The sequence below is a fragment of the Callorhinus ursinus genome, unplaced genomic scaffold (assembly GCF_003265705.2).
Source record: "Callorhinus ursinus isolate GAN/ISIS: 27379988/994484 unplaced genomic scaffold, GSC_fseal_2.0 scaffold5, whole genome shotgun sequence".
Classification (NCBI taxonomy): Eukaryota; Metazoa; Chordata; class Mammalia; order Carnivora; family Otariidae; genus Callorhinus; species Callorhinus ursinus.
This window is the reverse complement of record NW_027397067.1, coordinates 985,456-1,057,544: the sequence shown is the minus strand read 5'-3', so window position 1 is coordinate 1,057,544 and position 72,089 is coordinate 985,456. Positions and strand designations below refer to the sequence as shown.

At 37.1% G+C, this 72,089-nt stretch overlaps 1 protein-coding gene across 2 annotated transcripts; it reads right to left on the bottom strand.

Annotated features, from left to right (window-relative positions):
* Positions 1 to 24,192: 24,192 nt before the first annotated feature.
* Positions 24,193 to 65,041, bottom strand: UBE2V2 (ubiquitin conjugating enzyme E2 V2). Of its 2 annotated transcripts, none has more exons than XM_025870585.2 (4): positions 64,943 to 65,041; positions 38,773 to 38,921; positions 33,644 to 33,769; positions 24,193 to 27,545 (listed from the first exon to the last, which is right to left on the bottom strand). In XM_025870585.2, exons 1-4 carry the CDS (start codon positions 64,956 to 64,958, stop codon positions 27,399 to 27,401), a joined length of 438 nt encoding a protein of 145 aa, XP_025726370.1. In that variant the 5' UTR covers positions 64,959 to 65,041; the 3' UTR covers positions 24,193 to 27,398. The 2 variants fall into 2 exon arrangements, with proteins under 2 accessions (XP_025726370.1, XP_073748860.1); XM_073892759.1 differs by lacking the exon at positions 64,943 to 65,041 and adding an exon at positions 64,561 to 64,673.
* Between the last annotated feature and the right edge of the window lie 7,048 nt (positions 65,042 to 72,089).

The following is a 72,089-nucleotide window of genomic DNA, read 5'->3' as shown; positions in this document are numbered from 1 at the left end:
GAAATGGCACTAAGGGATCAGGCACGAGCATGACCACAAGGAACTTGTGAGCCTCACATGCGAGTGATCTTGAACATCATGTCATCCCCATTGTTGCATCAATACCTCTTCTTCAGCTCACACCTGTAGCCACACTGGGGCCAAAGGGATATCTGAGACCAGCTTACTGAGGAGAAACAAGGACAAGCCTGGTTTGCATGTTGGTCAGTTTCGTGTATCAGTACAAAGCCAGAAAGGGACTGCTGCCACATCACATCCCTACTTATGGCAGCCCTGAAAGGCAGCAGTGAGTGACATCCTCATGACATCCTTGAGCACCACACCTCACCATCTACTTTGTGAAGCAGGAAGAAGCCTAAAGTCAGAGCATACATGAACTCATCGGAGAGGACAAAACACTCAGCTGGTTGAGGAAGAGTATGGCAGAAAAACAACTGGGAGGTCAGAGGAAGAGGCATGTGGATGCATCTATGTAGTGGGTACGAAGTGTGAAGATCACTGGATCAGAGGTTAATGTCCACCAGGGAACATCTACTACAAAAGAGATAGCAAACATCCAAGGGGACAGAATGACTCAGCCAGCTGGCATCAGCTGGTCTCTCTTCACCACCTCAGGGCTCACACAATGGGTACATGAAGATACAAGGACAGCAGGGGTGGAAGTAACCAAGACCAGTCTGTCAACTGCTGCTGCTGAGTGTCCAACATGCCAATAACAGCCCAATACAACACATCCTGAGACAATCATCCAGACACTTCGGAGCAAGTTGAGTCTGCTGTACCCTTTCAATCCTAGAGAAGGATGATTTAATCTTGCCTCTAATAGACATATTCGGGGGATGGATTCACCTTTCCTGCCACAGAGTCTCATGGTCTGATCCTGGGGGCAGCCTGGACTATGACTGTCAGTCCAAGGATATAAAAGCCCACTCCTCTTGCCCCAAATTAGGACAACTCTGAATGGCCATGCCAGCTCCACAGCACCCCCATTGGAGTGGCTGAGGCCTTTGTGTGACTGCATCACAGCTCACATTCTCCCTCTGCCAAGACTGCTTTACTCCCATACGTATTGATTGCAAGAGCACTTCTCAATAAACTTCCTGCACAAAAGTCTCCATCTCAGAGTGTACATCCTGGGGAACCTGCTTGCAGTAGAGGACAAGGCTAGAGACAAACAGACCAGCCCAAGCCAAAGTGTATTGAGTGCTCTCTTCTATACATTGTCCATTGCTGATCCAATCCAGGACTAATGGGCACATTCTAGCATTAGGTTCTCAATGACAAACTGTTAATTCTGATTTCTGAGTTTCCAAAAAGGGATCCAGTGTTTGCAGCCTTGAAGGTTCACCTAGTGCTTGGGCTTCTGAATTAGAAAATCAGGATTTCAAAAGAGAATAAGCAGAATGTTGTTAAACTGGCAAATACACTAAAAACAAAAAGGGTCACATTCTCATAGCCATAGGCTGCGATATAATTTGCATTAAATAAAATCATACAATAAAATATGCCCTGTGTAAGATTTCTAAACAAACAGAATAGCTTGAACATGATAGCAAGTATGAGAATACTGGCCTTCTGATTCAGAAAAATGAATTGTCTAGAGAAGAGCTTAATAAACCAGATTAAAGCTATAATATAATAATATCTGCAGTTGGTTATATGTTGTCTAGCAATGCCTTCAATGAATCCTGAGAAAATTTAAATATTGCTCTGTAATAGAAAACTGCCAATTCTGATTGGTCAAGAAGAAATAGAAATTTAGCTACTATGTCCTCTTTTTCTCCCTTCTCTTTTTCTTCTCTCAGAGATATTTTTTCCTGCCACAAAAGCCAAGAATTACCAAAATAAAAACAAGCCCTTGAAATCATATTAAGTACCTGAAACAAGAGGATGACTCTAACATATCTTGTCCTTGAATTTTTACAAATGCCATATTTATAAACTTTATATTAACCTGTATCTCTATTCACATTATCAAATGAGGTATCCAGCAATTAGATTTACTGTAATTATCATTTTCTCACACTTGATTAAATTTTTTTATATGTTAAAAAAATCCTGTACATATAAATACCATAGACAAGTCCATATTGAAACATAATTAAATAATGTGCCAGAAGTGATAAAATGATAATTTGGGGCCCTAGAAAAAATAATGGTTCAAATTCAATACTGGAAATAATAGAAGTTCAATTAGAGAGTAGATAAGAGCCCTAGTGGCATTTAGTTTTCTCAATCAATATCCTAACAATAACCAACAGATTGTACTTCCCTCCAGAAATCTTTGTTACATTATTTGCTCATCAAGAGATCAGTGTCTGTTTATAGTGGGTCTTATTTTTAAAACTTCCTGGATCAATTGAGAAAACACCATCTATAGTTTTTTCAGGACACAGTTGCCACATGCATTAGCAGTATTTCAGTAAAAGGAGTATTTCAGTAAAAGGGGCAAGGCTCCCTCTTAGATTTCTGGGCCCCCCTTCCCCAAATCCCACAGCTGGGCTGGCTCCGTCACCTCAGATCTTCTGCCTGCAAACTCAGAGGAGACAGGAAGTGAGTCCTGGTAGCCTACATTGTTAAGAGCCAGAGAGGAAAGGAAAGGACTTCAGAAGTATCTAGGTTTCACTTATGTGTTTCCAGCATGTTATAAAAAGTAAATCTTTCAGAAGAGTCAAAAAGGAAAAACATCTAAATGATCCGTGGACATGAATTTGGCTTCTAAAATGCAGGACATTCCGTTTTCTTCTGCACATGTTCACTTCACCCAATCTAGAGTTCCTTCCCTGGATGCAGCACTCAACCCTGTGGCTGCCCTCATTTCCATTGTTACATAATGACAGATAATTGCAATAAAACACATCCACACATTTTTATATCTACAAAGTGCCTGATACTAAACAATTCTGGTCTGGTCTTTGCAAAATTTCAGCTTTTATTTAGCTAAGCCAAAAGTAAAACAAATAAACAAATATCCTATTTCTCTTAGGAAACTGCCTACTAGCAAAACTCTTCTGGTCAAATATATAAATTTTTGTTCCCAGGGTGCCAAAATAACACATATGCCTATAAATAGCAGAGAAAGCTCTTCTGGAAAGTAATATGTGAAAATGGGTTATGTCAGTCTCCTTTCTCTCTGAGCCTTGCGTCAGCCCTGGTGCATTTCCCCAAATGGCTGTCCTGTTGAGTCTGCTTATTCTCAAGTCAGTCTAGTCATTTTCAGCCATTACCTTTGCCAACAGGACAGAAGAAACAGAGAGAGGATTTTTGTCAGTAATCTTTTATCCTCAGCACTGCCAAGTCATTCTTACTCAGAATAATACTTCCTTGGAATTGCCCAGGTTGTTAACCATAAATAATGGAATATTATAAAGCACTACCTTATTCATATTTTATTTAGCTTAATTTTTAGCTTGCCACTTCTCAATTCCAGAATCCAATCAGTTCCAGGTTTAGCAATAACCTCATACTCTTTCTCTGTATCCTGCCAACCAAGGTCAGTTCTTATTTGGGGCTTCTGACTTGGATTAGTTGGTGACATGGACTTGAGAAGTGTGTGGAAGACCTCTCATCCCTGACAACTGCCTCAGATTGTGCCAACTTGACTGACTCACTGCCTAGGAATCGCCAAGATGGACAAAAATGCAGATATGCCCCACTCTGTGACTTAGAAAATTCACTCCATTCATATAAAAATTAAAATACACACAAAAAAAGATGTCTCTATCACTGTTTAATTTACCTGCAAAGCTCCAGCCCATACCAGTCATCAACCCCACCTATATTACAAAAATCCAGGAAGATGGTTTCTTAAAATTATTGGGTTTTGTATTTATATCTTACTATAATAAACATTTGATTTTTTCCCCTCCAATCTTTAAAAAAAAAAAAATGTAGGGCATTTTTATGTAGAGAGAATATCCATGTACTCCCTCTCCCCATTGCACACACATTCCCTAATTAGCATCTTGCATTGGTGGGGTACACTTGATGAACCAATATTGACACATTATCATTAACTAAAGTCTTTAGTTTGCCTTAGGGTTCACTCTTTGTATTGCACATTCTGTGGGCTTTGACAAATGTATAATGCATGAATTCATCATTACAGTATCATACTGCCCTAAAAATGTCCTGTGCTCCGCCTATTCATCCCTCCCCTGCCTCCCCACCACTCCCCAAACTCCTGGCAACCACTAATCTTTTTACTGTTTGCCTTTTCCAGATGTCATATAGTTGGGATCATAAGGTATGTAGCCTTTTCAAACTGACTTCCTTGACTTAACATGTATTTAAGATTCCTCCATGTCTTTTTATGGCTTGATAGCTCATTTCTTTTTATTGAGGAATAATGTTCCACTCCTGAGAAAGCATCTTTCTCTTCCTCCTCCTCCTTCTTCATCATCATCATCACTATTGCTATATGCCAGGCATTATTCTAAGTGCTTTATACATGTTAACTTAATACTTTCAACAACCTGATAAGTACTACTAATATCTCCATTTTACAGATAAAAGAGGAAATATTTTGCAGAGGAAACAGGGCAGAGAGCCCAAGCCTGTAAAGCTAATAAATGGTGGAACAAGATTTGAACTCAGGTAGTCTGGCTGTAGGGTCTATGCCCTTAACAACTATAGTATACTGTTTCATGTAAACGTGTCTACAATATTTTTCAGAGCCTTATCTTGTTTAATTAATTCAAAGAGCTATATGAATATATAATTATATATAATTGAATTAGGGGTGCTCTTTATTTCTCAGGAAGAGTAACTCATCTTAGTTCCTATATGTCTCTTTACTTTTATTTGAATGTCTCACTACCCACATTCAGTAATATCTGTATGCATAAGTATAACTGGTGACAGTAACTAGACTCATCATCTAATCTTCAATTTACATTCAATTCTCATATTATGTAGTATTTCCATAACTTCAGATATCTTAGCCAAAATTATACTTTCCATCAATTGTAAAAAGTAGGATATTAATTTTACAAGATTATGAAAATTCCAGACTGAATAACACTGGGCCCACTTATAGTCATGCTGTTGTGAGAGGTCCTTGGTTAGATATATACTTCAAATCTCAACATCATGCCCTCTGGGCAACACAGTAACCTGGTTGGCAACCTTACCAGGAAAATTACTCTTGAAATATTGAGTGTTTCTGCATTATGACTGCAAAACATAATGGAAGAGCAATTGGGCAAGAAAAAGAAATGAAAGGGCGCCTGGGTGCCTCAGTTGGTTAAGCGACTGCCTTCGGGCTCAGGTCATGATCCTGGAGTCCCGGGATGGAGTTCCACATCGGGCTCCCTGCTCAGCGGGGAGTCTGCTTCTCCCTCTGACCCTCTTCCCTCTTGTGCTCTCATTCTCTCTCTCTCAAATAAATAAATAAAATCTTAAAAAAAGAAAAGAAATGAAAGACATTCACTTTGGAAAAGAGTAAAATTATCTCTATTTGCAGATGGCATGATTTTATGTACAGAAAACCCTAAATAATTTGCACCAAAAACTTATCAAAGCTAATAAACAAGTTCAAGATTGAAGACACAATATTCTCAACAAAGAGGATACAAAGGGAATATCTCAACATAATAAAAGCCATATGTGATAAACCCATGGCTAACAAGGTACTAAATGGTGAAAAGCTGAAAGATTTTCCTCTAAGATCAGGAACAAGACAAAGATGTCCACTCCCACCAGTTTTATTCATCATATTACTGGAAGTCCTAGCCACAGCAATCAGACAACAAAAAAATAAATAAGTAAATAAAAGGTATTTGGATGGGTAAGGAAAAATAAAACTGTCACTATTTGCAGATGACATGACACTATGTATAGAAAACTCTAAAAATTCCATCAAAACACTATCAGAACCCATCAGTGATTTAGTAAAATTGCAGGATACAAAATTAATATACAGAAATCTGTTGCTTTTCTGTACAATAATAACAAACTAACGGCAGCAAGGGAAATTAAGAAACAATCCCATTTACAATTGCATCAAAAAAAAAAATACCTAGGAATAAATTTAGCCAAGGAGGTGAAAGCCCTGTACAATGAAAACTATAAGACATTCATGAAAGAAATTGAAGACAACATAAATCAATGGAAAGCTATACCATGCTTATGGATGGAAAGAATTATTATTGTTAAAATGTCCATACTGACCAAAGAAATCTAGAGATTAATGCAATCCCTATCAAAATACCAAAGGTATTTTTCACAGAATTAAAACAAATAATCCTAAAATTTGTATGGAACCACAAAAAAAAACAGAACAACAAAAATAACCAAAAATCTTGAGAAAAAAAGAACAAAGCTGGAGGTTTCACAGTCTGAGATTTCAAACTATACTACAAAACTACCATACTACAAAACTATAATAATCAAATCACTATGGTACTGGCACAGAAACAGAGATCAATGAAACGGAATAGAGAGCCCAGAAATAAACTCATGCTTATATCGTCAATTAATCTACAACAAAGGAGGCAAGCATATGCAATGGAGAAAGGGCAGTCTCTTCAATAAATGGTGCTGGGAAAACTGGAGAGCTACATTCAAAAGAATCAAACTGAAATACTTTCTTACACTACACACAAAAATCAATTCAAAATGGATTAAATATCTAAATGTAAGACCTGAAACCATAAAACGCCTAAAAGAAAACTATATAGGCAGTAAACTCTTGAACGTTGTTTTAGCAACATTTTTGAATCTGTCTCAGGCAAAGACAGTCAAAGCAAAAATAAACAATTAGGACTACAAAGAGTTTTTGCACAGCAAAGGCAACTACCAACAGAACAAAAAGGCAACCTACTGAATAGAAGATATTTGCAAATGATATATCCAATAAGGGTTTAACATCCAAAATATACAAACAACTCATTCAATTCACCCCCCCAAAACAAATAACCCAGTTAAAAATGGGCAGAGGTCCTGAATAGACATTTTTCCAAAGACATAAAGATGGACAACAGACACATGAAAAGGAGCTCAACATCAGGGAAATACAAATAAAAACCACAATGAGACATCACTTCACACCTGTTAAAATGGCTGTCATGAAGAAAAGAAAACACGTGATGAGAATGTGGAGAAAAGACAACCCTTGTGCACTGTTGGTGAGAATGTAAATTGGTGCAGCAACCACTATGGAAAACAGTATGGAGAGTCCTCAAAAATTTAAAAATAGAATGACCTGGGGTACCTGGGTGGCTCAGTCAGTTAAGTGTCTGACTCTTGATTTCAGCTCAGGTCAGGATCTCAGGGTTGTGAGATCAAGCCCTGCACTGAGCTCTGCACTGGGCATGGAGGATGTTTAAGATTCTCTCTCTTCCTCTCCCTCTGTCCTTCCCCCGAAGTTTGCACACTTGTGCTCTCTTAAAAAAAAAAAAAAGAACAACCCTATGATTGAGTAATCACACTACTTGGTATTTACCCAAAGAAAACAAAAACACTAAATGCAAATAGATATATGCATGTGTGTCAACTAAACTCAAATTTAAAAATAAAAGAAAAAGATATATTCACCTCTATGTTTATTGCAACATTATTTACAATTGCCAACATATGTAAGCACCCTTAGTGTCCACTGATAGATGAATGAATAAAGAAGTCATGGCATATATACACAATGGAATATTACTCAGCCATAAAAAAGAATGAAATCTTACCATTCACAAAAGGATGGACTTCGAGGATATTAATGCTAAGTGAAATAAGTCATACAGAGAAAGACAAATACCATACGATTTCATGTATATGTGGACTCTAAAAAACAAAACAAACAACAGAAACAAATTCATAAATACAAAGAACAAACTAGTGGTTGCCAGAAAGGAGAGAGAGGGAGGGATGGGTGAAATAGGTGAAGGGGATTAAGAGGTACAAACATCCAGTTATAAAATAACTAAGTCCAGCATAGGGAATATTGTCAATAATATTGTAATAACTTTGCATGGTGACAAACAGTAACTAAACTTATTGTGGTGAACATTTCGTTACTACATCATACACCTGAAACTAATATAATATTGTATGTCAACTATACTTCAATTAAAATTAATTAGGCAAGCCTGGGTGGTTCAGTCTGTTAAGTGTCTGCCTTCAGCTCAGGGCATCCCAGGGTCCTGCGAGCCTGCTTCTCCCTCTCCCTCTACCACTCCCCCTACTTGTGCTTTCTCTCTCTGTCAAATAAATAAAATCTTTTAAAAATTAAATTAAATTAAAATATAAATTTGTTTTAATGGATAAAAATTTGAACATATTATCTGACACCACAAAATCCCTAGAAGAAAACATAGGTGGTAATCTCCTCAACATTAGTGTTGGCAATCAGTTTTTGCATTTGGCTCCAAAAGCTAAGACAACAAAAGCAAAAATAAACAGGTGAGACTAAATCATACTAAAAAGCTTCTGCATAGCAAAGGACCCATTAACAAAATGAAAAGGCAACCTATGGAATAGGAGAAAATATTTGCAAATCATATATCTGGTAAGGGGTGAACATCCTAAATATATAAACAACTCATACAACTCAACACTAAAAATAATAATAAAAACATCCAGTTAAAAATGGGCAGAGGATCTTTGGGATACAGCAAAGGCAGTCCTGAGAGGAAAGTATATAGCAATACAAGCCTTTCTCAAGAAACAAGAAAGGTCTCAAATACACAACCTAACCCTACACCTAAAGGAGCTGGAGAAAGAACAGCAAATAAAGCCTAAACCCAGCAGGAGAAGAAAAATAATAAAGAGCAGAGCAGAAATCAATGAAATAGAAACCAAAAGAACAGTAGAACAGATCAACAAAACTAGGAACTGTTTCATTGAAAGAATTAACAAGATTGATAAACCCCTGGCCAGACTTATCAAAAAGAAAAGAGAAATGACCCAAATCAACAAAATCATGAATGAAAGAGGAGGGATCACAACCATCACCAAAGAAATACAAACCATTATAAGAACATATTATGAGCAACTCTATGCCAGCAAATTAGAGAACCTGGAAGAAATGGGTGCATTCCTAGAGATGTATCAACTACCAAAATTAAACCAGGAAGAAAGAGAAAACCTGAACAGACCTATAACCACTAAGGAAATTGAAGCAGTCATCAAAAATCTCCCAACAAACAAAAGCCCAGAGCCAGATGGCTTCCCAGGGGAATTCTATCAGACATTTAAAGAAGAATTAATACCTATTCTCCTGAAACCGTTCCAAAAAATAGAAATGGAAGGAAAACTTCCAAACTCATTTTATGAGGCCAGCATTACCTTGATCCCAAAACCAGACAAAAACCCCATCAAAAAGGAGAATTACAGACCAATATCCTTGATGAACATGGATGCAAAAATTCTCACCAAAATACTAACCAATAGGATCCAACAGTACATTAAAAGGATTATTCACCATGACCAAGTGGGATTTATCCCTGGGCTGCAAGGCTGGTTCAACATCTGCAAATCAATCAACGTGATACAATTCATTAACAAAAGAAAGAACAAGAATCATATGATCCTCTCAATAGATGCAGAAAAAGCATTTGACAAAGTATAGTATCCTTTCTTGATCAAAACTCTTCAGAGTATAGGGATAGAGGGTACATACCTCAATATCATAAAAGCCATCTATGAAAAACCTACAGCGAATATCATTCTCAATGAGGAAAAGCTGAGAGCTTTTCCCCTAGGGTCAGGAACACAGCAGGGATGTCCACTCTCACCACTGTTATTCAACATAGTATTAGAAGTCCTAGCCACAGCAAGCAGACAACAAAAAGAAATCAAAGGCATCCAAATCAGCAAAGAGGAAGTCAAACTCTCACTCTTTGCAGATGATATGATACTGTATGTGGAAAACCCAAAAGACTCCACCCCAAAACTGCTAGAACTCATACAGGAATTCAGTAAAGTAGCAGGATATAAAATCAATGCACAGAAATCAGTGGCATTCCTATACACCAACAAGAAGACAGAAGAGAGACAAATCAAGGAGTCGATCCCATTTACAATTGCACCCAAAACCATAAGATACCTAGGAATAAATTTAACCAAAGAGGCAAAGGATCTGTACTCAGAAGACTATAAAATACTCATGAAAGAAATTGAAGAAGACACAAAGAAATGGAAAAACGTTCCATGATCATGGATTGGAAGAACAAACATTGTGAAGATGTCAGTGCTACCTAGAGCAATCTACACATTCAACACAATCCCCATCAAAATACCATCCACCTTTTTCAAAGAAATGGAACAAAAAATCCTAAAATTTGTATGGAACCAGAAGAGACCCAGAATAGCCAGAGGAATATTGAAAAAGAAAAGCAAAGCTGGCGGCATCACAATTCCGGACTTCCAGCTCCATTACAAAGCTGTCATCATCAAGACAGTATGGTACTGGCACAAAAACAGACACATAGATCAATGGAACAGAATAGAGAGCCCCGAAATGGATCCTCAACTCTATGGTCAACTCATCTTTGACAAAGCAGGAAAGAATGTCCAATGGAAAAAAGACAGTCTCTTCAACAAATGGTGTTGGGAAAATTGGACAGCCACATGCAGAAGAATGAAACTGGACCATTTCCTTACACCACACACAAAAATAGACTCCAAATGGTTGAAAGACCTAAATGTGAGACAGGAGTCCATCAAAATCCTAAAGGAGAACACAGGCAGCAACCTCTTCGACCTCAGCTGCAGCAACATCTTCCCTAGAAACACTGCCAAAGGCAAGGGAAGCCAGGGCAAAAATGAACTATTGGAATTTCATCAAGATAAAAAGCTTTTGCACAGCAAAAGAAACAGTCCACAAAACCAAAAGACAACTGACAGAATGGGAGAAAATATTTGCAAATGACATATCAGATACAGGGCTAGTATCCAAAATCTATAAAGAACTTATCAAACTCAACACCCAAAGAACAAATAATCCAATCAAGAAATGGGCAGAAGACATGAACAGACATTTTTCCAAAGAAGACATCCAAATGGCCAACAGACACATGAAAAAGTGCTCAACATCACTCGGCATCAGGGAAATCCAAATCAAAACCTCAATGAGATACCACCTCACACCCGTCAGAATGGCTAAAATTAACAACTCAGGGAACGACCGATGTTGGCGGGGATGTGGAGAAAGGGGAACCCTCCTACACTGTTGGTGGGAATGCAAGCTGGTGCAACCACTCTGGAAAACAGTATGGAGGTTCCTCAAACAGTTGAAAATAGAGCTACCATACGATCCAGCCATTGCACTACTGGGTATTTACCACAAAGATACAAATGTAGGGATCCGAAGGGGTACGTGCACCCCAATGTTTATAGCAGCAATGTCCACAATAGCCAAACTGTGGAAAGAGCCAAGATGTCCATCGACAGATGAATGGATAAAGAAGAGGTGGTATATATATACAATGGAATATTATGCAGCCATCAAAAGGAATGAGATCTTGCCATTTGCAACAACGTGGATGGAACTGGAGGGTGTTATGCTGAGTGAAATAAGTCAATCAGAGAAAGACATGTATCATATGACCTCACTGATATGAGGAATTCTTAATCTCAGGAAACAAACTGAGGGTTGCTGGAGTGGTGGGGGGTGGGAGGGATTGGGTGGCTGGGTGATAGACATTGGGGAGGGTATGTGCTATGGTGAGCACTGTGAATTGTACAAGACTGATGAATCATGTATCTGTACTTCTGAAACAAATAATGCAATATATGTTAAGAAAAAAAAAGAAGAAGATGATAGGGGAAGAATGAAGGGGAGTAAGTTGGAGGGGGAGACGAACCATTAGAGACGATGGACTCTGAAAAACAAACTGAGGGTTCTAGAGGGGAGGGGAGTGGGGGAATGGGTTAGCCTGGTGATGGGTATTAAGGAGGGCACATATTGAATGGAGCACTGGGGTTATACACAAACAATGAATCATGGAACACTACATCAAAAACTAATGATGTAATGTATGATGATTAACATAACAATAAAAAATTATTTTAAAAAATGGGCAGAGGATTTGAATAGAAATTTTTCCAAAGACATACAGATGGCCAACAGACACATGAAAAGATGCTCAATATCACTTTATCATCAGGAAAATGCAAATCAAAACCACAGTGAGATAACTACTTCTACCTTTTAAAATGGCTATCATTAAGAAGACAAGAGAATACAAGTGCTGGCGAGAATGTGGAGAAAAAGGAATCCTCATGCACTGTTGGTGGGAATGCAAACTGGTGCAGCCATTGTGGAAAACAGTATGGAGGTTTCTCAAAAAATTAAAAATAGAATTACTATATGATCTAGGAATTCCATTCAAAGAAAACAAAAACATTAATTCAAAAAGATATCTGCACCCCCATGCTCTTCAAAGCATTATTTACAATATCCAAGACACAGAAACATCTTAAGTATCATCAATAAATGAATTGCTAAAATGTGGGGGAAAAGAAATATATATATATATATATATATACTCACATAGACACAATGGAATATTATTCAGCCATAAAAAAGGAAATCCTGCCATTTCCAACAGCACGGATAGACCTAGAAGGTTATGTGCTAAGTAAAATAAGTGAGACAGAGAAAGACAGATACCTTATGATCTCACTTTTTGTGGAATCAAAAAAACAAAACACTTTATATACAAAGAAAAGAACAGATTGATGGTTTGCCAAAATGGGGTGAAGATGATAAAAAGGTGCAAATTTTTGGTTACAAAATAAACAAATTGTGGGAATGTAATATACAGTGGAGAATAAAGTTAATAATACTATATTGTATATTTGAATGTTGCTAAAAGAGTAGATCTTGGAAGTTCTCACCACAAGAAAAAAAAATGTCTTGTAATTATGTGTGGAGATGGATATTAACTAGACACTGTGGTGACCATTTCACTATACGTATGTTGAATCATTACGTTGTACACCTGAAACAATGTTACATGTCAATTATATCAATTATTAAAAATTATCGATTATGTTAGTTTTGATAATAACTTATGTAGGACCCATGTTACTTTTAAGAAGTATTTAGAGGTAAATGTTAGAATGTCTGTATCTTTAAAAATACTTCAATATAAACATAGAGTTTTCAAAAAGGACGGTCAGTTGCAAAAACAATTGTAAAAATGTGAGTATAAACGGCCCAAGTTTCAAAAATCATGCTCCAGTGTCATGAATTATACTTAACTGGACAAAATGATGCATGGACACAGAAGCTTTAATCTCAAGAGGCCTCCCTATAACCATCCCCTCCCCCACACACAAAATGCGAAATAAAAATTTCTCTAATTTAAAGTAAATTATCAACTTTAAGTGATCCCCTAATATAATTTTAGAGAAACTTTTAGGTTTGTTATACCATGTCCAGAATCACTAAAGACAGGGATTAGAAGATCTGAAATTATAACAAAGTATTCCAGAATAATCACTACTCAGGCAACATGGAATGCTGATTTTCATACTGTTGTCTTTATTGCACGTGCTTCATTTTCACACCCTACCCTGGAATTATTTCCTTTGTACAGTAACAAACATCCTTTGTTCTAAGCACATATCTAACAAGGAAGCAAAGATCAATGTTTGGGAGAGAGGAATTAAACTTCAGTTAATGTTAACAACTAACTCATTTCATCGTATGACTTGATAAGCTGCTGTGGCTGACAGTGCTGGTCATTACTTGGGAATAATGTAAAAGCAACTAATGAAAAGTAGTAAAGGGCTTAGATTCTTTGGGATATAAGATCAATCTAATTAGGATACAAATGGGTTAGACCTACAGAGTACACAAAATTTCTCTTCAGGGAGCCTACCGCAGAGGGAAAAAAATATTGCAGACACATGATCAATATACAAAAAATCAGTTGTACCAATTAATCATCTGAAAATGAAATTAAGAGAACAATTCCACTTACAGTAGCATCAAAAATAATACATACATAGGTATAAACTTAAAAAAGTGCAAGACTTGTCTACTACAAAGACAACTATGAAACACTGTTGAAAGAAGTCAAAGATGTAGATAAAGTCATCCCATGTTCACTGGTTGGAAGATTTAATATTGTTAAAATGGAAATACTTCCCAAAGCAATCTACAGATTCAATGCAATCTCTACAGAAATTTCCAATTTTTTTCCACAGGAATGAACAAGCTGGTGTTAAAAGTCATATGGAAATGCAAAGGACCCAGAATAGTCCAATCTTGAAAAGAACAAAACTGGAGGACTCACAATCCTTGATTTCAAAACTTACTGCAAAGTTACAGGAATCAAGACAGTGAGGTACTAGCATTAAAGCTAGACTTACAGCAGATTGATGGAATAGAACTGGAAGTCCAGAAATAAACCCATACATATATGGTAAACTGATTTTTGACAAGGGTTCCAAGACCATTCAACAAATGGTGCCAAGATAACTGGATATCACCATACAAAAGAATTTGGACCCCTCCTTCACACTATATTCAAAAATTAACTCAAACCAACCAAAGACCTCAATGTGAAAGCTAAAAATATAAAATTTGTAGAAGAAAACATAGATGTAAATCTTTGTTACTGTATCAGTCAGGACCAAAAGACAGATCAATTGATCAATAGATATAGGTAGACACAACATAGAGATAGACAAATTTATTACAAGGAACTGGTTCAAGTGACTGTGGGGGCTGGCCAGTCTGAAAGGTGTAGGGCAAGCTGGCAGGCTGGAAATTCGGGTAGGACTTGATGCAGAATTTATTCAGAAACCTCAACTGTTTCTCTTAAGGCCTTCAACTGACTGGAAGAGGTCTACTCTCATTGTTGAGAGTGGCCCCCTTTACTTAAAGTCAGCTGATTGTAGATGTTGCCTGTATCTGTGTCTCCATCTATAAAGTAGCTTAAGAGGAACAACCAGATTAGTGACTGATTAAATAACTGGTTACTATAGCCTAGCCAAGTTGACACATAAAACTAACCATCATAATGACCTTGGACTAGGCAATGATTTCTTAGATGCATCAAAGTATAAGCAACCAAAGAAAAAAATAGAAAAACTGGACTGCATAAAAATTAAAAAATTTTGTGCACCAAAGAATAGTGTCAAGAGAGCGAAAAGATAATACAAAGAATGGGTTGCAAACCATGTATCTGATAAGGATCTAGTATCCAAAATATATAAAAATTCAACAATAAAACAAAGAACCCAATTTTAACAAGGGGCAAAGAACTTGAATAGATATTTCTTTAAAGATAATATACACATCTTGTAAAAAAAAAAATGCTCAGCATCAGTGATTAGTAAAAACCACACTGAATTACCCTTTATATCCATTAGGATTTCTAGAATCAAAAACAAATAAGCGTTGAGAAGGATGTGGAGAAATGAGAACCCCCATACACTGCTGGTAGGGATGTAAAATGACACAGCCACTGTAGAAGATATCCAGGCAGTTCCTCAAAATGATTAAACAGAGCTGCCATATGACTCAAAAATTTTACTCCTAGGTATCTACCCAAGAGAAATGAAAACATTTGTCCATGCAAAAACTTGTACACAAATGTTTGTAATAGTGTTATAGCCAAAAAAATGACAGCTCAAATGCCCATCATTCTGGAAATGCTCTGGAATTAGATAGTGGTGATAGTTGTACAATCTTGAGGATGTATTTAAAAACACTGAATTGTACACTGCTATATGGTGAATTATATGGTATGTAATGTATATCTCAATTTAAAAAGATATGGAAATGAAAAGCTCAGGACATGTAGATATGACATCACTCCCAGCTATCCTGGCCTCAGGGCTAGTACTGTCAGGGCTGGAATGGAGTGGGCCTAGTGGAGTAGCAGAACAACACTGCAGCATTGTCCAACATAGCTTCACCTCCAGGGAGCACCTTCATTGGGTGCATGAACCAATCATGCTTAGGAATGGACCTGACCAGGTTGTCAGTCAGCACATTCTAATAGAGAGCACTATTGGGCAGTGTTCCATACCATGTTAGCTCAAAGGTAAACTGGCTTCATCAATATGTCCAACCTCTACATAGTTACTTTGAGATGCAGGTCAAATGTCTGTATTTCAGGTAAGCCAGTGAAGTGTATGCCAATACCTGTGCTGGATCAATGAACTACACCAACAATACCAGTTCAATTTGTAACTTATCTTACAACAGAAAAAGAAGGCAAACCATCATAAATATCTATTAATGGTCACATGACCATGAAAAGGGCAGGTGGAAAGGGCAGAAGTGGAGCTGGGTTTTAGAGGCAACAGGAACCAGAATTGAATACCACACCATCCTTTCTGTCCATCTCTTATGTCTGTCTCTGAGGGCCAATCTGTCCTGACTGGCTGCACCCTCACCGTGAGAATAGCCCTCCACACCACCTCCTCTCCCTCAGCCCACACACATCTCCCCCAGAGGGAAAATGAGCAGTGTCCACTTCTCAGATGAAAGGAAAGAGGTGGACAATGGTTGTCTACCACGTTGTCTTTCAAAATTTGTTTCAAATTATACACAGTTCATTAAAATTTCAATCCAGACTAGAACATAAATATTGAGAAAGTGAGCTGATGACAAAATTCTGGAAGTCATCATGGGGTTTTTATTTGCACTTTTACTCTTTGCTTAGAGACAACAATTCAGAAAACTAGTATATTTGGTAACAACAACAGGAGTAATTTTCAGTGATGAAAATATTTTCTAACATGAAGGTGGCTCATGATGTCACTGCTCCCCATTTTTGATTTTAGCAAGATAGCCCTTCAACATCACTAACTCTTGACAAGTACCTGACTTTTCCCTTGTCCAGGGAACACATCTAAACTCAGTGGTAATCATATTTAGCGCCAACATTATTACATGAGTAATGTTTCTCAAAAGAAATGGTCTCAAAATTATAGTCATATTCACCCACAAGTGCTAACAGGGAGGCTGTAGATAAAAGAGCAATACAACCTTAGAAAGAGAAATGTCTGTAGAGCTTGGAATGTTTTAAGAGCCATCCTACCTAACTCTACAACATTAAGTTCAGAACTAGAAAGGAATTAAAATAAAGATCATCCAATACACATTGCAGGTAACCTTAAAATCACACTTTATGTAGTAAACTATTAAATCAACAAGTATCTATTACATAATTATCTGTAACTATTATGTATCAATTTGCCTGGTCAATTAAAAACGTTTGAGAAATAGAGTTAAGAAAAAAAAAAACCCTTGGGGCGCCTGGGTGGCTCAGTTGGTTAAGCAACTGCCTTCAGCTCAGGTCATGATCCTGGAGTCCTGGGATCGAGTCCCACATCAGGCTCCCCGCTCAGCGGGGAGTCTGCTTCTCCCTCTGACCCTCCCCCCTCTCATGTGCTCTCTCGCATTCTCTCTCTCAAATAAATAAAATCTTAAAAAAAAAAAAAACCTCAACAGTTCTAGTAGTAACTGAGGAGGCCCCTCTTTTCACTTATCTCCCTCTTCCACTGCAAGCTGACATTTCTGTGACCTCAAGTAGCAAAGTTTGCTTCTTACTCCCCTGACCCTTTCACTCAATGGTTATGCCAACACCAGACAGGTGAGGCTGGCCATGCTGGTGGGCAGCACACACTGTATGCTAGTGAGGACTGCACTTACATCATAGCAAGCCACTTTGCTGCTCCCTCCAGGAAAATAATGCCTCCACCTACAAGTTCTTCCTTTATATACAGTTTGGGAGAAGAAGAAAGTAGTATAACATTTTAATTGAGATAAGATTTGAACTTAGCCATAACAGAATACTTGAAAGAAATCTCCTTGTTTTGCAAAAGTAAATGGCCATGTATCTGGAACAGGGATGAGGAGCTTCCCAGGGTTGGTAAAAGAACTAGTATTAACAGGAGATGAAGGTTTGGATTCTGTGAGGCAGTGTCCAGAAATGCCTATCCAACCAGGGGGAGGGAGTAGCTTTGCAAATAAATTCAAGACCAGAGCAATGTGGACATACACCAATGGTGGGTCCACAGAGACCAGAGGTGCACTGAGGGGATGGGGGGCTGGAGGCATAGAAACATCACTGTCTGCACAGGAAATGCCAAGGGCAGCAGTCACAGTAAAACTAATTTATATACAGCCTAGATAGGAACATTTGAAAGAGAATTAAACTTCATGATGTAGCAATGTCAAATTTAGATACCTGGGGTAGAATCACCCCTCCACCCCTCCACACATACGCACAAACACACGATTTGACAGTCAGCAGATCTCAAGTATGGGGCTGGTGAAGAACACCAGAGGAATTAACAGCAGAGGGCCAGAAAAGTAAGCAAGGGGAATTTGGAAAGACAATCAGCACACATGGGGACTTCTCGGTGCAACTGCCCTTGTTCCTTCTCTGTATAGATAAGAGAATGAGCTTACGCACCCAAATCGTGGTCTACTCAACAGTGTCTGCTATATGCTAGATACTCTTCCATTACTTTCCTCCAAAATACTGTTTATTAGACCCTTTGATAGGGACATCACTGGGAATTTAAGAAATACTGAACCTGAGGGCCTATCCCAGATGTACTGAATTTAAATCTTCAACAACTCCCCACTCAAATGCCATTAAAATCTGAGCAGCACTGGTCTATACCACTAAATTAAATCCTTTCCAGATTGCACACTATACACAAAATTATGATTCTGTGTGCCCCCACAGGACCAGCAAGGCTCAACACATGATAGAGCATTCTATGCTGCTTAGAGCACACACTCTAAATGACTGAAAAATCAACAAACTTGGCACTGAAGGCATTTCAGAACTTGTCTACTCCAGCTTCCTTTTCATGGGTCAGGAAACTACCCCAGAGAATATGTGGGCTATTTAAAGTCTAAGTTATTCTTAAATGACAATATAACCCTTTAATAATTCACAGGTTACCAAACACCCGGATGAGCAAATCGGTATGTATTTATACTTTTTAAAAGACATGCTATCAATCATACTGTGTGTAGCTGTTCAAGAACCTTTGGAATTCAGTCCCAAGAAGATAGATGTTCCTTATGAATATCCCACAAAGGTCAACACTTCACCTCTCTTGGCATTTGTCAATAAATAAGTTGCCTACTTGCCCATCTCTAAGCCCCAGTAGACTGTACCCATAAGATGCTGTGTGACACTACCTTGTGACACTCACCACTGTACATACATGCCTGGTGGACTGCACAAACCTAATACAGTTCTGTTGAATTACTAGACTAATATAACCAAATAAAATCAACTAACCAAAATCAGACAACTGTTAGTGGTAAAGACAGTATTAAAAGCCAGTCTTTTAACACCTGGCAGGGGAATTAGGGGCAAGTATTAACTTAATCCACATTTTTGACTAGATAAAAAACAATTTATAAGCATTTACTGAGGTCTTAACCTATCCAGGAATTACATTATATACAACTCCAGGAAGGCAAGGATGAGCAAAAAGAAAGCCCTTTTTTTTAAAAAAAAGATCTTATTTATTTGACAGAGAGAGACACAGTGAGAGAGGGAACACAAGCAGGCAGAGGGGGAGAGGGAGAAGCCGGCTTCCCGCCTAGCAGGGAGCCCGATGCGGGGCTCGATCCCAGGACCCTGGGATCATGACCTGAGCTGAAGGCAGATGCTTAATGACTGAGGCACCCAGGCACCCTACTCTTGAGATTTCCTTGGAGGCACCACATATTGACATTTACTACAAGTAGACTTTTTTGCAGGGGGAAGGGAGCTCTACAACTCAGATGACTTCAATATGATTACATTCAAGAGTGAAGATGATTGGGACGCCTGGATGGTTCAGTCAGTTAAGCATCTGCCTTTGGCTCAGGTCATAATCCTGGCGTCCTGAGATTGAGTCCCGCATTGTGCTCCTTGTCCAGAGAGGAGTCTGCCACTCCCCCTGCTTGTGCTCTCTCTCCTGACAAATATATAAATAAAATCTTTTAAAAAAAATACAGCTCTCTTCTCTTTAAAAAAAAGTGAAGATGATTACTGGAAGATGTAAATTTGAAATGTAATCTTTTCCTTTAATCATGTTTCTTAGCACATACATTCACTTTATGTGGGCTGCATATACAAAATTTTCTACTGGAATGTAGCTGAAATAGTGGGGCCTTCAGCCCAAGTTACGCAAGCTTTCTTTTGCACTATAAGTAAGTTACTTCTTTCCAATGGAATTCATTGTAAAAACCTGCTGATACCAAAACAACCGTGCCCATCCAGATGTGGATCCACCAGGCCCACCACACCCAGGAGCAGGACAGGGGGAAGGGATCCTCTGGCCAATGTCAGGGGTGCCAGGCATGCCAGAACTAACATCCAGAAGCCCATCTGTTTACCTTCAACCATGACCAGAAATTAAATTCATCCAGAATGCACAAGTAGCTAAATAAAGCCTACATAACCTCATATAACTTTCTGAAAAATCAGCCCACTCTCTCCACAGTAGACACTTAATGCAAATGCATACTTTAAGATTTAATGCTTAGATTAATATTTTTAAATGCTACCACTTATTGATCACTCTGTATCAGACTGTAAATAAAACTTCCATATTATTTCATAAAACCACAACTCTGGGTAAACATGGACTTTACAGAACAAAGTGAAGATTACAAAAGCTAACTGGCCTGAAGTCATAGGGCACATGGCAAAACAGTATTCACCCCCAGGATTTGCACTAACTTCCTCTCTACTGCTCTTCTTCATTTACCAATTATTACTATCCTGTTCACCTTAGAACCTTATTGCTAATGGGCACTTAGGCTCTATCAGTATTTATTTGTCCTGCCAACATCATTCACTCAATAACCAAGAGTTGACCATAATTTATATTTACGTATAAACTCCATATTATCATCTATATTCATGTACTAGTAAGTGGCATTTCATAAGGATTTAACACAGGGAGTTCTTGAAAACAAGTATCCCAATGTGTTTCATAAATAGAACTCAGGAAAGTTTTCATGACATAAAAAGTTACCTCATATCTGGTAGTCATGATTCCAACAACTTTTAATCCAACTAAATAATTCTAACATTTCTTTGTAGCCAAATACATTTGTTTTCAAAAGGTGATATTTTTAATAATCTTAAGTATTTCAAATAAGAAAACATCCAATTTTTTTAGTTTCAAAAAATATACTTTGGAGGTATGTTATTTAAAATTCAAATAATACAATTATTAAAATACATTTATAAATAACTTTACTGTGATGATCATGACCACCATATTTGGCTGCTTGGACATCAACTCTCAAAAGTTAAAGCCAAAACATCAACACAAGGCCAAGGAGGACAACAGAGATAGGTTGAGAAAAAGATCTAAAATCAGAGTGGTAAAGAAGTTAGGAAGGAAACAGGATTACAAACACTAACAGAGGTGATGAACAAAGGGCACATGGTAGGAAGGAGTCAGAGCATACCAAACTGATTCAAGCTGGTGAAACAATCTCCCAAGAGTATTCTTCAAACTCATGGTTAATGTTGATGCCAAAGGAAGAGGATGGAGGAGATCACATCCAGGATGATGGGGAGAAGAAAACTGAAAGTGCCTGAAGGAATTCCAAGGAAAAATCCACTCAACAAGACAGGAGAACTGGTCACAAGAAGAACAGAGGTGACCATGAGCTGATGGAAACAGAGATTCACCAGAGAATGGTGACACAGTACTCAAAACAGAGAGGGAGGGGTCTCTTTTAACTGCAGTTTATATTCTAAAACAATAAATGTGTTTAGCATCCCTTACCACTGAGCTTGGGGATCATACCATTTAGCTTGAAGACATCATTAAAACGTGTTACCCTAGAAACTAGTAATATACTCTATGTTAACTAACTTGAATTTAAAATTTTAAAAAAGGAAAAATTGTTACCCTAAATTAAAATGTTATCAATGTATCAAGTTACCTATCATCACCAATTATAATTGTTATTCCTATACAGGACCACAATGACAGTAAAGTATCACTGTAATTCTTCATAATCAAGGTTTTAAGACAATTGTGGTCTCAAAGTGGAATCAAAGACTCAGGAATTTTAGTTCTTTGCAAGAACTGTCTGGCTAATAGAAAAGAACAGTAGTGGACTTAATAAAGAATTGTATTTACACCAAATGAAGGTCAGATAACATAGCAAAGATGTTTCTGTAGCAGTCTGGCAAGAGAAAAAAGAAAATTTGAAATATGGCAGCATATCATAGTATGGACATGGCAAAAAAAAAGGGGAGGGGGAGCCAAAAAGAAACACCACCTATATTTACATTTCAAGCAGATTAAATAAAACATCCTCAATTCTAAAGTATTTTATATTTTAATTACTCTAGTTGAATGAAATAGACTTTGTAATTTTATAAAGCCCAAGAGCATAAGTTTATACATTTGCATTAGTACAGTTTTATGCATTAAACAATGTTTTAACAATAATTCAAAACAATACTGAGTCCACAAGTACTATTTTTCTCCTTAAAGAAGTCCATACATTACTCAGGATTAAGAAATCTAGGCATTTAGATATTTTACTTTCCTTGTGTACTCAATTATTTTCATTTGAGTATTGCAAATTATTGAAGAAAAACCTATCACCCACTTTGAATTTGTCTATCACCCACTTTAAATTATCTGGAGTTTTTAAAATTATAGCAATAGAAAGATAATTATGATAATAAGCTGGACATCTGACAATCATTACTTGGCCAACATGGCTTGAAAAGGAGTAAAACAGTAATACATTTCTTTGTCAGTTATCAACTGTGAAGAAAATCTATTTTTCCTCTATTAAAGACTGCTAAACTACAATTCATCCCACCCTTGTATAATAAAGCATTTACATTTACCTTGCTTGTTGACTGTAAAAGGAGTCGTCTTTGGACCCCCCAAAAATGACATTATCATAACAAATTTTACTACATTTTAATATGAGAATATCCTGTTAAAATCTCACATTATATTGTAAATTTTCCAGGTTACTTTTTTTTTAAAGATTTTATTTATTTGAAAGAGAGACACAGCCAAAGAGGGAACACAAGCAGGGCGAGTGGGAAAAGGAGAAGCAGGCCTCCCACGGAGCAGGGAGCCAACCTGATGTGGGGCTCGATCCCAGGACCCAGGGACCACAACCCGAGCCGAAGGCAGACACCCAACGACTGAGCCACCTAGGCGCCCCTCCAGGTTACTTTTTTATCGCTTTTAAAAAAGCAATTCTACTACATGAAGAATAAACACTCAATTGTTAACAGTGTTTCTTTATAATCTTTGAAAAAATATTTTAATTTTTTTAAAAGATATTATTTATTTATTTGACAGAGAGACAAAAAGCATAAATAGGCAGAGTAGCAGGCAGAGGGAAAGGGAGAAGCAGGCTCTCTGCTGAGCAGGGAGCCGGACATGGGGCTCGATCCCAGGACCCTGGGATCATGACCTGAGCCAAAGGCGTAAGTTTAACCGACTGAGCCAACCCAGGCGCCCCGAACAAAATATTTTTTATCCAACTACTGCACTGAACAAACTAAAGTTTTTACTCTCAACTCAGTAATTTGCTTCTTTGCTGGCCACAGGTTTCTCATTACTACTGGATTCTTAGTGCCAACTATAAGTCTTCCTTTGGGGGTAAAATATTAACTTCACTTCTGTGTAATTTCTTGGCTGCAAAAACTTCCAGAGAAACAGCTGTGCATTACTGAACAAGGACAAGACAAAACAATTCACACAAGTCTACACTTGGCAGCCAACGGATCCCTGCACGAACCTTACGTGGCATTTGGTCAGTTACTCATTTTAGAAAGAATGATTCCTGGAACCTTTCTAAGTTAAGAAAGTGAGATCTAACTGGCTTTGATCGTTGATTTCCTAATGAACTTGCCAAAAAACTCGTGGCTCAGTCTTACAGACTACATGGGAAATGAGATGAAGCCTACCCTTAGGAACTTTTTTTGGTGAGAATATCCAACTAAGGATGTAAACACCACGGCAACCTCTTCATATCCACTTATTTTTTTAAATCATGTACTCACTCCATGAGTTCCCCAAACTCGCTTATTCCACAAACTGATGGTTTTGACGTCATTTTCTGTATCACCAAATACCTTCAAACTTTTCTCTTCAGAAAATGCATATGGTGTATCTTTTATTTTCAACGTTCCACTATACTTTTAAAATAACATTTTCAGTGTGAACTATGGTAAGATTTCCATCCACTCAATATAACTTCTATAAGGCATATTAACTTTAGCATAAAAGGTATTTTATTTCCATACATTTCCTGCTTTTTAGTAAACACAGTTCTGGGTGGGAATTAACTGCCAATGCTCATATAAATTCTATAATACACTGTATCCATTCCATTCCTTTTTATACTGTTTCTATTTTATATACAAAATACATATGCTTTCCAAAATTGTGAGAATTGGAATCTTTTTGTGAAAATAACCAAAAATCAATCAAGATGATACTGGAAAATTACATTGATACTTATCAGAAAAGTAAAATCAGTGCCTTTTATTTAGATCCTTCCCAGCAATAAACAATACTATGATTCTACACATAGGTCTAAAAAATATACTTCTAAAATGAAATCAGGGGGGAAAAATTCCTTAAATACCTACCAAATCCCACTATTCATTACAGTAGACTTTATCATTAGTACTTACATTCTTTAAACTGTACATAAGAACACAATCATGTGCTCATTAAAAGGGTTAACATAGTTTTGACCAAAGTCTGTAATTCCATGATGCACCTACCCAAACCACCCAAAGCCATACACACCAAACCTATTAAGGATAATGTACTAATATTTTCCAGCTGTCTCCTCTAAATTTTTAAAACAATATTAATTTCACATGTATTTATCAGTAAAAATATATACAGTGGGAAATATTTAAAATCAATGAATTGGCATTAAGTAATCCAGACCAATAAACCATAGTGAGTAAAACTAATGTACTCTCCAAGCACTTACTCAAATTGAAGTGTGATAAATTCTTTTCAAAGGATAATTTGAAATTATAAATTTCCTCTGTATTACACCCAGAAGACTCAAATACCACGATCCTTACAAATGTTTATGGTCCAAAATTCTGAAAAGTAAACACTTAACCCATAACAAATGCCATCACTTTAAAAATATTAGAAAAAATGTTAAAACCAGCAATTCTGAAAACTAGTAACTAAAACCATTAAAACATAACACTGACCTAATAGGAGAAGAATTTCATTTTTGTAATTTTTATTAAATGTGTTGATCATCCCCTAGGATCACAACTGCTAGCCTTTTAAACAAATTTTGAAGGCAATTTTACAGTTCATTTAATACCATACACTCCTATAACCTTAGCCACTTTAGAAAACAAAGGAAAAACTGCTTCAAAAATGCAGTCTTAGAAATGTTACTATAATTAAGAGTGGTTCTATATTAGCTCCTTTTATAATCAACCAGTGTGTTTCAGATTGCCACGTATATCTTGATTGTGACATGCAAAATGGATTCTGCTTTGGAAACTGTCTAATTGGCATGCAAAATTCTGCAGAGATCCATAGTCCTAAAAACAAAACAGGAAATAAATATCCTCAGGCCAACTCAGACAACATATACTTGGGGGAAGAAACCCTTCAAAATAGTGGATTTGGAAAGGAAAGAGGACAAGAGATCAAGGTACCCAGATTTTCAGCGCACCAATATAATTTAACATTCAGATGGTTATTAGCTACACTGTACGACAAGACACGCTTCCAAAGTGGAAAAGTAGCTGCTAGTCTGATTTAGACCAGTAATGGTCTTAAAATGAAGTCATTGTAATTCAAGTTAATCTTCAACCATTTAAAATTTTTAAGAATGTATTCCAAGATAATTCATTTCAAACTTACTTTAATAAATTACACATGCACTAATTTGTGGGTATATAATTTCTATGTATCATCTGAAAGCATTTTAAACATCTTTGATAATTAAAAATAGCCATGTAGGAATTAGTAAATTCAGACAAACTGTCACTAACTTTCATGTATTAACCAAAAAAAAGTAGCTCAGAGCTTTAACTGTGAATGACTTGATAATAACATGTCAGGCATCTTTGAGAAATTTGTCCTTGTTATCTAACTGCCTTTCTATTTTCTTCAGGGAATTCATAAGAAAAGAACATTTTTAACAAAGTAGTATAGCCAGTGCTTTGAAATGAAAAACAGTGACTTAAAGCCTTGAGTCATTTTGGTTAAGACAGACCATAAATGAGCTTTCACTTAAGAATTACTATTCGCCAAAGTGGAGGTTAAGTGAAACGATAAAATTAATCCCAATTAGTATTAAAAGCATTGAGGGAAGAAATGTCACAGAAAACTAAAGAAAAAAGAGGTTACAAAGAAAAAATGGAATGTGTATTCGGATAATTTGCAATTTATAATTCTGTAAGAACTGCTAGAATTCATTTTTAAATAATAGTTCTGGTAAACTAAAATTCAAAATATAATACCTGGGATTCCTCTTTCTCCAAAGAAGAAATTAAACTAATTAGGTAGTTTGTTCTCTGAAATACTCTGCAAATTCCAATTCAGAAGAAGTATATAAAATAGGATAATAATAAAAGGTATTTATAGATGAATAGCTACAATAATTCCAATTTTTGCTACCTCAGCAAGGTACTGTATATATACCACATCAATATAATAGAAATGGCACAGTTTCTGAGGACACGTTCCACATTTTATTTACATTTTAAGACTAACTTTAATCTCAAAATCACATATCCATACACCTATTTCCTTTTTGTTGATTTCACTTAAATGCATGGTTTGTCAAACAAAGACTGTAAACAAATATTTACCATGTCTGTTACATGTAACACACAGGAACGGCTTTTAACAGAAATTCATCGACCTCCCCCACAACATTTTTTTATTATAAATACAGGTATCAAAACAATCCTGAACATATTTTTGATACTACTAGTAGTCAGCACCCACACCGCTTCAAAAATTAACACAATTTGTGACAATATTCATTGTACCTGCTACTTTAGACAATTTCAACTGAAGCTCTTTCACTAAAGCAAGATGGATAAAGCATGCCATTTCTGTTTTTCCTTCTTGAGACTTTTTTTTACTTTTCAGAAACACATATGCTTCCACAGCATCTGACTCTTCTCTCCATGCTTTCATCTTGTAAACCTGAATTCTATTTTGAGTACTCCAGGTTTATGCTTAAATGATAGTGCCTTAACAAGAGAAAAAAAATTGTGCTGCATTTTTCCTCCTGTAACCTGAAAACATAATGGTGTACATATATTAAATATATTCTTACAAATGTCCAGGTCATGTTTACCAGCTGGAATTCTTGTACTTAATGTGTGGGTATTCTGCATTGTGATATTTAATCAAGACATTAACATGAGTAGAAGGTTGTTGATTTAAGACAAGTTTGAGATCCACTAAAATTAATTGTTGTATGTTTGTCCTTCTGGTGGCTGTGGAAGCTTCATATTTTCTTTGGACATCATTAGACGTCTTAGCTCTTGAAGTACAACTTTAATGCTATATGAATTTTGCCATTTTGCTAACACTGGTATGCTCCGTGCATCCACCTGAAATGGGGGGGAAAGAGCAAAATTAACTACAAAGTTTAAAGTACTATGGCACCAATTTATTAAACATATTTTAATGAGAAGAAGTGCTTTTAAAATTCATAGCCTGGCTCTATTTTCACAAAAGAGAACCTTATGAAACTACAGGTTCATATCATACTTAGGAAAAATAGTTACTTCTGTAAGAGGTATTTCCTAAAAATATATGTATGTCTTTTGTGTGTATGTGCTTTTCTATATCTTACAATAAACATGTAGTGAACTTTGGACATCAGAAATAAACAAACGTTACATTAAATAACTACATTGTAAACATATTTAACAATTGCTTCTTGATGAGGTAAGGTCCGAAGGTTCCTCTCCATTTCCAATGCCACTACCCAGAATCTGGGAAATTATCTTCACTGGGATTTAGGAAAAAGCTGTGAACCTGATCTCTGGTTTTGGATTTTTCTTTCCAGTGTTTTCTCTGCACTATACTAAAATAACCTTCCACTGAAGAAGATGGACAGAATGGGACTGCAGCTCCTTCAAAGCCTTATTCCCAGATAACTGACATCACTTGACCTGTCTGGCAGTTCCCTGGAAAACCCCACTCGCAGGGTTTTTCTTTATCTGACCTCAAAATTCACCGATTGAGTACTGCCTGTCACTCCTCCCAACCACATCCACACCTACCCCAGGAATTTGTCAAAAATAATCAGCATCAATTGTTTTAATATCTCTGCTGCCTGGGGAGACAATACAAACAGGAAGGTGATCAAAATATTTCAGAGGAAAAACTGGGAAATAAGATGCCCAGAGGGGCTTTGAAAAGTTCCAACATATCTCTGGGAATCTAGAAGACTACACATTGACAGGGCTGTGCACAGGCTCACAAAAGACTTGATAAACTCCCACCTGTGGCTGACCTTGAGTAACACATAAAAAAGATTACAACCAAGTGGGATTTATCCCAGAAATGCAAGTTTGGCTCAGGATTTTAAAAATTAGTCAATTAATAAACCATATTAATAGAGAACAAAAACCGTAATTATTTCAACAAACACAAAAAGATATTTGATAAAAATCCAACAAATTTCATGAAAAAAACACTTAACAAACCAGGAATAGAAGGGTACTTCCTCAGCCTGAAAAAGGGCATCTATAAAAACCTACAGCTAACATCATACTTAATATCACTGCTACTCAACATGGTACTGGAGGTTCCAGCCAGGCAATCAAGCAAGAAAATGAAATAAGAGGCATCAGACTAAAAAGAATGAATAGATCAATCTCCATTTGCAGATGACATGATCTAGTATATAGAAAATCCTAAGGTATCCATTAAAGAAACTAGCAGAGCTAATAAATAAATACTGTAAAGCTGCAGGATACAGAATCAATTTATAAAAACCATGTTTATATACCTGCAATAAACAATCTGAAAATAAAATTAAGAAAACAATGCCATTTACAACTGGATAAGAATAAAATGCACAGGTATAAGTGTAGGACTGATATAAGGAAAACTATAAAATATTGTTCAAAACTTAGACCTAAATAAATGAAAAGACATCCTCTATACATGGATTGGAAGACCTAATATTGCTAGGATGACAATACTCCCTTAATGGGCACAGGGTTTCCTCTGAGAAGGACAAAAATGTTCTAAAATTAGATTGTGGTAATGGGTCCACTATCCTGTGAATACTAAAAAAACACTGAATTATATGTACTTTGAATGAATTCTATGGTATGCAAATTATATCACAATAAACTGCTTAAAATAGAAGAGAAAGATAATTTTTAAATAATTCTCTTACTGAAACAGTAAGAAGAGTATTATAATGTTAAGATATACTTAAAGTGCTTACTCTAATGCTTTAACTTATGGAGTAGCAAGCCCCTTAGCCTATTTTAAGTAGACTCCATTAGTGAACAACAGTTTACAAGTGGAGAAAATACGAAGTTCTTTCCAAAGCAGAAACAAACACTTCCAGCTGTAAGGTTACATGATAGTTAAATAAACATAAGTGATTGCAAATCCTGTGAAATACCAAGAGAGTACACAAAAAACTGGAGGAAAAAAAGATGGAGAGAGGAGAGAAAAAAAGAGCATGGGAAAATAAATATGTCAGAACAAATCTGCATCTTATCATTCTATAATATACAATAAACTCCAAAAGTTGAGACCTCACAGCATAAATAACTATGATTTACGTTTTACAGTGCTAACCACCCACAAGGAATAATTGTCTTGTTGTATTAAATAAATATAAACCAAAATTACTAAAGCAAAACCCATAATTCATCAGGTACTTAAATAACCTCAAAATATATAAAATTATCCTGGCATATCACCAATGGTCAATGTGAGATTATGGTTATTTATTTACTAGTTATGAAAGTAATACTTTAAATTCTTAAATATCAATCAAAAGAAAAACTGATGTCCAGTGTATTCACTCTACCTCTAACCCTCTACACACTTATCTACACTCTAATAATTAAAATCAGTATTTCCTTTTTCTGTTTTCAAATCCCCGTTCCAGATTGACAATATGAAGTGTTGGTGAGAATGTACAATCACAGGGTACTGTTATACACAGCTAGCAGGACAGACGTGGATACAGCCCTGTAGAGAGTAAGCTGGCAATATTCAATCAAGTTGAAGGCAAGCCCCACACCTCAGCAGACATTCCACTTCTACATGTATGCCCTGGAGCAGCGCTACTCAAAATATGTTCCATGGAATGATGCCAGGCCTTGAACTAATTTTTTGCTGGTGCACCACAAGATAAACACAGAAATTGAGAGTGTTTCAAGAGTCCTATGATAATTTGACAGAGAAATTTTCATTTAAAAAATCCAAGCTTGTATTTTATCTTTTTTATTTCATTTTCTTGGTAATTTTTATTGTATTTTACAAAAGTACTGATCTGTAACATACTGGAACCAACAAACCAACCAACCAATACCCAAGTCTTGAGAAGCACTGCCCTAGGATAAAAGAATACATGTATAAGAATGTCCACAGTAGCAATCTTTTCAGTGAAAATTGAAAACACGGGTGCCTGGGTGGCTCAGTCGTTAAGCGTCTGCCTTCAGCTCAGGTCATGATCCCAGGGTCCTGGGATCGAGCCCTGCATCCAGCTCCCTGCTAGGCGGGAAGCCTGCTTCTCCCTCTCCCACTCCCCCTGCTTGTGTTCCCTCTCTCGCAGTGTCTCTCTCTGTCAAATAAATAAATAAAATCTTAAAAAAAAAAACAAAGTTGAAAACAGCCTAAAGGAACAATCTAATTTAAATGACTCAACATGGATGAAGCTCAAAAATCACTGACAAAAGCAATACAATACAGAAGTATACACACACATGCATAGTAAAAGCACAACAATCATGCTCAGAAATGATAAGCACCAAATTCAAGATGAGACTACGTCTCTGAGGAAAGTGGAAGGGGAAACTGGGGAAAGGTACACATAGCTAACAACCATTTAAAATACAGTCTTTCTTTAAAAGAAGAAAAATACTAATAAAGCTATTACAAACAAGACCAACATTCTAAAATTTGACAAGAGAAATGGAAGATGTTGGTTATATCATTTTCTAAAACTTGTCTACATGTTAAAAATATTTCTTGTTTTTAAAACACCAAAAATGAGGGCGCCTGGATGGCTCAGTTGGTTAAGCGTCTGCCTTCAGCTGAAGTCATGATCCTCGGTTCCTGGGATCAAGTCCCGAATCTGGCTCCCTGCTCAGCAGGGAGTCTGCTTCTCCCTCTCCCTCTGCTCCTCCCCCCTACTTGTGTGCTCGTTCTGGCTCTTCTCTCTCAAATGAATAATCTTTAAAAAAAAAAAAAAAAAGACACCAAAAATGAAAAAAAAGAGAAAAGTGGTAATGAACTTAAAGTAACTGCTACAAAGAAAAAGATTATCAGAGTAAAAAAAGAACAGAATTCAGACTGCAGAATCAGGAAGGACTCCTCTGAGAAAGTGACATTTACACTAAGAAATGAAGCATCTGTAAGGATTAGCCAGAGTGGAAGAGATGTCCAGACCGAAGAACAGACAGTGCAACAGTCCTAAGGCAAAATGAAAGGTGTGTGGGGCAGTGTGTACCCTGTGAGTCCCAACGAGACATAGCAAAAAGCATGCACAATGAGGCTGAAGTCGTTAAAGGGTATTAAAACACAGAAGTGACATGACACAATTTGTATTTTAGAAAGATCCTCTGGCTCCTTGCTCTGCAAAGATTGGAGGAGGTAAAAAAGCAAATTCAGAGAGACTGTTGCAAGACAAGAGATGATGGTCAACATTCATTCAGTGGCAATGTAAACAGAAAAGTAAGACCTGACTCAAGTTACAATTTCAACAAAGACTGACAGGATTTATGGTAGATGGGCAAGGGAAGAAAAACAGAGAAAGAGAGAAAATGTCAAAAAGTAGGTAAGACACCCATGAGATCAGATAAACTTGTTAGAGGTGTGCCTGAAATTTAATCCTGAATTTCCTAGTTCCTACAACAATGCAGAACCCACCATTAATTAATTTACAGAGTCTATAATATGAAAACAAACCAGCAGTTGAGAAGAACAGCTCCTCCTGGTAGAGAAATTTAACAAAAATATCTTCCTCATAAAGGCAATGCTGTATGTCACAAAAGAAATTCCCTAAACAATACTTTCTGTAAATTCAAAATGTTTTATAATACTATTTCTATAACATTTCTTAATATTACCTGACATAGAAATAATTATTTCTAGAATAACCATTGAAAGAATAGAAAGAGAATTTAAAAAGTTGAGAACAGCCATTTCAAAAGTAGACAAGAAACAGAAACACACGGAAAAACAGAAACCACAAAATAAGGTAATTTATTAAACCTAAATGTATTAATATATTGTATATTAAATGGACTAAATATTCCCAGTAAATTACAAAGATTGACAGACTGACAGAAAGGACTCTCAGGACCCAGCTTTTAGTTGGCACGCAGCAGGTAGAGAGGTTTGGAAGTGACCCAGCAGGTCCAGAGCTGAGATTTCCAATGACCTGTTCATCACCTTCTTCCTGTCAAGATCATGCTTTCATCCAGTGCACCCAGCAGCGAGGCACTAGCCATTCCGGGGCCTAGCTGTGTGCTTGCATATTTGACTGAGGTTGGGGGCTAGAGGGATAGCCAGAGGGAATTACAAATGTGGAACAGATGAAATGTGGACTATGCTCTATCGTGTTGGAATAGAACTGAAGGTACTAGCATAAACTCATGGTTTTTTTGTTTTTGTTTTTCATTTATTCATGAGAGAGAGCGAGCGAGTGAGCAAGAACGAGCAGGGGGGAGGAGGCAGAGGGAGAGGGAGAAAGCAGGCTCCCTGCTGAGCACATGGCATCTCAAGAGTCTGGATTTAAAGGTCTTAACATGAGGGACACCTGGGTGGCTCAGTCGGTTATGTGTCTGCCTTCGGCTCAGGTCACAATGGAGCTGCGCATCGCGCTCCCTGCTCAGCAAGGAGTCTGCTTCTCCCTCTCTCTTGCCCCTCCCTCTGCTTGTGCTCACTTGCTCTCTCTCTCTCTAATAAATAAATAAAATCTTTAAAAAAAAAAAATTCTTAACATGGACGTTAACAAACTCACTCCTCATACTGAAATTCAGCCTTTCCACTAACTTCCCTGTGTGAATCTGGTAGAACATGTCATTTTGGTTTATTTGCTTTCAACAGACCAGCGCTTATCCTGTTTGTTCTAATACAGACATACTTGTTCCTCAAAGAAAAGCCTCCTCTTTAAGAATATTCATCTTTTTAATTTCACCAAATGTACCTTAACCTAAAGAAAAATAACATTCAAAAGGAAATAATGGTCTTCTTTTCACCAAATAAGGATTCAACTAAAATATGACTACTGAAGCAATTAATAAAACCCTAAGAAAACTGCTATCATCACATCTACCTAGGCTGGTACATAAAGGTTTTTTTAAGGATAAGTTGATTTATAAGAGAAAAACAATATTAAGATTAACTTTTTAACTTCCAGCTAAACAAGGGTCCTTTTTAAATTTTGTTTCTCCTGACTACATATTATTCATTATATAAGAATAAAATGACTATTTTAACTTACCATTCCACTGGAATTATTAATTCCATTCATATTAATTTTGGTTACAAATCTAACTGATGGAGGAGCTTCTGGGTATTTAGGTCCACATTCTACTTTCAGGCTATATATTCTGTTTTCATAATTTGTCTGAAAGGCAAAAAATAATAATAATAATAATAATAATAATAATTATATTCAAATGCTAATAAAGAGGAAAAGTATAATATGAATATATTTGACATTACTTTATGATCAAGAATTTGCTTTTCTACATTGAAATTTATTTGACTTATATGGTCAGAAAAAAATGGAGCAAGCACACTTAAAGTCAAGATTTAATAATATTAAAATAATTCTACAAAGTAATATCGAGACAATCAGAACTTGCTTTTTGTAGTACAAACAATGCCTATAACAAAATTAAAAGTAAAAAACAAACAAAACAAATCCAGATTTTGTTAAAAAAAAGTTTACATTGTGGGGGAGGGACTACTTGACTTGTATCAAACATATGTAAAGGTTTCCATTTGTCCAGAACAATTCTATCTATTCCTACTGTCCCAGTATTAATTATTAACAACACTTCTTCACTCTCAAAAGGGTCTGGCTGGACAATAAACTACACGGTTACTCCATTTATACAGCAATCAAAAACTTCTAGCTAAAGGGAAACCAGCATATTATACCACCTTACAGCAATAAAACAATTATTTCATGCCCATTATATTTATATTACTTCATTAACCTTGTGATTCATTAAATTCCATTTTCAGAGCTCTAACAGCAAGCTTTGTGTCTCCATATCATTTTAAAATAGTTTCTTAATTAAGAAGTTGAATATCACATTATAAAATAACTATTTTAAAGCTCCCAAATAAAATACTTCCAGATTATTTAGGCTTATTTTCATGCTATAATTAACTCTTTATCTTATGGCTTTTGCTCACTTGGTTAACTTATTAATATACAATTAATAATAGTAAAGAAAAAAATAAATGAAAAGTGACAAATTTAATACCTGTTGGTTCCTGCATAAACCTGGAAAAACAAATTAGCTAACCATCTATAAATTTCACTTACCCAAACTGATGCACAGCTTCCTTTCCCTTAAGAGCTATTCCCAAGTGGAGGTCAGATCTGGGATATTAAACTACTGTAATTTAAAGTGTATGCAACAATCTTGTACATATGATTATTAAATATTTTGACAATTTAAAAAGAAACACCTGTATAAAAGTCATCCCAGTTTAACAGCACACATCAATTAACAACATGCCCAGCACTTTGGATATGTATAGAAAGGACTAAAATCAGGGAGATCTCAAGGAAATCATCCAGTCTGTGGTTCTCCAATCTGGATACACATTAGCCTCTCTGTAAAACTTGCATTAAAAAATAATAATAGCCCCCAAGAAATTCTACAATGTTGGAAATACTCACTGTATGTGGAAACAACCAGAACTCTCACACTTTGCTGGGAACAGAGAATGGTATAACCATTTTGGAAACAATTTGGCATTTTCTTATAGAGAGAAATAAGTGTCCACCTATCCTATGATGTAGCAATTCCAATCCTAGGCATTTTATCCCCCCAAAAATGGAAACAAACATGTTCACAAAAGACTTTTAAAAGAATGCTCATAGCAGCTTTATTTCTAATAACCACAAAGTAGATAAAATCCAAATACCATGAACACATTGTGGTACAGATCCATACAATAAAATACTACAGAGTGATAAAAAGAAAGACACTCCTACCATATGGAACACACCTGAATCTGTAAGATACTGTGCAGAATCAAAAGAAGCAGACCAGTAAATATGAACACTGCATGATTCCACTTATACAAAGTTCTACAACCTGCAAAACTGCTCCAAGGTGCAGGAAGTAGTGCCTGGGGTGGAGGTGGGAAGAGGCACAGGTGACTGAAATGTTCTATATCTAGAGTATAGGCAGCAAGGTATATTTGTGGAAACTCATGGTAAGATTTGTACATTTCATTATACGTAGGTCAAAAAATTCTAAGCTAGCCTTTTGATCTAATTCAATGCTTAGAGTAAAACATCATCTAAACTTTGGACACCTTGGACTAATTTTATAACCTCTAAATTTTATTTATTTAATTTATTTTACTTATTTATTTTTTTGACAGAGAGAGACACAGCAAGAGAGGAAAAACAAGCAGGGGGAGCGGGAGAGGGAGAAGCAGGCTTCCTGCCGAGCAGGGAGCCCATGCAGGGCTCGATCCCAGGACTCCGGGATCATGACCTGAGCCAAAGGCAGATGCTTAACCGACTGAACCACCCAGGCATCCCTATAACCTCTAAATTTTAAAAAACAGCCACATCTTTCTATTATCTAATAAAATAGTAAAATAAAAAAGTAAAAAAAGGAACTAATATTTACTAAATATATACTAGTCAGGCACCTTCCTATTGTCTAATTAAGTCATTTAATCCTCCATATTTCTTTAAGATTTTATTTATTTGAGAGAGAGAAAGAGAGCACTTGCACATGCGTGAGCAAGGGGATGGGTAGAAGGAGAGAGACAATCTCAGAAGACTTCGTGCTGAGCCCAACACAAGGCTCAATCCCACAAGGCTGAGATCATGACCTGAACTGAAATCAGGAGGGAGACGCTTAACCGGCTAAGCCACCCAGGCGCCCCTCCATATATATATATATATATATATATATATAAAGATAGATATAGTATCTTCATTTACACATGAGAAAACTTGGGAAAGTTACTAAACCTCTAATGCTAAAAAATATTGCTTCAGAAAATTTAAAACACAAACATATATGGAAAAACAAAATTGCTAATCATATAAATCCAAATACTGGAATAACATAAAGAAACAGGGATCTTAATAATGCATAAAACAATTTAAAAACCATTAACCAAGTAACAGTATGGTAAGGTAAAAATTTTCCCATTATCCGAGTTAGATGTAGATACCTAAAGCTGAGGACAAACTGCTCTAAACCTGGTACCTTCTAAAGAGAAAACAACTAAGGTGAGACAGCAACCCCTGCAGGTTTTATTGAAAGGCAACTGAGGGCACCTGGGTGGCTCAGGTCATGATCCCAGAGTCCTGGGATCAAGCCCCGCATCGGGCTCCCTGCTCAGCCGGAAGCCTGCTTCTCCCTCTCCCACTCCCCCTGCTTGTGTTCCCTCTCTCGCTGTGTCTCTCTCTGTCAAAAAAATAAAATCTTTAAAAAAAAAAAAAATTCAAAAGGCAACTGAATGAGTGCACAAGGCATTCACCCCACTGGGTCCCACATGCCTCAGTGAGGAAGGTTAAGTGGAGAGAAAGCGGGTGATGCAAGGCAGAAATCACTGGCTGGCTGGAAAGATGCTGTGCCTTTTTAAGGTGCTCCCCTCTTGCCTCTTCCTGGCACCCAAAGGAAGTGAGAAGAGGCTCCAAGACCCCCACCCCCAGAAAGGGGGAAGGCCCAATGAACAGAAGCCCAGCACGGCCACTGGCGGCACTGTGTCTACATGCCCTTTTCAAGCAAGCCAGGCCCACTCCTCCCCAAGCTAGAGCAGCCTTCACTGTGCACTGGGCATAACCTGGACACAGGAGCTTCCTGCAGTTCAGTGACACCAGGAAAGGCAGCTAATCTGGGGAGCCCTGCTGGTGACCCCAACAGTGTGAGATCAAGTGGGAGCTGCTCTTCCATATTTGGGAACTATGCTATGGGACAGCCCACAGAACCACTAAGGAACTCATACACAAGCTTCAAAACATTCCTAACATTTGAAGTCCATTGGAGGTAGTGCCTGGAGAAAAACGAAATCTAAATAATTTCAAATTTATATTCTATCAAGCTCAGACTGTCAAATCTTCAAACTATTCATTAAGAATGTTCATAAATTAAATCACTTTTTTTAACCAAACATGGTAATAATGTTCACAGGCACTGAAAATCAAGGTTTTCATTACAAATACCAAGTTATAAAATACATCAATATTACATTTCCTTCCTCAACTATCTTATAGAAAAATCAAAGCAGTGGAAGGAAGTGGGAGTTTGTTAGGTTAAGTAGTGTGCTCAAATCTTGCAAAGGAATACCAGAAAATATAAAGCATACATTAATTAACTCTCTAAAGTTAACATTGCTGATTACTTGGATCCATTTTTCTTTTGTAATAATCAAGAGGAAATCTAAACTCTACCCAACAGCAAAACAGTTGAAATGCTCTCATAAGGTAGCCAATAGTATACGAGACTGAAGACTAAAAAAAAAACAAAACCTTCAAATTGGTGTTCTTGCCAGTTAAGTCAAAAACATTACGCAATATATATTTCAAAGACTCACTGCCAAGAGTGCTGTAAATGGGACCTTTGAGTAAGGAATGCAATGTAGAAAAATATTTCCCAGTCTGGAAAAGATTCTGAGTACAAATAAAACTTCATAAACTTGAGAAAGACCTAAGAATAAAACACAACTGGATCTGTTGCCAACAATGCTAGAAAATATGCAAAAATCACAGACTTTTCTCTATACTTTATTAATGAAGAAATTGAGGCCTATAGCATTTACAAGGCAAGTCAAATGTCAAAAGGGCAAATAGCAGTACGCACTCAAAACAAACCAATTTAGAAACCCTTGGTTACACACATAGCAGATTAGTAACATGTTATGTCAAAATATACTGTTTGTTCTTCCCAAATACCCCTCCATTTCCTCACCTTTTCTCCTCTCTATCTGGAATGTTCTCCATCCCCATCACCACCTTCTGAAATCCTACCAGTCAGTCCTTTAAGGCTCATTCCAAAGGCAACTTCCTCCACTGTTCAGCCTTCCTCAATTATTCCAGCTAGAAGAAACATATTCTAAAGTCCCGTAGTGAACTTTCTCTGCCATATTTAAAGTCTGTCATTTGTACTTATTTTTTCTCCTCTACTAAACTGCTAACACCTTGACGGCAATGACCATATCAATCTTTTCCCCCCAGGCCTCCATAAAATCAAGCATTATACCTTATACGCAGGAAGCATCAATAAAAGTATACAAAATGAATTAAAAGGGAGGAATTGTTTCAGTTAGAGGTGATAATTATTTTAATATCAATACTATAAAAATGCTTACTCTAAAATGACAATAAATAATAAAAAATATATAATTTATAGCACTGACCCTTGGTGGCCCAATAATCATGCCTGTCCACCTTGTAAGTGTCATATCTTCATCATCTTCGAGGCCCCAGCTAACCGTACCATCGCCTACTCCTTTTTGTCCTTCTTCAAGTTCTTCCAACAAGCGAAAATTACGAGGAACTTTAACTCCTATACAAAAGAATGTCAATGTAAATGTAAAAAGCCCATAATTACAAGAGCTACATATATTCAAATTCAGCTTTTTCCAAATTAACTTTTAGAAATTATTTCCCCAAAAAGACAAAATTCCCTTTAAGCATTCTGCTCAGAAAATGTTCAATCAAAAAACTGCTCAAAATGTTAACGCTAAAGAAAACACTGTACCAAATATTTACTGCAATACAGAACATGTATATAAATTCCTAATTAATCAATGTTATCCTGACATAAAAAAATCATAAAGAAATCATTATAAAATGAATATTTTCTGTAATTGAGATTTCTGTTCCAAGCCTAGAACAATGCATCAAATAAATGGGCAAAGACCAAAGTTCATAAAAGTTCAAATTTATTAACAAACATTCTCTAATGCTTTTTAAAGAATAGAATTATGTTCCATCTTTAAAAAAAAGCACTAGAGGGTACTATTTTTTTCTAGAATGCTGAAGCAGCCCCACCCACAGTCCCCAGTCAGTCTCCTTTCCTTTTCTCGCCCCAAACCAGTAGGGTCTTACCTCTTCCATGTCAGAACAGCGCTTAATCATCACTTGGAGAGTTCCTCCGTTGAGGAACAACTCTCCTCATGGATGTAAGTTTCCTAAGACCCACCCTTCAACTCTGGGCCCAACCTAGCAACTATTGATCCACTAGCCCTTCTCATACCTGCCTTTCTTTAGACCTCATTACCCCTACTTTATATCTAAAATCTTTTTTTTTTTAAGATTTTATTTACTTGACAGAGAGAGACACAACGAGAGAGGGAACACAAGCAGAGGGAGTGGGGGAGGGAGAAGCAGTCTTCCCACAGAGCAGGGAGCCCGATGCGGGGCTCGACCCCAGGACTCTGGGATCATGACCTGAGCCAAAGGCAGACGCTTAACAACTGAGCCACCTAGGCGCCCCTATATCTAAAAGCTTAACACAGACGTCTTGCCCTCTGCCTAGAATCTCCTAGCATTTCACAGTTTTCACTCTTTCATTCTCAATAAACCTGGTCTTTGCCACCATTGTGACCTCCAACCCCTAGAATCCAACCATGATTCTTTTAATTGACCACAACCTTTCCCAAAATTATTGGCCTGGCCTTTCCAAAGGATGGACCCTGTGGCTCCCATGTTCTCAGCAGCACCTAGTTTGAAACATCCCCCAGTCCAACCACATAAGTCTTGAAAAAATTATGTAAATGCCCCTAGAAGCCTCTCTCTCTGGCTCTGGAGCTTGCACACATATGCTTGCACACTCTCTCTCTCTCATGCATGCACACACACAATTATGAAACAGAAAGAATTGACATCTCTTGCATTTTTTTTTTTTAGACATCTCTTCTAAAGAAACTGTCATTTTGTGTAACTTCTCTCTTGGTACTAATTCACAGTAATCCTTCTGGACATACAATAAAAACACAATAAATACTGTAACTTATAAAGAACACTAGCCATTTTAGATACTATGCTTTATAAAAAAAATGCTTGAAAATTTTGGGCCACAGAAATATGGAGCGGTCATAAATTACAAGAAACAAGACTAGTCACTATTACAACTACTATGACTACTAATAACCACTTGTGCTACTTTAAGCAAATTATCCCATTTAATCCTAAAAGCACCCATTTCACGGTTAAAGGAACTAGGATATGAAAAAGTTAGGTGACCTACCCAAAGTCACACAGCTGTAAGAAGCAGATCCTCAGTTTCTAGACCAAAGCCACTTTTAACCATCAAGTTGCACAGCAGTACAAACTACGCAGGCAGGATGTGAGGGTGATCTGGCTGTGACATCTGTCACCCCACTGATCGCCATGCTCCCCTGCTAGAACCTCCAAACAAGCTCTCTAGATCCATTTGTAGGAGAATGTAGGGTAGTCAAGTTTCCAAGACTCCAGACACATCCAAATGAGGCGCTGCATACAGCAGTCTGCCTTTCTTAGGGGGGAAAAAAACCACACAGGCAGCATATTCTGGCACAGATCTAAGTTTCGGACCGCCTAAGTCCAGTTCTGCTAACAACTTGATATGTGACCCCCCCAGCCCTCTTTTCTTGCCTATAAAAGCGAGGTAACAGTAGCTCCTACCTCATGGAATCACTGTGAAATTAAACAAGGTAATCCATCTTAAACTCAATAAATGTTGACTATGATGATAATTTTAGTATTTGTTTTTAGACAGAATTACATAAAAGTTCTATTAACCTCCATCTAAGCTATGTGAGAAGAAAAGCTCTTTGTACAACCCTGTAGGGTGGACCCTAGAAATTGTATCCTAAGCTGCAAGTTTCTATTCACCTAACATTGCTATTTTCCTATAGAGTCATGACTTCTATAATATATTGCTACTGAATTGTTTTTTTAAAGTAATCTTAAATGAGTTTGATTACCCTTATCCAAGAATTATTAAATTTGCATTGAATTTTGTTGCCTCCTATTTATAAACAATTCAGTCAAGTGACCTTTATGGCCACCAAAACTACAAAGTGAACGATGTAAAATTAATGTTTTTTTTTTTTACATAAGTGCCATAAAAGTGATAAACCTAGTTACTGCTAAACTTTTCACCCTTTCTTTATATAGCTTTTTGGGGAAATAGTTCTAAGATTGATAGATCAATTACTGACAATACTAACATGCAAAAAGTTATAGCAGCTACTTTCCTTTTAAAATATAAGACAAACAATAACCAAAAAACACTGTGCCCTATTTTCAAATTCAGGACTAGAACACTCTGGCTTTATTTCACCCAACCACTAATGTCTGTGAAGAAAAAAAAAAGCCACAAGATGGGGATGTTGTTCCATGAAAACTGAAGTATTACATAAACTGCCTTCTGGATCTCTGCCATCTACGAGCCTTTTTCTATAGTTCTACTTGTCTTTTTCCTGTATGTCTGTGTGTGTTGTTTTTTAATAGTTTTAAATATTTTACTCCCTTAGTCTGGGATCGTCATTAAAAAAAAAAAATAGTAACCCACAAATCTACCCCTTTCTAGCTGAAACTTTTAAAATGCTGTCAATTTTTGGTCCAGAAGAACACCAGAGATCATCCAGTCCAAAACTTAACACTTTAGAGAAAAGAAAATTATCACAAAAAGTCACTTAACTATTTGTTAGTTGACAAACCAATTCAAAAACCCATCTCCAGGCTTCTCCACTAATCTAGTTTTCTCTTGAGTAGATTACAATGTAACCTGCACTTCTGAGGAATAACACCAAAAATATTACCATCCATTAACACAAACAACCTAGAAAACATGCTTCCAGCTTTTTAAATCTGAAAGATATCAAATTCCAAATCACCTGCCTTTAACTCCCATGATACCAAAAATAAAGGCATAAAGACTACCAAATAAATAGAATAAATCTTGCCATGCCATATTTATTAGGAAAAAAGATTTCCCAACTTTAATTTACAAATTTTTACCTTTTTCAAGTTATAGCGAAAAAGGTATAAGACCCTGAATGTAATAAATCTGTCAATCTATCCATACAAACATGAGAAACGATAACAAAGCAAATCTATCAGTTTGCAATTAATCATCTAAATTAAATAGTTCTAAAGTAACACTAAAAAAAGATGAGAGGTAGTGCAGTTTTAGAGAGGGTAGTGTGGATTCCAGTTCCAGGTGATGGTAAACAGTCTAAGATGTACAAAAGTCCCCAAAATTCAGGAATAATTATTGTTACCATTTAGTGTCTCTTCAGATTACTTTCCATACACAATATATGATTTCCGCATGTTACCAAAATGAAATGATGACTCATAGCTTTGTAACTTCCTTTTTCCCCTACTTATGAACATATTTCTATGGAAGACATTATCAAGTGCCATTTTAAAATGCCCCAATGAATAATATTAGTCTTGCTTGAGGGGCAGGAGTAGGGAGACCGGACCAGAGGAATCATCGCCTACTCAAAAATTAAAGGAAAACACCTGTAGGGATGGAGTAAACCTTTTCTGTGTTATGTGCTTTAGCTGGTCCTCAAGAACACCCAAGTCGGCCATGGGTCCCTTCCCCTTATCCTACTACGCAGAATATCTATGAGGTTAAGGAAGAGAGTATCTGGGGCATGTGTGCTGTGGTATGCAGCCAGGCTGTTTACCTGCCGCCTGCAGAGTTCTTAGGTGTGGGTTGCAACAAACCTGAGCAGACACACTGTTAAGATGGAACTCGTGAAAAGTCCCACCTGTGATTTTAGTTCTCTGGTTCTGCCCCATTTTGGGAGTTCTGAGTTCTCCTCAAACCCCCAACAAACTGACTTGATTAAAGATAACATATTTATTGAGCTCCTCCTATGAGACAAACATCTGCTAAAAGTTTTACAGGCAGAAAGTACTTCATTAAATCTCACCTTGTAAACTGATATAATATCACCATTTCACTCGGTAAGAAAATTAAAGCTTAAATTATTAGGTTGAACCTTATAAAATGAAACTGCTACTATTCAGGCATCTTTTTAACCAACAGAAAGAGTAATCTCATAAAATTCAATCTAATTATATGAGTGAGTGAGTCAGGGTTGAAGCTTAGCCATTATTCTCCAATGCCTCCTCTGGAACCCACTAGTCCCGGATGGAACTCATTTCCCTAGCTACTGCTAACTTGTCCCCAGTCCCTGCAAATCTGATGGGGATGAGAGACACACTTGGCCAACTGTGGAAGCAACTCTGACAAAATACATACTGCTCTGAACTCTCTTGAAAAGAACCTTTCCATACGTCACAGACTGGGTGTACTCAAAGCAAAACATTCCTATCCAGTGAAATAACATAGCATTTTATATTTTTCAAATTACTTTCTCATACAGCCATCTATCTGTATATAAAAGAAATTTTCTGAGCTATAATGGACAGCTATATCCACATTTACAAAGACCAAAGACATGAAGTAACTTATTCAAAACCGTAGTAAGCTAGCAGCTGAGTCAAAACTAATACTCAAATTTCCCAACACTCTATCACTGTATACTGCATCTCAAACTCCAGAAAATTTTACTCATTTTTATTTTAAGTAAGCTCTTAAGCCCAATGTGGGACTTGAACTCATGACCCCAATATCAAGAGTCACATGTTCCACCAACTGAGCCAGCCAGGCACCCCAAAATCCAGAAAATTTTTTTAAAAAGTAGGGAGATTACAGAATGTATAGAACTTAAAATATGTATTTTCTAAAAACCACTCATTGTTGAAATATGTCTTATAAACAAAGAATTTCTGTAATTTGTCATGTAAAAAATACTGTAAAGAAAATATTAAAATTGAAGTCCAAGAAATTTCTGGTTTTATGGTGCTTAAAATCATGTATTAATAAAAGCATTTATAAAACCTCTCTGAGTAATACTCTACAATTTTTCAGTAATTTAAGACTCAAATATTTGTCTGATTTTCACATTATCTTCCTTAATGAGACAAACAAAATTATGAAAACACAAAGTAGAGGAACACACATAAGGTATCAGGAGACCTATATTTTTTTTTAATAGATTTTATTTATTTATTTGACGGAAAGAGACACAGCGAGAGAGGGAACACAAGCAGGGGGAGTAATAAAGCCTAAATCCAGAAAAAGAGAAATAATAAAGATTAGAACAGAAATCAAGGAAATAGAAACCAAAAGAACAGAACAAATAAAACTAAAAGGTGTTTCTTTAACAGAACTAGCAAGATTGATACCCCAGCCAGACTTACTGAAAAAAAAAAAAAGAGAAAGGACCCAAATCAGTAAAATCATAAATGAAAGAAGAGAGATCACAACCAACACCAAAGAAAAACAATTATAAGAAAATATTATGAGCAACTATATGCCAACAAATTAGGCAATCTGGAAGAAATGCATACATTCCTAGAAACATATGAACTAACAAAACTGAAACAGGAAGGAACAGAAAACCTGAATAGATCCATAACCAGCAAAGAAATTGAAGCAGTAATCAAAAACCTTCTAAGAAGCAGGAGTCCAGGCCAGATTGCTTCCCAGGGAAATCCTACCAAACATTTGAAGAAAAATACCTATTCTTCTAAAACTGTTCAAAAAACTTGAAATGAGAGAAAACTTCCAACTCATTCTATGAAGCCATTACTTTGATCCCAAAACCAAAGACCCCACTAAAAAGGAGAATTACAGACCAATATCCCTGATAAACATGGATGCAAAAATTCTCACCAAGATACTAATAGGATCCAACAATACCTCAAAAGGATTATTCACCACGATCACCAAGAGTGGGATTTATTCCTGGTCTGCAGGGGTGGTTCAACATCTGCAAATCAATCAATGTGATACACCACAATAACTGAAAAGATAAGAACTATATAATCCTCTCAATAGATGTAGAAAAAGCATTTGACAAAATGCAAATTCCTTTTTTGATAAAAACACTCCAGAATGTAGGGTTAGAGAACATACCTCAACATCATAAAGGCCATATACAAAAGACCCACAGTGATTATCATCCTTAATGGGAAAAAACTGAGAGCTTTCCCCCTCAGGTCAGGTACATGACAGGGAACATAAACTCTCATCACTGTTGCTCAAAACAGTACTGGAAGTCCTAGCCTCAGGAATCAGACAACAAAAAATAAATAAAATAAAAAGCATCCAAATCAGCAAAGAAGTCAAACTTTCACTCTTCACAGATACACTATGTAGAAAACCCAAAATACTCCAAAAAATTGCTAGACTGATACAGAAATTCAGCAAAATCACAGGATATAAAACCAATGCACAGAAGTCAGTTGCATTTCTATGCACTAAGAAAGCAGCAGAAAGAGAAATCAAGGAATCGATCTCATTTACAACTGCACCAAAAATGAAAAAATACCAAGGAATAAACCTAACCAAAAAGGTAAAAGATCTGTACTCTGAGAACTACAGAACACTTATGAAAGAAATTAGGGGTGACATAAAGAAATGGGAAAACGTTCCATGCTCATGGATTGGAAGAACAAACATTGTTAAAATGTCTATGCTTCCCACAGCAATCTACACATTCAATGCAATCCCTATCAAAATACCATCAGCATTTTTCACAGAGCTGAAACAAATAATCCTAAAATTTGTATGGAGCCAGAAAAGACAAATAGCCAAAGGAACTGTTGAAAAAGAAAACCAAAGCTGGAGGTAAAACAATTCCTAGACTGTATTACAAAGCTGTCGTCATCAAGACAGTATGGTACTGGCACAAAAACAGACACATAGATCAATGGAACAGAATAGAGAACCCAGAATGCACCCTCAACTCTATCGTCAACTACTCTTCAACAAAGCAGGAAAGAATATCCAATGGAAAAAGAATGGTCTCTTCAACAAATGGTGCTGGGAAAACTGGACAGCCACAAGCAGAAGAATGAAGCTGGACCACTTTCTTACACAATACACAAAAACAGACTCAAAATGGATGAAAGACCTAAATGTGAGACAGGCATCCACCCAAATCCTAGAAGAGAACACAGGCAGAAACCTTGGCCACAGAAACTTCTTGCTAGACACATCTCCAAAGGCAAGAGAAACAAAGGCAAAAATGAACTATTGGGACTTCATCAAGATAAAAAGCTTTTGCACAGCAAACAGTTAACAAAACTAAAAGGCAACTTACAGAAGCGGAGAAGATATTTGTAAATGTCTTACAGAGAAAGGGCTAGTATCCAAAAATCTATAAACAACTTATCTAACTCAACACCCAAGGAACAAATAATCCAATCAAGAAATGGGCAGAAGACATGAACAGGTATTTCTCCAAAGACATACAAATAAATGGCCAACAGACACATGAAAACATGTTCCACATCACTCGGCATCAGGGAAATACAAATCAAAACCACAATGAGATAGATACCACCTCACACTGGTCAGAATGGCTAAAATGAACAACTCAGGAAACAATAAATGTTGACGAGGGCAGAAGACATGAACAGGTATTTCTCCAAAGACATACAAATAAATGGCCAACAGACACATGAAAACATGTTCCACATCACTCGGCATCAGGGAAATACAAATCAAAACCGCAATGAGATACCACCTCACACTGGTCAGAATGGCTAAAATGAACAACTCAGGAAACAATAAATGTTGACGAGGATGTGGAGAAAGGGAAACCCTCTTACACTATTGGTGAGAATACAAACTGGTGCAGCCACTGGCAAACAGTATGGAGGTTCCTCAAAAAGTTAAAAATGGAGCTACCATAAGACCCAGCAATTTCACGATTAGGTATTTATCCAAAGGATACAAACATAGTGATTCGAAAGGGCATATTCACCCCACTGTGTAGAGCAGCAATGTCCACAATAGCCAACCTATGGAAAGGGCCCAGATATCCATCAACAAATTCCATAAACAGAAAATATGGTGTATATATGTACAATGGAATAGTACTCAGCCATCAAAAAGAATGGAATCTCGCCACTGGTAACAACCTGGAAGGAACTAGAGGGTATTATGCTAAGTGAAATAAGTCAGTCAGAGAAGAACAATTATCATATGATTTCACTCATAGGTGGAATTTAAGAAACAAAACAGAGGACCAGAGGTGAAGGGAAGGAAAAATAAAATAAGATAAAAACAAACAAGGAGGCAAACCATAAGAGACTCTTAACTACAGGGAACAAACTGAGGGTTGCTGGAGGGGAGAGAGTGGGTACGTTACTGGGTGAGGGGCATTAAGGAGGGCACTTGAAATAATGAGCACTGGGTGTTATATGCAACTGATGAATCACTAAATTCTATCCCTAAAACTAATAATACAGTATATGTTAACTAAATTGAGTTTAAATAACAAATGTAAAAAAAAAAAAAATAGGGCACCTGGGTGGCTCAGTTGGTTAAGCGACTGCCTTCGGCTCAGGTCATGATCCTGGAGTCTCTGGATCGAGTCCCACATCGGGCTCCCTGCTCAGTGGGGAGTCTGCTTCTCCCTCTGACCCTCCCCCCTCTCATGTGCTCTCTCTCTCTCACTCTCTCTCAAATAAATAAAATCTTAAAAATAAATAAATAAATAAAGCTCATTAGTGGGAAATTTGGCAGAATTTGAATAGGGCCTATATGTTAGAAGTTCTGTATCAATGTTCATGTCCTGATCTTGGAAAATTACATTGTTGTAATGTAAGAGAATGCCTGGTTTTAGTAAACACATAGCGACATATGTAAGAGTGAAGAAGCATATGTCTGTCACTTATTTTCAAATGGTTCAGAAAAAAATTGTCTGTGTGGGTAGGGAAGGGGAAAGAAAGCACATATGCAAGTACACATAAAAACGTTAAAATATTAACATTTGATGAATCGGGGTGAAGGTATTATATGGGAATCGTTTGTACTGTTTATGTAATGTATCTGTAAATCTGAAATTATTCCAAAAGAAAAAACTAGGAAAAGAATGTACTTTTCAGTTAATGGTGTTAGGACATTTTATCTATATGGAAAAAATTAGATCCCTATCTCACAGTATACATAAAAAATAAATTCTAGGCAAATTAAATGCTAAATATGAAAAGCAAAATATTAACTTTAAGAAAATATAAGGTATCCTTATGACCTGAGATATAAAAAAGAATTTCTTAAAAGTAAAAAAAAAAAAGCAAAACCAAAGGACTGATAAACTTCACGAAATAAAAAACAAGTTCAATGAAAGATAAAAGATGAGCCACAGACTGAAAGAAGATTCGAGTAACATGACTGGCAAAATGTTACCATCTAAAATATAGAGACCAGGAAAAGACAATTATGAATAAGAAACTCCACAGAACAGGAAAAAGGACTGAAAAATAAACATAAAAAAAAGATGCTTAACACCAACAGTAATCAGGGAAACATAAATTAAAACCATAATAACTATCCCCCAGATAGACAAATATTAAGTCTCACAATACTTTATTTGATGAAGACGTAGAGAAAAGAAGCTCATTCAATGTTGACATGAGAATAAACTAGTACAACTACTTTGGTGAGCAAACTGGTAATATTTAGAAAGATCCAAGCATAGGGCTGAAGAAATTCATTTGAGTGCTCAGAGGAAGACAGGAATAAGAATGCTCACTAGGCATTATCTCTAATAGTGAAAACTTAGAAACAACCTAAGACTAACAAGGTATAATCAATGACACAAGACTACTGCAATTACAGTAAAAGAATTAGAGCTGCAAGTATCCATCAATGCTAAAGTTTTTAAAGCACACTATTTAATGAGTACATGGTTTGTTTTGCAAGTTGAAAAAGTTCTGGAGATTGCTGCAAACAACATGAATATACTTAACCTTACTGAACTGTACAGTTAAGATGATAAATGTTATGTTATATATATTTTACAATTAAAAAGAAAAAAAATGAACCCCTCAAAAGCCATATAAAAATGTCTTTATACTGTTCCTGAGTACACACATATGTAGCAAAAGTAGAAAGACATTTGTGCAATATATTCCAAAATGAGAATAGCAGTCATCTCTGGGCAAAGAGAAAGAGGCCTAGGACTTGGAAGGATACTGATAATATTTTATTTCTTCAAAAACAACCTGAAACAAGAATAATTTACTAGAATTTGAGAGAGCTTTTTTCCTGCCATTTAAAGTCTCTTTAAAAAAGGAGGGACATCACCAAAAAAAAAAAAAGAGAGAGAGAGAGAGAGAGAGAGCGAATGGTAGGCAATGTTTGGGGACAGTAGTTGAGAATGAATGAGCAAAGAGCCAGATACGGCCTGGAAGGCAGGGCTCAACAAAGAAAGGGCAGGTGCACTTGCTAACTCAGACTTTACCTGCAGCAAGGGGTGGGGTTGGGGGCGGGGGTGGGCAGTAAGCATTAACTCCATTGATAAGGAAAGAAGAAAAGGAAAATAGCATCAGTTGTGATGAAAGACCAGGAAATGCCTCAACTAAGAAAACTGTAGTTCATTTTATTGTAATCCTGTAATTTTATTTACTTCCAATTAACCAAAATCAAAAATCAACTACAAGCTAGAAACTATGTGACACAAATGGGATCTAGCACTGACACAGTCCCAGCCCTCTTGCAGCTTACAGTTTAATAGGGGAGCAAGACACAGAAATCAGAGTATGAGAAGTGCTACAGACAAGAAGGAGCAACACAAAATTTTCATTAATATTTTGCTCTACCCAGAAACTAGCCAGGTGACTCTGAGCAAATAGTGTTTTTTATACTGCGTATTTCAGTGTGAAATGTGGAACTAAACTACATGAGTGATGTACAACCTTTTGTCCATCCCAACAAATCTCAATGACCAATACATAAAAGCTTACTACAGGAAGGAATCCACCAGTGTAGGGAGAAAAAAGAGGCAACAGGAAGAAGACATCCTCTCGCCTTTTTTCTGCCCTCATCTCCATTCTCTGGTTCAGAATCCTTCCTGAACCACATTTTTTCCAAATTTAGGATTCTTGAACTCCATGAAAGCAAGCTATCAGAGATCAATTTTGAAAAAAAACAACTTACCTATATGATTCCTGAAACACCTTTAAATCAAAGATAAAATGCAGTTTTAGTGTTTGCAATTTATACTGCTTTACCTTCTAAAAATTCATGATTCTTTTACTAACTTGCAATCAAAATAGTTGAGAATCACTGTACTTTGTAGCACATTAAAGGTGGCCAGAAATTCTTTGCTATTCTTACCACTGCAAAGTGTCTAATTTTCCTTCCTTCATTTTATCTAGAGGACTGTTTCAGAATTATCGGACATGACCCTATCTTAAGAAGTTGAAAAGAAAAATAAAAGGGAGAAGTACGAAATATAAGGTATAAAATTTTCAAGTTGATTTCAATATTTCTTAATTAAAACCTGCTAATATCAATAACCAGTTCCTTGAACAAGCAGTAAATGTTCACACGTTTATAACAACAAATGGGTAATATATATTTCACAGACATGTCAAACAATAAAACAAGAACATAAGCCAAACAAGAAAATTTTTAAAAAACAAGCAAGCTAAAGTATGATGAAATTATACAACCATCAAAAAATAAAATTTAAAACATGCATTTAAACACACTACACAGTGCTGGTAGAACTGTGAGAAAAGTATATTTATACACAATTACACACAACTGGAAATCAATTCTACCTTGCCTAAGAGGTAATTTGACAGGGCGCCTGGGTGGCTCGGTCGGTTAAGCGGCTGCCTTCGGCTCAGGTCATGATCCCAGGGTCCTGGGATCAAGCCCCACATCGGGCTCCCTGCTCGGCGGGAAGCCTGCTTCTCCCTCTCCCTCTGCCTGCCTGCCGCTCCCCCTGCTTATGCTCTCTATCTCTGTCTCTGTGTCAAATAAAAATAAATAAAATTTAAAAAAAAAAAGAAGTAATTTGACAAAATATAACAAGAATTTTTACTCATATGCTTTGCCTTAAAATTCCACTTTATGAATTTGTCCTCAAGAACAGAAGAGAAGGAGGGGCACCTGGGTGGCTCAGATGGTTAAGCATCTGCCCTCGGCTCAGATCATGATCCCAGGATCCTGGGATCCAGCCCCGCATCAGGCTCCCTGCTCAGCGGGGGGCCTGCTTCTCCCCTTCCCTCTGCTTCTCCCCCTGCTCATATTCTCTCTCTCTGTATCTGTGTCTCGAATGAATAAAAAAAAAAAAACTTTAAGAACAAAAGACAAGGAGCAGTCTACAGATTGCCTCCAAAGCCAACTATGAACAATTCTTCTCCCTCAGGACACCCCCATCAAGGAATAGAGGGTATTTCCCCTCCACTTGAATCTGGGATGGCCTTGCCACTTATTTTAATAGAATATGGTACAGTGATGCTGGTGCAGTTGTGAGAATAGCATTCTCAGAGGCCTGATGGCTTCTCTTGTTTTTAGCTCTCTTGGAAGCCACACTACCAGGATGTGAAGAAGTCAAATAGGCCAGAGAATGGCCAATCCTTATTGAACCAAGGAACCTGGGCAACAGGTTCAGCCCAACATCAGGTGAAACCAACAGAGCCACCTAGTTAATGAAAATCATGAGAAAGAATGAATCACTGTTTGAAGCCACTAAGTTCTGCAGTGATTTGCTATATAGCCATAGATAGGTAAAGGTGAGAAGAGCAGGTGAAAAAGTACTCTGGAGAAAAATGTTTAGCAATGCAAAAACTTAAAAGGCCAACTGTCATACATTCAGGTAACTGTCATATTTAAAACATTATATAAAATCATTTTAAAATACATGAGTTATGGACACCTGGGTGGCTCAGTCGGTTAAACATGACTCTTGATTTTGGCTCAGGTCATGGTCCAGCCCCACATCGGATTCTCCCTCTCCCCCTCCCCCCACCCCAGTCTCTCTAAAAAAAATAAAATTAAATACATGAATTGTATCCCACAGCTAACATCATCCTTAATGGGGAAAAACTGAGCGCTTTTCCCCTAAGGTCAAGAACAAGACAAGGACATCCACTCTCACCACTGTTATTTAACATAGTACTGGAAGTCCCAGCCACAGCAATCAGACTACAAAAAGAAATAAAAGGCAATCACATTGGTAAGGAAGAAGTAAAACTTTCATTATCTGCAGATGACATGATACTCTATATAGAAAACCTGAAAGCAAGTCCACCAAAACACTGCTAGAACTGATAAACGAATTCAGTAAAGTTGCAGGATACAAAATCAATGTATAGAAATCTGTTGCATCTCTATACATCAACAATGAAGCAGAGGAAAGAGAAATTAAGAAAAGAATCTCATTTCCCATTGCACCAAGAACAGTAAGATACCCAGGAATAAACCTAACCAAAGAAATGAAAGACCCATATTCTGAAAACTGTAAAATACTGATGAAACAAATTCAAGACAACACAAAGAAATGGAAAAATATTCCATGCTCATGGGCTGGAAGAACAAATATTGTTAAAATGTCTACACTACCCAAAGCAATCTACACATTTAATGCAATCCTTAGCAAAATACTAACAGCAATTTCCACAGAATTAGAACAAACAATTCTAAAATTTGTATGGAACCATAAAAGATCCCGAATAACCAAAGCAATCTTGAAAGAGAAAAACAAAACTGGAGGTATCACAATTCCAGGCTTCATTACAAAGCTGCAGTAATCAAAACAGTACAAAAAGAGACACATAGATCAATGGAACTGAATGAAAAACCCAGAAATAAACCTACAACTATATGGTCAATTAATCTTTGACAAAGTGGGAAAGAGTATCCAATAAGAAAGTCTCCTCAACAAATGGTACTGGGAAAACTGGACAGCAACATGCATAAGAAACTGGACCACCTTCTCATATCCTACACAAAAATAAATTCAAAATGGATTAAAGACCTAAATGTGTAACCTGCAACCATAAAAATCCTAAAAGAGAACAAGGCAGTACCTTTTTTCCCATCGGCCACAGCAACTTTTTTCTAAATATGCCTCCTGAAGCAAAGGAAATAAAAGCAAAAACATACTATTGGGACATATGAAGGAAACAATCAACAAAACTAAAAGACAACCTATGGAATGGGAGAAGGTATTTCCAAATGACATATTTCATAAAGGGTCAGCATCCAAAATATATAATGAACACCCAAAAAACAAATAATTCAATTTAAAAATGGGCAGAAGACATGAACAGACCTTTCTCTAAAGACACAAAGATGCTCAACATTACTTAACATCAGAGAAATGCAAATCAGAAGTACAATGAGGTATCACCTCACACCTCTTAGAATGGCTAAAATCAACAAAAGAAACAACAGGTGCTGATGAGCTTGTAGAGGAAAAAACCCTCTTGCACCACTGGTGAGAATGCAAACTGGTGCAGCCACTGTGGAAAACGGTATGAAGGTTCCTCAAAAACCGAAAAATAAAACTCCCCTATGATCCACAATCACACTACTGGTTATTTACCCAAAGAATACAAAAACACTAATTCAAAGGGATACATGCACCTCTATATTTACAGTATCATTATTTATAATAGCTACAATATGGAAGCAGCTCGTGTCCATCAACTGATGAATGGATAAAGAAGATGTTGTGTGTGTGCGTGTGTGTGTGTGTCGAACATAATGAATATTATTTAGCCATAAAAAGAAAGGAAATCTTGCCATTTGCAACGACACGGTGGAGCTAGAGTATAATGCTAAGCAAAATAAGTAAATCAGAGAAAGACAAATACCATATGATTTCACTCCTATATGGAACTTAAGAAACAAACAAGCAAAGGGGAAATAAAAAAAAGAGACAAAAATCAAGAACTTATAGAGAGTCTTAAAAAGAACTAACGGTTCCCAAAGCGAGTCGGTGGGAGAATGGGTTAAATAGGTAATAAGGATTCAAAAGTGCACTTGTGATGAGCACCAGGTGATGTGTGAAGTGTTGAATCACTATATTGTACACCTAAACTAATACAACACTGTTTACTAACTGAAATTAAAATGAAAACTTAAAAAAATAATAAAGTACATGAATTACACTATGTATAAATGAAAAAAGGCCTAATTAACACATACACATCGATCATATTTATCAGAAGTTTTCAAATGTTCATCAATATGGACCCATAGATAACCTACAAATGATGCTTTAAACTCATTAGGCCTTTTTATCTTACAATGTCATTAATAGCAGAATATTTTAGAAAAGTATGTAGTCATTCTGTGTCACCACTTTACTGCCCTCTATTTTGGACTATGTACACTTACTCTCTCTTCCACACACCATCAGTGGAACTCCTAGCTGAGTAGGCCTATCATCCAATTAGCTCTGACCACTAGTTCAGCAAAGGAACAAATCTGACTGAATCATTAATCCTTATTCACAGTTCTTCACTCAGAAAAAAACCCATTCCACAATTCTAACTAGGCCTATAACCCCACTAGCTTTTTCAAAACCAGCAATTACAATCCCACATTAAATGCTATCATCAAGAATGTCAAAAACGTGAATACAGAATTATTGACATCAAGGCTTATGATTACAAAAAACTTTAGAATGGAATTATATCCATCAATAGTATGAAGCGGCAATATAAACACTGATTTAATACTAAAAATATAAAAATTAAAATTAAAAATTACATTAAGTCAGAAAAATATATGAAAAATATATTTTCATATATTTTTATATAATTTTTATATAAAATATATTCTCTAGCTGAAATGAAGATTTATCATGTATAGCAATTTTAACTTTTGTCTCTAAATTTTTTGTCTAAATTATTTTGTCTAAAATAAATATTTCAAGAAATTGCATGAGATTAAAAATTATTTCACTATATTGTTTTTAAGATTTTATTTTATAGAGAGAGCCCACACATGTGCACACACAAGTCGGGGGGGGGCAGAGGGAGAGACTCCTCAAGCCGACTCATGGCTGAGCACAGAGCCCAATGCAGGGCTCACTCCCAGGACCCTGAGATCATGACCTGAGCTGAAATCAACAGTCAGGCACTTAATAAACTAAGCCACCCAGGCACCCCTACAATACATTTAAGTTTATAATAACTACTTAATTAATAAAGGAATGACAACACAGTTAACATGCTTGTAGAACCCTGTACTTTAAAATCTGGTATATGGGGCACCTGGGTGGCTCAGTCGGATGGATGTCTGCCTTCAGCTTACGTCATGATCTCGGGGTCCTGGGATGCAGCCCCATGTAGGGCTCCCTGCTCAGCTGGGAGTCTGTTTCTCCCTCTCCCTCTGCCCCTCCACGCCACTTGTGCTCTCTCGTGCACACGCATGTATGTTCTCTCTCTAATAAAATCTTTAAAAAAAATAAAGAACTGATTAAACATGGTAAATAAAAACATCTGAAAAAACAAAATTCAAATCAAATATTGTACATCTGAAGCATCTGTACTATACCTTTAAATGTAAGTGGAAAAACCTCTGGAATACAGGATCTGTAAAGTATCTCAATTCTATGGTTTAGGAGATGCATTATGCACAGAATATTAATTATGCTACTGGTACTCTAGGTTACAACCAAAACCACTCTGCCCCTAGATACTCCCAAAAAATTCTGCAACTATATGAATAATTCATTCATATAGTTATGTGCTGTATACTAACTCAGCTAGATTAGGAGAAAATAATCAACTTTATGTGTATTTGAACTAAAATCTTTTAATACTGTTTTACTTCAGAAAGATAAACTAAAAGCAGAATTCATGTGTAAAACATAATTTACAAAGAGGGAAAGCTAGATTTTACTTCAACCATTTATTTTCTCACTAAATCACTTAAATAGACACTGTACCATAATGATGGCAACACAAGAGGCACTCAAAAAACACTTAGTGAATTTATGGTAGGTGCTTACTTTCAATCTTGCTCTCAACACTTATCGACCGACGGTCCAGTAACAGGTGCTGCTGATTCTAACACCAACACAGAATCCTTTCCCCAAGCTTACACTCAAGTGTCAGATACATTCAACATTCAAACACAATGCAGTTAAGTTGTTGAAGACTTTGCTCAGATACTTTATAGATATCTCAGTGAGATAGGCAAACCAAGGGAAAACACAAAAGTAACAGAAGTTACTTTCTCCAGGAAAGCAGCTAACAATGTCTATTCTAGAACTGGGAAAGGACATTTCCCTTAGAATAAACTAAGAGGTGGAGGAAAGTTAGGTAAACTGCAATATACTGTGGTTCCTGTCTAAGTAAAATTAAAAATGGCATACACTCTAGAAGATATGAGGTCTTCTGACAGAGACCATTTAAATGAGTATAACTGCTCTCCTCGATCAGTCCAATTAGCTTGCAGTCAGAAAAACGTATTAAGCAAAAAATTAAATATCCCTCCAAATCGCTGCTTGTAAGGTAAACACTTAAGAAAATTAAGTTTTACAACTTAAGTGTTTCAGGAAATAACCACTGATGTCAATATAGTTTAGTAAGCCACAACCGATAAATTAGGTAACAAGTGACACTAGCATAGATAACAAATAGTAAGCCAACGTATGCATTGTTTAGATTTTCCAATAACATTCCAGTCACCAAACTGAAAAATCCACATCATAATTACAGTACTTACAAATCATAAACTGTTTACAGTATGCCTTATATCTGGCTATTTAACTTCTTTAACTGTAAGGTTAAACCTCATACCTGGCAAGAGAGAGCTTGGACTCCTACAGCCCTCTGTCATACAATAATTATGTAAAACAATCATAATCAGATTACCAATTAGAAGTTACATTGCGTCATCACTTCTCCCCTTTTGGCTAAAATCAAGTGCAGAATTTACATTATGTCAACACGATATTTTTAAAACAAAGAGACAATGAAATACATACCAAAAGCCATACTTCACATCTTAATAAAAGTGGAAAAAATAGATAATTGGACTTAACCAAAATTTAAAACTTTTGGGTTTCAAGGATACCATCAAAAAAGTGCAACGATTACCTACAAAATGGGAGAAAATACTTGCAAACTATATATATGATAAGGAAGTTATATCTAGACTATATAAAGAGCTTTTACAACTCAACAAAAGATAGCCTAATTTAAAAGTAAGCGAAGAATCTGAATAGACATTTCTCCAAAGACCATATACAAATGACCAATAAGCACATAAAAAGATGCTCAACATCATTAGTCATCAGGGAAATGCAAATCAAAACCACAATGAAGGGTGCCTGGGTGGCTCAGTTGGTTAAGCGTCCGCCCTCGCCTCAGGTCATGATCCCAGAGTGCTGGGATGGAGTCCCGCAGGGAGCCTGCTTCTCCCTCTGCCTCTACCTCTCTCTCTGTCTCCCATGAATAAATAAATAAAATCTTTTAAAAACACACACACACAATGAAATATCATGTTACACCCACCATGCTGGAATCGAAAAGTCAGGCAGTTTGTGAAATGTGAAGAAATCAGGACTCTTAGAAGGTACTGGTAAGAATATAAAATGGTCTCCCTTTGGAAAAGAGTCTGACGGTTTCTCAATTAAAAACAGAATTACCATATGACCCAGCCACTGTACTCCTAGATATATACCAGAGGAAATGAAAATATACATCCATACAGAAACTGGCACACAAATGTTTATAGCAGCATTATTCATAATAGCCAAAAAGTGGAAACAATCAAAATCAACAATGAATGGATAAATCAAATGTGGTGTATATATAAATGACAGATTATTCAGCCATTAAAAGAAATGCATAAGAACTGATAAATTCTACAACATCGATGAACCTTGAAAACATACTAAGTGAAAGAAGTCAGACCCAAAGACCACATACTCCATGACTCTATTCATATGAAAGTCCACAATGGGCAAATCTACAGAGACAGAACATAAATTAGTAGTTGCAGGGGCTGGAAGGGGACGATACAGGGATAAGATGGTGAGGGTTAAAGGATACAGGGTTTTTGAGGTAATAAAAATGTTCTAAGGTGACTGTAGTTAATGGTTGCTCACATCTGCAAATATACCAGAAAATAATGACTGTACACACAGGTGAACTGTATGGTACATGAATTCTATCTCAACAAAGGTTTTCAAAAAAAAAAAATTAAGTAGAAAAGAGTAACTCCCTGAAACTAAACTCAGTATTTATTTACAGTTCCATCCCCCAGAAGCTTCAGCTTTCTCAGTGAACCATCACTCAAAGGTATAGTCAAGGACCTCATGGAGAAGACTGGCCTTTTTCCAAAGGACCCTGGATCTTATCTTTTTTTTTAAGATTATTTATTTGAGACAGAGAAAGAGAGAGAACAAGAGAACATGAGTGGGGGGAGGGGCAGAGGCAGAAGCAGATGCCAGGATAAGCAGGGAGCCCAACACGGGGTTTAATCCCAGGACCCCAGGATCATGACCTGAGCCAAAGGCAGCCGCTTAACCAACTGAGCTACCGAGGCACCCCAGGACCCTGGATTTTAGAAACCATTTCAAACCCCTGGGGAGAATAAGGAGTCCAGATTACATAGCTGTTGCCCGGTCTTCCCAGTCCCACAAAGCTTGGAACCAGGTTCTTCCCACCTGATGAACATACAGTCCTGTCCAGAGGCACCCTACTTGGAGAAGTAGGTAAGAAGAAGAATGGGGGAAAGGGGAGTCAGTATTAAGTGTCCTTAAGGGCCACTTTATGAGCAATATGGAAATGTTTAAGATAACTCATCAGGTTATGCTTCCTACTTCTGATAGAGATGAATTTCTATAAATCTCATAGCACTACCAATAACCTCTTCTCCATCCCATCCCCAAAATAAGCTCAGAGGGAAAATGTTAGATATTATAAGAATCACCAAGGGAAACAATTACTACATGTATTTGCCCACAATACCAAATTTGTGCTCACAAAAAAAATTTTGTTTAAATGTGTAACAAGATTTAGCTATTAATATCAATTGTTAGATTTTTTTGTTATTCTTTCAACATAATCATTTACATCTTAAGAGAACATAGTTTTAATTACTTATAATCCATTACACTCTTTCAAGTGTTTTGTCTTGATTCTTAATGACATTTATTTATGAAATCACATTGTTAGATTCCTACAAAATAAAAGCAAACAAAAAGTTTATAGAATACAATGTAATACAAAAGTAGTATCAAAGAACTTGAAATAAACTAGCTCTGGACTCAACATCTAGCTAAATAATCTTGTGAAAGTCATTTCATATCTAGACTTCCATTGTTCATCTATAAAATGAACTTGGTCCAGGGCCTAGATAATCAATAATGTGCTTTCCATTAGAACTACTATTTCAACTTATGTAAAGACTTACAGAGGCTTTAAGGATTTCTCTCCTGTGGTCTGAAACTGAGTTCTAACTTAAACTGAATATAACAACTGCTCTTATACAAATCAGTGGAGACTTTGTAAATAAGTCACTCACAAACACCAGTCCTGAAGACCCACCTTATAATATCACCTCACAGATTTACTTATAAAAGCAACAGCTCTTTTAAAAAGCCAACTATATTTGAAACAAACTTTTGAACACTGAATTTTATTCCATTTATTCTTATCTGCCAGCCTCATGTACCCACGTCGAAATTTTGTGTCAAACAGCTCCCCAAATAATTGTCAAGTGGATGTTTCCACTAAGGATAATCTTTGCTTTCCATAGTTTCCATTTGCCTGACTTTCAGTTAGCATTGTTTAAATAGCACCAGTCCCCCAACAACATGGTTGAAGCTTCAATTAGCAGCCTACTAACTGTGAGTAACTGCATTAAGTACAAACTTTGCTGCTAGCTCCCCAGTCCACAAATCACTTAAATAGATAAGCATTGTAACCAGTGGCCAATCACTTCACATCTGTTGGTGATGGGTCATTGCACATTTGTTAGTCACATACAGACAGCAAAGCTTATAGTAGTGTTGCCTCCTTGTCTGCCAGTAGTAAACCCATGTGACATTCTCATTATTTTCTTTTTAAGATTTTACTTATTTATTTGAGAGAGAAAGACAGCATGAGAGGGACAGCACGGGGCGGGGGGGAGGGAAATGCAGTGGGAGAGGGAGATGCAGACTCTAGGTCAAGCAGGGAGCCCGACTTGGGGCTCAATCCTAGGACCCTGTGATCATGACCTGAGCCAAAGGCAGACACTCAACTGAGCCACCCAGGCACCCCAACCCATGTGACATTCTATAAAAATAGCCAATAAAGGAAATTAGCCAACAAAGATCAAAGCAATCAAAGCACAGCGAAGAAATGAAAACAAAGTGCAGCAAAGAAACAGAAACTGGTAACAGTGAAGTGAAATGTGAATCAAATATAAGTAGTTATGGAAGAAATACCCGACCATAAAGTGTTGGAGACTCTAGATGAGCAGCCACATCAACTTTGTGAATGTGAGCTTATGGATGTAAATGAGGTAAGTAATTTAAGAAAAGGATGACAATGTTCCAGAGAAAGTAAAACACTTCACAATAAAGAAAATCACAGATTATTTCCTAACACTGAAAGCACAAAGGATAAAATATTGGAAATGATTCCAACTTGTGAGTATGACAATTCACCAAAGCACAGAAAAGATGCTTGCTCCACATCCTAAGTTATATGAGAAAAAGGAAACACTGTTCCATACTCTTGACAAGTTTTTTTAAAAAATAAAACACTCTAATTCTTAATGTCTGTTTAATTTCGAGTACTAAGCAAATACTAGTTTTACAATTTTTTTTTCATTTTCCTATACACTTGTAACCACAGGAAGAGTTTTTAATGTCTGAGCAAACATTTTCAAAGGTCACAGAGTAATAATTTTTCTTACTTAATAAAACTGCTTTGGGGGCACCTGGGTGGCTCAGTTGGTTAAGCATCTGACTTCGGCTCAGGTCATGATCTCGGGGTCCTAGGATCAAGCCCCATCAGGTTCTGTGCTCAGCAGGGAGCCTGCTTGTCCCTCTCCCTCTGCCCCCCTTGGTCTCTTGGTCTCTCTCTCAAAAAAATAAAATCTTTTAAAAAAAAATGCCTTGAACAGTTTCAGTTTGAGTGGTCATTTTTACCACTCTGTCGTACTGTACAAAGGGATGACTGCCTATACAGTAAGGCTGTATTATTTAATCATATTGTCAAGAGCAAACATGTATCAAGGGTATGCAGGTTCCTAATGGACACAGAAAAACCTATCAAGCCAGGTAATAAAGTCTCAAGAGGGAAATGTACTAGACTACTGCAATTTGGCTCTCCTACTCTTTAGTTCCCAGATTGTATGTTATGATCTACACACGTAGATCTTTTCTATTACTACTCTCAAATTCTGTTCATTAATCTTGAAGATGGGGAAAACAAAATCATGTTGTCCAACCTTTTCATAGAAGGGATGGGGAAAGCAAGGCTTAAGAGATCCAGTGGCATGCCTATCATGCCACAGTAATCTATCAAGGGCTGGCAGGGGAATTAAAACACTGCTAATCTAGTTCTTGTTCCCATATACACAATGCTACCCACTTCTGAAGAGGGTAATTAGTAAGTTTTATTTTGGTTTCATTTTTCAACCATATGGTTTACACAGACCCACTATTAAGGAAAAAATACTCCATTTTTTCCTGAGCTTCTCATTCCTTAAAGATATTTTACAACCATCTACATTCAAAGACTAGAACGCCACTGTAACACTAGTGTAACCTAAGTAATATGAAATTTTAAAATGTTTCCCATTACAATGTATCCCAGATGGGATCCTGAGACACAAAATCTACATTAGGTACTCTAATGTACAATCGTTATGTACCATCTTCACAACTTCTCTGTAAAACTGTTCTAAAATTTAAAATTTATTTTTTTTTAAAGTACTGCACATACTTTTTTTATCCACGTCTTTTCTTAGTGCAGGGATCTAATTAAATTTTTGATCAAAGTTACTAAATGTATTAATAAATTTCTATTCCTTAAAGTAGTGTTTCTTAAGCTATGTCCTATGAAATCCTCTTGACCCCCAGAGGTGACTCTGCCTCTTGGAAAAGGGGAACCTAGCCAGTGGGTCTCCACCGCAGCCCAATTTCCATTCATAAGAAGCATCTAACAGTCCAAAACAAAGATTCTGCTAGAAAGAAAAGTCTGAAAGTCACTCTCAAGCATAAAAGGGAGTAAGATTCATGTTTGAGGAATATTCCAAATTCACAGTTCCTCATAACAGAAAGAACATTAAACTGAGGACAAAAAAAAAACCCCAAATTCTAATCTTGACTCCATCACTATGTACAATCTTTATTTCTTTAGGCCTCAGTTTTCTCATCTGCAAAATAAGAGGACCAACAGTTCCCATTCTAATTAGAATTTTTTTCTCCCCAATTTTTCTTCTAGTAAAAGGAAGGGTAATGCACCTTTAGATAATGCACATTAAAATATAATTCCTGGGGCGCCTCGGTGGTTCAGTCGTTAAGCGTCTGCCTTAGGCTCAGGTCATGATCCCAGGGTCCCGGGATCAAGCCCCACACCGGACTCCCTGCTCAGTGGAAAGCCTGCTTCTCCCTCTCCCACTCCCCCTGCTTGTGTTCCCTCCCTCGCTCTCTCTCTCTCTGTCAAATAAATAAAATCTTTAAAAAATAAAATAAAATAAAATTCCTTAGAAAAGATAAAAAAATATTTGTCAAGTGTCTCTTCTTTTTGTCCTACCAAATAACTATTTTTATCCAAGATTACTTTGTCTATGTACATTTTTAAATGATCCTTTTTTACAAAGTTTTTTTTTGTAATCTCTCCACCCAAAATGGGGCTCAAACCCAAGACCCCGAGATCAAAACCATGTTCCTCAGACTGAGCCAGCCAGGCACCCCAAAACATGCACATTATTACATCCATCTAGCTCATCTCATTTTAATAAATTTCAAGCTACATCATTTATTTCACAATATACACATACTGTTTCCCTTCCATGCCACTAAGAGGCAAAGACTACAAAAATATAGCTAACAGAAAGCATAATTTAAAATGTCCAAAGCTGCTTCTGCGCTCATATCCCTCTCAGTTCAACAATACTGTCAATAAATAAAGCACATAAAATAAGTAGAATAATACTGAAATTTACCAGGGGAAGTTTTTAGCAATAGTTTCAAAATGAGTTTCAGTGATTTAAGAAAGCTCAAATGCCTAAATAACATCCTTACTAATTATGCGAAGGCTTCAAATTTCATAAATCTAAAAACAGAGTGAAAATGTAACAATTGTGATGAAGTATAAACTAGAAAACACAGGCATCCGATGTATGCATAAGGAAATATGCCAATAATCAGCAACATCTTTATAATTTATATTTGACTTCCTTAAAAATGACTAAAAGTAGTTAACTAAAAGTATCTGCCATTAACATCATCTAATATTTGGTCTTTTCAAAATATTTCCACACTTTCTTATACGTATAATGTTAGGGAAAAAAATCATGTTTAAATAAATGCAATCTACAAAATGACTAATAACTATCAAATTACTATAACTCATAACTATCAAATTAAATTACTAAATTTTCAAGAACCCATAGGTACTAATAAGCACAATTCTTAAAAAGATATGGCCCATTCACAAGCACACTGGATTTCAAACAGCAAGTAAAGTCTTAACAGTAAAACCTCATTTTTGAAATAATCCTTGTTTTACTAGTTCGTTCTGACCTCAAGTATATTTCTCAGCGCTAAAACTGTTAAAGATCTCATCACCTATGACATCTGTAAATAAAGATGAGGCTTAAAAGACACAATTTTTCATTAAAATGTATTTTAAATGTATTCTGAGCTGTTCCAGTAACATACACTGCAACCTTCCATTTTTCAGCACAATATAGATTTAAAAATTCGTTTTCATGCAATGATGGCGTGAATTATTAAATCACACTGTTCTATAACCTGGTTTCAATAATGACTAGGAAAAATGAAAGATCAAACCTATGTTTAAGTAGTAAAACTTAACATTTTCATTTCAACATTTTTTTAAATGGCCAAGCTTCGAAAATCTCAGCGTTAATATTTAATTTCAAAGTCTGTGCTGATAGGAAACCAAACACTTTACTCAGTACGAGAAGAGTTGAACAGCCTGAGAAACCACTTCTTCAATTAGCTTTTACTTGCTCTATGCTTTTATTCTACTTGCCCTACAGTTTTGCATTTAAACGAATAAAAAGACAACACATATTCAGTCAGGTAAGAATAGTCATCATTTCTCCGTTATTACAAAGATTAACAGTTCCAAGGGAACACAAGCCCCACTCTATCCATGACGCCCCTTACCCCGAAATCCTTCCGTGCCTGAGGTTGACACCGCCCACCTTGGGCCTCCTCTCCTCCCTCCCACACCGTCTTCCGCTCAGCAATCGGACCCGAACCCGCCAGACCCCGCGAGTGCGCCCGCGCCAGAGCCACCCCGCCCCCAGCCCGAGGACGCGCGGCCGACGCGCAAGCACGACCCGCCGCCCCCGACGGCCGCCCCGGGCCCTGGGCGCCGGCCCGCCCGGCCCCTCCCCGCTCCCGGGCTTCGCTCCACGGGGAGCCCGGTGTCCGAGAAGGCGCACTCCGGATTCTCCCACACAGTCAGTGCCCGGCCGCCAGCAGCAGGTGGAGGGGCAAAGCCGGGCTGGAGTGGGAAAGCAGGCAGCCCAACCAGGGAACCGACCTGTGGAGACCGCCATCTTCTCCTGCAGCCCGACGCAGCCGCCTGCACGCACAGCGACGTCAGTGCCACTTCCGGAAGCGCGCCGCCTCGCCCCCCGCCCTGCGGCGTCCCGGCGCGCGTCACCATGGGCTCCGCCCCCGGCGGCTTTCGCTCAGGTCACCTAGCCCAAGGGTATGCAGGGCCTCGCTGGTGTTTGGGCGGCTTCCTAAGCTACTACAGTAGATTCAAAGTAATAGTTAAAGAAAAAGTTCATTGGGACATCACGTTGAGTCAGTCATCCTAATGTAGAGCAAAAGGCCAAAGAGAAAATATTTGTTAAGAGGCATGTGCAAGGGAGCGGAAGGGAAAATTTTCTTTTAATTTTTTTTTTAATTTTTTAAAAAAGGCATGTGCGGTGCGGCTGCAATCCCTAATACGGCAACCACCTGTATTATGAGCTCGTGCCTGGAGATGTGCTGTAAGGGAGACAGCGCAGGTTTGCAAAACCCTAATCTGTTTAACAATTCATGTAAAGAACATCTTGTTAAGAATGTTTTATGTTGATTAAATATGGAAATAATATTTTGATATATTGAATTAAGAGAAGCATATTATTAAAAGTCAAAACAAAATAGGGCATTGACAATTCTGTGTTGAAAAGTGATTCAAAGGCGTTCAACAGAGAATTTAAAGAGCCCCTTGGAATTAAATGAATTTTTGCATTCATATTTTACTTTTGAGATATGCATGATAGTGAAACACTAAAATCTATGTCTAAGTCAGAAAGTGCTTTCAAAAACGTCTAAAATAAAATTTCTAAGTAATTAGGAAGAATGTCATTCAAAAAGCAAAGATTTTACATCCTTAGTTTTCACCACAGTGACACAGTAGAAATGTTGCCATCTAGTATTATGTAACTATCATGGCTCTTAATACCATCCTCACAAATATAATTAGTAATATTTGATACTACCATCCCCATTTTATAAGAAATGAAACTAAACCCCAAAGAACTGAAATGACTTTCCTAAGAGCGTGAATCTACCAGTACTTACAAAAGAGCTGGAATTTGGACAAAATTCTGATTCCCAAGTTAATGCTCTTTTCATTCCCAGTTGCCCTTACAATGCTGGTCCTGATGGTAAACGCTGATGCCACTATAGTAGTATTCAGGAGTCTGAAGTTTTTACTTTTAGTGGTTCTTAGTTCTTTCCATCCCACATACTTATTTACCCCATCTTTTTTTTCTTTAAGATTTTATTTATTTATTTGAGAGTGAGAAAGCACAAGCAGGGGGATAGGTGGAGGGAGGAGAAGCAGGCTCCGCGCTGAGCAGGGAGCCTGATGGGGGACTTGATCCCAGGACCCTGGAATCATGACCTGAGCCAAAGGCAGACGCTTAACTGACTGAGCCACCCAGGCACCCCCTACCCCATCTCTTAACCTGTGTCTGAAGCTTTGGGAAAAGAAAGGCCCTATTCTTAATTTCTGAACTTGGAGCGCCAGCTGCTTTTTCTTCATAGTCAGTCCCATCTCCGTCCCATAACGTGAAGTGACGCTATGCAGCATTCTTCTAATGTTGTTTCACTCTTTGTGGTAGGCAGACCTCTGAGATGGCTCCCGGTGATCCCCTCCTGGTGTCCATGCCCTTGTTTTTTATAATTCCCTTGCCTTTTATGGGGGCTGAGTTTACTAACTAGCTTTCAGTGAATAAAGTAAGACAGCAGTGCTGGGGTATCACTTTTGAGATTATGTTTTAGAAAGACTAGATTCCATCTGCAGCACAATCTCTTGCTCTCTTGCTTCCCCTGAGGGTCACCAGCTGCCATATGGAGAGTTACCCTAGAGAGAAGCCCAGGTGGCAAGGAGCTGATATCAGCTTCTGGCCAACAGCCTTGGAGGAAGTAAGGCCCTCAGTCCAACAGCCATGAAGAACAGAATCCTGTCAACAAACATAAGGGTGGGCTTGAAAGCATACCCTGCCCTAGTCAAGTCTTCAGATGACGCTGCAGTCCTGGCCATCACCTAATTGCCCAGGACACCTAGGACCCACCTAAGGCATGCGCAGATTCCTGACCCACAGAAAATAAGATAATACATGTTTGCTGTTTTAAGCCACTAAGTTTTGGGACAATTTGTTATGCAGCAATAAGAAACGAATACATTCTCCCTGGTTACTGTTACTTTGTGTTAACTATTCTTACAAACATTGTTTGAGTAACCATTATCATACATTTTTCACAAATGTCCACTTACATTTGGATGTTGATGAACTTCTGCTGACATATATTTACCATCTTATTAGGGCAGACTGATGGATAATGGCATTTAATAGCTTAAATCCTCTCCTCCCCACAACAGAATCAAAATTATCAACTAGCAAAACATTGACCAAATTCAATTCTACTTTACCAGTTGTAAATATTTTCTCAGGAAATGCTGGAATCTTAAAAACAAAATACATAAGGACACCTGAGTGGCTCAGTCAGTTAAACATCTGCCTTCAGATCAGGTCATGATCCCAGGGTCCTGGGATCAAGTGCAGCATCTCCCTCAGCCTGCCACTCCCCCTGCTTGTGCCCTCGTGCACTCTCTCTCTCTCTCTGACAAATAAATAAGTTAAATCTTTAAAAAAAATAAAATAAAAAATAGACACCCTTTAAAAAAATACATAAATGTTGTCTTCACATTTTATAAACAAGACTGGCAAAGCCAACAGTAGTCCTGCCATTTTCCTACCTATTGTTCTTTGAAGAGCAAATTACAATCTATGGGAGGAAGTCAGATTTTGTGTAACTTGAAAACAAAAATGCTCAATTTTTGCTTATTCACAATAGTATGTAAAGCAACAAGCCTCAGTGACAACCAGGAAAAACTAGGGGGAAAAGTTACTTCCAATTTTTTGGGAGTCAAAGAAGAAACAGAAGAAAACAAAAAAGAAAATCTGGTGAAAGAAGAATAAAATCACAGAAATAAAAAAATCAACTAATCTAATACAACTTTGATCAATATGGAACTGAAATTGAAGAAAGAAGCAAATCAAAAGTTGTCTAGAGTGTTAGAAACAGTCAAAGAACAACTGTGGAAGCAGTCTGGCATTTGTGGGGTACCAGCATGAGGCAGGGGACAGTGTGAAGGGCTCAAGAACCCGGGAGGTTCAGGAAAGGCCAAGGTGAGCAATAGGTGTAGGTTCCCCCATCACCTTCCAGCACGGCTCCCTCGGCTCTTCAGTGTGCAATGAAGAAATGATGGATTTGGAATCAAAGAGATCTAAGTCCAACCACTTGTTCACCTTGTGGTGTTAAAAAAGGCATTGAATCTCTTTAATCTCCAATTTCCCACCAGTGAAATAGAAGTGATTTTAGGATTAACACATTAAATATAGTATCTGGCAATCAAATTTGCACAATAAATTGTTGCCATTTTTGTGATGATAATACCATAGAAGAAAACTATTCTTTTTCCTAGTAGGCAAATAATTTTTATAGGCATTTTGTGTTTTCCTCTGCCTCTGGCTGTGAAGAAACTCAAAACCAAATCTCTAGCACCTGTCTAGGAAATGTTCATGGTATATAATGTATGTTCTGACTTCACCTTTTCAATTCACTTTGTTTTCTCATTTCTTCCATCTCACAATTTACACTTATTTGGTTCCTTATCTTGGTATTTATTATACTGTACTGTAAACTACCACAAAGTCTCTTTTTTAGAAAGAAGTACAGTATTAATAAATGATAAATTAGCTATTTATTAGCTTTTGAGTTCTATATAACCACTGGATAACTGGTATATGTCATTTCCCAATCCCTTCTTGAGGAAAAAATGCCCTATCATGTGCTCTAGTGGAAGAGACCCTAAGCTGTTCCTTGAACAAAAGTGGTCCAGCTGCAACAGTTAAACCACTTCCTGCCAGCTACAGCTAATATACCATTCCAGGGCACCCATTCTATTGACTGACTAACAGCCTATGTGAAGGTCTGTCACAACAAACACCTTGGTCAAACATGAATATCTCTCCCCCCACTCTCTCTCTATCTCTGTATCTCTCCCTCATCTAACCAGGAAAATACAGAAAACAACTATGGATGGAAGCGGAAAGAAAAGAATGACATACAAGAAGATGCATAGACACACAAAAAAGTCACAGAATCCCTTTAATGAAAATTTGAAGGCATAATGCTGACTAGGTCCTTAGATCCATGTTGCCTCCTTCTAGTTGCCAAAATAACTGTTCCTCTTCTTCCAACAGTAGAAGTACAACTCCCATGAAGTTCCTGCTTCCCTCATTGTCATTAATGTTTGTGCTGGACAGTCTAGGGCACCACATGATCCTAGGATGTTCATGCCCTAGGATGTTCCCTTCCCCTTCAGTGTGAACAGGACTTATGGCTTGTCTTTTTTTCTTTTCCAGCTTTATTATTATTGACAAATTAAAAATGTGTATATTTAACATAAACAACATGATGTTTTGATATATTTATACACTGTGAAATGATTCATAATCAAGCTATATACATCACACATAATTACCAATTTCTCAAGTGATGAGAACACTTAAGACTCACTCTCTTAGGAGTTCCTGGGTGGTTCAGTTGGTTAAGCGTCTGACTTCGGCTCAGGTCATGATTCCAGGGTCCTGGAATTGAGCCCTGTGTCAGGCTCCCTGCTCATTGAGGAGTCTGCTTCTTCCCTCTCCTTCTGCCCCTCCCCCTGTTTGTGCTTTCTCTCAAATAAATAAATAAAATCTTAAAAAGAAAGATTTACTCTCTTAGCAAATTTGAAGTATATAATACATTATTATTAACTATAGTCCCCGTGCTGTAAATTAGGTCTCCAGAACTTATTTATCCTATTACTGGAAGTTTGTAACCTTTAATGAGTATCTCTGCACTTCTCCTATATCCCAGCCCCTGGCAATCACCATTTACTCTCTGTTACCATCATATTTTTTTTTAAGATTCCACATATAATTGAGACCATACAAAATGTTTTTCTGTGTCTGGCTTATTTCACTTAACATAATATCCTCCAGGTTCATCAATAGCATTTACAAATAGCAGGATTTCCTTCTTTTTTAAAGAGGATAAATATTCCAGTGCAGGTATACACATCTCATTTTCTTTATTTGTTTGTCAACAAACACTTTGATTGTTTACATGTTTGGCTACTGGGAATAATGCTGCAATGAACATGGAAGTGCAGATATATCTTCAAGATGGTGATTTTATTTCCTTCAGATATGTACCCAGAAGCAGGATTGCTGGATCATACGGTAGTTCTATTTTTAATTTTTTGAGCAACTTCCATATTGTTTTCCATAGTGGCTGTACTAGAACTTTGTCTTTAATCATTAGAGAATATGGTAAAGTGATGGGATATCAACTTGTGCAATTATGATACCTACTATTGTAATGATCATCTTACAAGGAAACTTTTTCCTTTGCTGGATTTGAAAAGGCAAGCTGCAATGTTGCAAGCTTTGCTTTGGAGAGGACCGTGTGTCAAGAAACTGAGGGCAGCCTCTGGCTTATAGCCACCAATAAACTGAGGCCGTCAGTCTGATGGTGTGCAAGAAACTGAATGCCTCTAACAACCACATGAGCCTGGAAGCAGCTTCCTCCCCTGTCAAGCCTTTAAAGGAGACCACAGACCCTGAACTGACACATAGATTGAAGCCCTGCAGAGGACAAGTTGAGCCATGCCCCAGACTCCTGACTCCTGATGCAGTGAAAAATAAATGTGTGTTGTTTGTGTGATATTTGTGTGATAATTGGTTATACAGCAATAAAAACTAATACTGTATAATGACCATGACTTGACAAAGCCTGAGGGAGTCTTTTTATTTTTTTGACAAAGGAACCTGACATAATAACCTAACTAGAATTTCTTATCACTATGGGAAAAAAAAACCAATATCATCAAATTATTAAATATACTTTCCCCAAGCTTGTTTTCACAATTCCCACTGATCTCAGCATCGTATTGCATACCTAGATTGCAACAGCCTCTCAGCTGAACTATCCTAAACATCATTGTTTCTTAAACATTGCCTTTATTCTGTCCTTTCTAATTGAGAAAACCTACATTTGCTCCGTTTTGCCTACAACCAGGTTCACAATAAGTTTCATATTTGTTGTCAATCCTGATCAATTCATAATGGCTACCTGAAGAACTATTTGGAGAATTCTAAGGCTATATTCATGCTCAGCAGAAAAAGAAGTGCTGTCATCAAAAGTTGAAGTCTGCCATAGGGAGTTACAGCAAATAACTCTCTACTTAACAACCCAGACAAGGATATCGAACCCAAATACCTGACCTTCACAACCTTCCAGAATCCAGCCTCTGCTGACCTCTCCTGTATTGTTTCTTATCACTCTCCAATGGTCAACCTGCACTTTACTCAAGCCACCTCTCAAGTACGCCATTGCTATTGCTATGTGCTAATTGCCACATTCATGCTTATATCTCTACCTTAGATTTCCCCTCTCATCTCTACCTTCCAATATCCTGTCCTTATTTCAGGCCAAATTCACATTCTACTTTCCTGAATCCTTTTCTGATTAATTTTTCTTGTCCCTTCATTAAACTACTCTACCTCTTTTAGTCTGTATTAAGGAGGTAGTACAGAAAATGCAGACATGTTCTATCTGCAACATAAAAATCAGATCCATTTAAAGTCAGTTAACTTGTCGACTCAGGAAGTTGTAAGGCTTCAAAAACCAATGCAATCATGGATTTTCTCACAAATGGGAAGCTTAGTACCTGTGATTGAAACACTCTTGTGCACATATACACACACAAAACCTCATTATCCATTCTGGGAATATTTCTGTCTTCTCAGAATTTTGATGCTATCTTCTCTGTGTTGCCCTTTTATGTAGCTGGGCTTTTTTCTTCCTCCTGTTTGGGACAAATTTCAATCATTTAAAGTCTTTGCTCCAAAGCTTACCTTTCTCCACTGTTGTTATCTTTTCCCTGCTTAGGAGCCTTCTGATATTGAAATGCTGTCCAATAATGGAATCTCACGGTTAATTCCCAGTGCTCATCCTACTTGACCTGCGAGCAGATGGTAGCATAATTGACCATTCTGTTATCTGAGAACCACTTTTTCATTTGGCTTCAAACTCATCACATTTTCCTGGTATTGTAAGGGTAACTGGGATTCATT

Excerpts from the sequence above, each read along its gene's own strand:
- UBE2V2 (XM_025870585.2), bottom strand. Across the intron at positions 33,770-38,772 it reads TGATTATTGGGCCACCAAGG|ACAAATTATGAAAACAGAAT; the intron begins GTCAGTGCTATA and ends TTTGCCTTTCAG. Across the intron at positions 27,546-33,643 it reads TTAATAATTCCAGTGGAATG|GTGGATGCACGGAGCATACC; the intron begins GTAAGTTAAAAT and ends CCCCCATTTCAG.